General features: G+C 43.4%; 1 protein-coding gene across 1 annotated transcript; it reads right to left on the bottom strand.

Annotated features, from left to right (window-relative positions):
- Positions 1-39122: 39122 nt before the first annotated feature.
- Positions 39123-60273, bottom strand: LOC117366453 (slit homolog 2 protein-like). The gene is made up of 5 exons (XM_033957789.1): positions 60206-60273; positions 53016-54663; positions 48845-48939; positions 42436-45407; positions 39123-39804 (listed from the first exon to the last, which is right to left on the bottom strand). The coding sequence occupies exons 2-4, from the start codon at positions 54648-54650 to the stop codon at positions 42473-42475; spliced, it is 4665 nt and encodes a 1554-aa protein (XP_033813680.1). The 5' UTR covers positions 54651-54663; positions 60206-60273; the 3' UTR covers positions 39123-39804; positions 42436-42472.
- Positions 60274-72089: the final 11816 nt, after the last annotated feature.

Raw genomic sequence — 72089 nt, 5'->3', positions numbered from 1 at the left:
AACATAAATCAGCATAAAGGAAAAGAACCGAATTAATACATCAGCTAACATTAATGGGCATGAGCATGAGAGGAAGAAAAAGTTACAAGTGATAAGTGAGTACAATGTCAGGAATAAACATTACAGACAAGACCTATGCTTCTATGAAAAAAAAATGTTTTTAGCGTTAAGACTTTTTTTATCACTGGTCATGATAGTATCAGCTCTGATGTTCATTAGAATTCTATGAGCGTTGGTGCTAAGACTTCCACAGCGGGCAATAAAAAAGTCTAGCATGGCTTCATATAAAGGGGTGGGGGGTTGGGGGTTATAGTGTAAACTTCAGCGTGTCCCACAGTAACCACACATTAGTGCTTCCCACAGCTTAGTCAAAGGGCCCCTATTTGAAATATGATCATGACATAAATATTTTCTTATTTATGGTGATGATAATATTTCAGATTGATGTTACTGATGCCGACTTTATTTCAAACGATCATCCACAACTTTAGTCACTGAAGAGGACCCAGCAGGGTCCTTGTTTCGACCTACGTGTCTTCCTGAGGGGTCCCGAACGGGTCTCTGCAAGGAGACTGTGGATAAAGCCTCCTCTCTTCTCACAGACGAGAGCTCCAGCCGCGTCTGGAGGGCCTGGAACATGCGCGGATGGGTGCGACATCATCCACGCATGCTGAGAGGCCCTCCAGATGCGGCCAGAGCTCGTCGGGGCTTTCCAAAACCCAGACAAATGCTGACTTTTGGAAAGTCTGTCCAGGAGCCCAAACAGTTGTATTTATTATTCTTTTTTCCTCATTTTCATTCTAATTATCACTTTCTTCCTGCTCCTCTATATCCCTCCTTTTGGCTTATCCTCTGTTTCCTTTCCTATCTAATATTGTATTTCTCACCCCTTTTCCCATCGGTACCATAAGTCCTGTCCGTCGAGTGTATGTCTCATATATTGTTCTGAAGATACACTAAAATCATCCACATAAAAGTAAAGAAATCCACATGACAACCTTAAAGGACCTAGTCCGCTAGGGATGCAGGACCCAACACGGTCCGCGTTTCGCCAAAAAGTCTTCTTCAGGGGTCCCTGAGGGTCCTATAATGGTGCATACGTGGAGAAGTAATATATGATGAGCTGTAAGTGAGACGCTGCTTGCATTCGAATGCACACCAACACCTGCGTGCAGGTATTGCCACTTTTACGCCTTGCCCTTAGCGTTCTGAGGGGCTGTGTGGATGGGGGAACCCCCTCACTACACTTATATCAGCTTGCGCTCCCGCTAGGGGGGGTGGGGAGGAAACACTCTGAAAATTCCCGAACACCCCCAAACAGTGAGAGAGCAGAAGTTTTCAGTGTACTGGGGGGGGTTCACCCTCCCCAACCCCCCCCCCCAACGGGAGCGCAACCAGTTATAAGTGTACTGGGGGTTGCCCCCACCCCACCCTCAGAACGCTAATGGTAAGGCATAAAAGCGGTGTGCATTTGTCCTGCATGCAGGTGTTGGCACGCGATTGTCAGCACGCCAATGTCCTGCACACTTTCGTCGGTATACCGCTAAGAAGCTATACTCACTAGGTATCGCTTTTTGACCTAAAACAATGGAGAAAAAATAATTATAGATTTTTTTTTCCCCGTGTCACCAATTAACACACTATTGTGCTTGGGTGTATCTCTTCATAAAGGCGGATAATAAATCCAAAGAGGGTTACCAGAATTTACGCATTTGAAAGAGTGGGAGCAATGAAAGAGTAGTGGATCATTGGAACAGACTCCCACTCTAGGTGATAAAGGCCAGCAGCGTGACGGATTTTAAGAGAAAATGGGATACTCACGTGGGATCTTTAAGGGAGTAAATTCAGGAGAGGGGATACTTGGAATGGGCTGACTTGGTGGGCTATATCCCTTTTCTGCTGCTTTTTTCTATGTTTCTATGTTTCTAATGTTGGGAGATTTTGGGATTGTCAGTCAATTGCATGATATCATTGACTTATTCCGGTCCACTAATGGGGGTAAGTGCGAGACCGGGTGGCGCCCCAAGCGATGTGCCCACTTGGGCAGAAGCCGATGGTGCTCCGGATGATTTCAGGAGGGGGGGCCGGAGGGCGAACCCCGATTGGCTGCCTGCAGGGGCTGGCTGTAAGCGGCAGCATGCAGGAGCTCCGGGAGAGATTGCAGGCGGGGGGACTAGCTGAGCCAGGGCGTCCTGGAGGCTCCTTACCGGATTAGTTTGTGGATTCCCCCGCTACTGCACTCCGATGAGGATGGCTGCTGAAGGAAGATTCTCGGACCTCACTTCTCTTCAAGAAGTTTCTTAGTGCCCTCTTCCTTAGCTTGTATGCCCATGGAGACAGGCGGACACAGTGCAAGCAATACTGTTCCTCGTGCACTGTGCCCAAGCAGCGAACACACAGATCGTGAGGATCCAGTGTACTCGTTTTCCTGCATCCCGGACATTTCTTTGATATTTCTAGCATCTTCAAGATGGTAAGTAGAAAAAGTTTTGATTGTAGAAAAAGTGGTGGTGCAGAGCTGTGGAAAAAAATTCCGACCGATGGGAACGGACGAAAAATAAAGACTGGGGATTAGGGGGAAGCAGGGGAGAAATGGGTAGGGCTCGGGCATGCCCAGTGGGGCCCGGGCACTGCATGTGCTCAGAGAGAGAGAAAAAAAAATATCTCTGAGCTATTGGAGAGCTTATCCGCAAATTGGGAGCTGTTGGGACAACACCCATATGTGGCTGACTATCCTGTTGTCCATGGAGAACCTACGTTACAGGTAAGTAACTACACTTTATTCTCTGCGTGCAGCATGCCAGCAGCAGACTCTGCCTGAAATGGTCCTGTGAAGCCACTAAGCTCAGACACAGAGATTTCTAGCCCCTTTGCTGCACAGATTGAGTTACCCTGAGGGTGTCCCGTGAAAATCCCTGCCTGCTGCCTATTTTCACAGCAGTGAGTGATTCGAGTTAGCCATGCTACAGGCACCAGGGAACATCTCTATTCGTGGTGGTGGTGGTTAGTGGGGGGGAGAGGGAATGCTGAAATTTGGGGAAAGCGTGTCTGCCAAGGAAAATCCATGGCCATGCCCCCAAGCCCACCCCATTCCACCTGTGTCACGCTCCATTCCGCCCCCCAGCCCCACCCTCAGATGGCATCCACGCATGCGCGGACGCCCCCGGGCAATCCGGACGACTGATAACCCTAGCCAAGGGCAATCTGTGTGCAGTCTCAGCCTTGCAGCTGGAACAGGAAATGCTGCCTTGCATTTCACTCAGGCTCTTGCTGACTTGTGCGCACACAGCCCCACTCTGCTTTCTTAGAAAGTGTAATATATTAAAAGGAAGTTGATGGCAGGGGAAGAACATTTCGTTCAGTCCCTGATGCCAATGCTCACTGCATGCTCACCCCTCAAGAAGGATACTGTGTCCCCTTGGAATTTACTGCTCTTGTCTTAACTTGCTTCATGCCAAATAATTGCCGAGGATCCCCCCAGTGAATGGTTTTATCCCGCACTATCCCTTATCCCCTGCTAGCCTTAGTACGCCATTGATCGCATACCAAGACCAGAAGCTGTAAAATAAAGCTTAGCAGCTGTGGCAGTGGAAGAGTCACGCATGTCAACACATCATACCACAAGCCACGGGCATCAGAATGCGAGGAGGGGCCCACCCCTAAACTCTTCTGCCAGTTGCTGCCCTCTCGTACGTGCAGAATGAAGAGAGCTTGTCTTTCCGCTGCCATCGTCCTGCTTGTCCTTGAAGGATCTAGCCGTCGGCACCGCACAGTTGTTACAATCTGAGAGCAACTGCTTCCTGTTTCTCTCCTTCGGTGTACGTTGAAAATTTGGACCAGCGTCCATGGACTGTACAGCTGTTTGCTGCAGGAGTAAAGGGCATGCAGCGATATTCAAGTAGGGATTTCAGACTCAAATCTCACCGAGTTGGGCAGACTGGATGGACCATCTAGTATGTTACTATGTTATGTTACTATGCGTATTTTCCTTCTCAGATCTACCTTGCCCCTTCCTTTTTCCCCAGCAGAAAAAACTCCCTGTGTTATGAAACCTATGCACCTGCTTTAACCTAACATAACATAAAAATGTATACTGCAGTACCTTGGGAGTTCTACGCGGTTTACTAAAGAAAAATAAAAACAAATGACCTAAAATTACAAAAATATCTTCAATAAGTAGGCTTTCAATCATTTCCTGAACTGCTGGTAAGAGACAGAGCTAACTAATAGATTTACAAACTCTTTATCACAAGAGTTTTAAGAAAGATTTGGACAATTTCCTGAAGGAAACGTCCATAGTCTGTTATTGAGAAAGACATGGGGGAAGCCACTGCTTGCCCTGGATCCATAGCATGGAATGTTGCTACTCTTTGGGGTTCCGGAATCTTGTTACTCTTTGGGGATTCCGCATGGAATGTTGCACTCTTTGGGGTTCTGGAATCTTGCTTACTCTGAGATAATGGAATGTTGCTACTCTTTCGGGATTCCGCATGGAATGTTGCACTCTTTGGGGTTCCGGAATCTTGTTACTCTTTGGGGATTCCGCATGGAATGTTGCACTCTTTGGGGTTCCGGAATCTTGCTTATTCTGAGATAATGGAATGTTGCTACTCTTTGGGGATCCTGCATGGAATGTTGCACTCTTTGGGGTTCCAGAATCTTGCTTATTCTGAGATAGTGGAATGTTGCTACTCTTTCGGGATTCCGCATGGAATGTTGCACTCCTTGGGGTTCCGGAATCTTGCTTACTCTGAGATAATGGAATGTTGCTACTCTTTCGGGATTCCGCATGGAATGTTGTACTCCTTGGGGTTCCGGAATCTTGCTTATTCTGAGATAATGGAATGTTGCTACTCTTTCGGGATTCCGCATGGAATGTTGCACTCCTTGGGGTTCCGGAATCTTGCTTATTCTGAAATAATAGAATGTTGCTACTGTTTGGGGATTCCGCATGAAATGTTGCACTCTTTGGGGTTCCAGAATCTTGCTTATTCTGAGATAATGGAATGTTGCTACTCTTTGGGGATCCTGCATGGAATGTTGCACTCTTTGGGGTTCCAGAATCTTGCTTATTCTGAGATAATGGAATGTTGCTACTCTTTCGGGATTCCGCATGGAATGTTGCACTCCTTGGGGTTCCGGAATCTTGCTTATTCTGAGATAATGGAATGTTGCTACTCTTTCGGGATTCCGCATGGAATGTTGCACTCCTTGGGGTTCCGGAATCTTGCTTATTCTGAAATAATAGAATGTTGCTACTGTTTGGGGATTCCGCATGAAATGTTGCACTCTTTGGGGTTCCGGAATCTTGCTTATTCTGAGATAATGGAATGTTGCTACTCTTTGGGGATCCTGCATGGAATGTTGCACTCTTTGGGGTTCCAGAATCTTGCTTACTCTGAGATAATGGAATACACGTCTCCCTTCTTATTCGCGGGGGATACGGGCAGAGCTGGACCGCGAATGGCGATAAACCGCAAATATCCAGCTCTGACACACCCCGCCTCCCTTCTGCCTTCCCCCAGCATCCCGGCCTTACCTGGTGGTCTAGCTGGTTTTCGGGGCAGGAGCGATCTTCCTACGCTCCTGCCCTGTGCAGATAGCCATTAGGAAATGGCTGTAGGGAGTTCCCGTAGTCTCTCGAGAGACTACGGGAACTCCCCACAGCCATTTCCTAATGGCTATCTGCACGGGGCAGGAGCGTAGGAAGATCACTACTGCCCCAAAAACCAGCTAGACCACCAGGTAAGGCCGGGATGCCAGGGGGAAGACAAAAATATGGGGGGGGGGTTCCTCCTCCCCCCCAACAAAAATCACGATTATGTGAAATAGCAAGTAGGGAAATCGCGAATGGAGAGGGGGAAGTGTATTGCTACTCCTTGGGTTTTGGCCAAGTACTAGGGCCCTGAATTGGCCACCATGAGAATGAACTACTGGGCTTGATGGACCATTGGTCTGACCCAGTAGAGCTATTCTTATGTTCTTATGTAAGCTGCCTAAAAAGATAGGAGTTGTTGAAAATAGTTCTTGTGTAAACGACCCTTTACCGATGGAAAAGCAAACAAATTACAATTATGTCTTGGGCGTCGTGAATTAATAAATAAAAAAATGATCCACAAGATAATCAGGTGCTAAACCATGTCAGACTTTATACCATATACAACCAAACTTAAATCTGACTCTGGCCTTGATTGGTAACCTAATTAACCTTGAATCTATCCAAAGTCCAAAGATATTGCCTTCACCCTCTTTCTATATCCTTCCAAAGGTATCAGAAAAAGCTAAATGTCGTTTTTCTGTTGCTTCTTCCACCAGGCCCAAAAACCCAAACCCCGCTCGCGCTGTAACAGGAAGTATCCCATGAAAAGGTGTGCGAACCTGTATAGTTAGTTCAAGTCCCAGCATTTCATAAAATAAATATTAGTTATAACTGGACAATAATGAGAGATCAACCTATCTGCTAAGTACTTTGGACAGAGAAGCTACAGAGGAATATGAGAGTTATCGCTATGAAACCAAACAACAAAGCTTTCCTGGCTGACATCTTAGATTTCAGTTCAGGCGGATGTGGTAGGCGGCACAAGCACTTCAGATTTCTCTAGAGCAATTGAGATTAGGATGGCATAACCCTGAGTTTTTCCTTGTGGGCTGAGAGAGATCCTTTCAGCGTTGCTGACAGAAAGTGGTAACAGTCCGTAATAATCACTTTTCCTAACAAATGATGGTTTGTTATCTCATCTTCCTGGCAAATTGGATAGCCAGAAGGTAATTCAATGAATCAGCCTTGTTCCAAAGTCAGCAGTAATCAGGAGTCCCTGACCTTTCTCAAATATCCACAGAACTGAAGAGGAAACCTGTAGCCTGGACCTTTTCTATGCGCATTTGCCCAGTGCTTGGCTGGTTCCGACAAAACACCGTTCAACAATCTCTTTTCAAAGGGCAGAATTATTGTGGAGAGTGAGAGAGAGAGATGGAACATATAGGGGTCCTTTTACTAAGGCATCCGTAGGATATAATGCATGCATTAGCGCAGAGGTGTCCAACCTTTTGGCTTCGCTGGGCCGCATTGGCCGAAAAAAATGTTTCTGGAGCCACACAAACACGCAAACACTGCAGCAAGGCAGAGGAAGGAGTCGGCAAGATGCTAAACACCCGGGGGCAGCAAAGGAAAACACTGCATCGCCCTCGACCGGGACCGCACAAAATACTTCACTGGGCCGCAGGTTGGACACCCCTGCGTTAGCGTTTAGCGCCCGGTCAAAAGTCTAGCATGCCCATATTGATCTACCCTGTGTCCTAACTAGATTGTAAGCTCTTTCAAGCAGGGACCATCTCTTGCATGTTTAATGCACAGCATTGCATGCATCTGGTAGCGCTTTAGAAATAATAAATAGTAGTAGTAATATTTTTGATCCCATAATGAAACTGGGTATTTCATAAAGATTTTTAGATAAAAAATCACAGAAATTACATCAAACCTTTTCTATAATATATATCTATCATAATAAAACCCTTAGCGCGCATGCACACTTCAAACTTCGTGATCCCTGCGTCCGTGATCCGTGCTTCCGTGACACACATGCGCAGTGCCTGCCTTCTGCCCCGATCTCCGACGCCGGCTGACTTCCTGCGCTGCCGCTGCCGGGACACCTCTTCTCACCCCCGAACCAGCAAAAAGGTAGCAGCCGCGAGGCCGGCCCATTTTGATAATGCGAGGCGGGTCAGCCTAGCAAAAGCCCCGACGCTGCCCGGGCTAGTGGATGTTGAACAGGGGGAACAGGGAAGGGAGAAGGGCTACTGCTGGAGAGGGGGAGCAGGGAAGGGGTGCTGCTGGACAGGGGGGAGAGATAGAAAGAAAGAAAGACAGACAGACAGGGAGCCAGGGACAGAGACATAAAGAAAGATAGACATGCAGAAAGAAGGAAAGAAATGCCTAAGTCTACACATCTATTCTAGCACCCGTTAATGTAATGGGATAAAAAACTAGTTTTTCTATAAATTTACAGAAATTTTTCATGACACATGCATATCAACACTTTTCAGTTTAGAATATAAAAATAGCTACACTGGGGCAGACTCATGACCCATCGTGCCCAATACCCTGCTTTTCATCAGTAGCCAATAGGAAAAGGGATTTTTAATAATCATGCTCTATATCAGGGGTGCCAAAGTCCCTCCTCGAGGGCCGCAGTCCAGTCGGGTTTTCAGGATTTCCCCAATGAATATGCATGAGATCTATTAGCATACAATGAAAGCAGTGCATGCAAATAGATCTCATGCATATTCATTGGGGAAATCCTGAAAACCCGACTGGATTGCGGCCCTCCAGGAGGGACTTTGACACCCCTGCTCTATATCCAAAGGGACACAATAGAAACAAAGAGCATAAAGTCCAATCAAAATTATCCAAGTACATTCATATCTACTCGATATAAAAACATGAGAATTAACTCAAAGAACCTCATAAGAGCTTCTACAAGATATTGATAGATTTCAATAAATTTCAAAAAACTTTCAAAATGAATTTTGTCTGTGTATAACTCAATGAATTGTAGACCAACCGCACTAGGTATTGTAGGTTTTTAACAAGGTGGATATGTCATATGGCTTGGAAACAAGAGCTCCAGGGCGACCCGCGAGGGAAGGAATGCTTGCCTAGTGCCTAACCCTCGGTTTGCCTGCAACCTGCTCTGAGTGTCCAAGCTCAGACTAGCTAAGACTTGCCCTACACCATCGGTAGGTGGGGAAAGAACACTTGGACAAAGCCTCAGGTAGGCGGGGCCAGGGGTGTGACAATGAAGTTACAGGGAAATACTTTTAAAACCAATAAGAGGACATATTTTTTCACTCGGAGAATAGTTAAGCTCTGGAACGCATTACGAGAGGTTGTGGCAAGAGTGGAGAGCATAGCTGGTTTAAGAAGGGTTTGGACAAGTTCCTGGAGGAAAAGTCCATAGTCTGTTATTGAGAAAGACATGTGGGAAGCCACTTCTTGCCCTGGATCGGTAACATGTTACTCTTTTGGATTCCGGAATTTTGCTACTCCTTGAGATTCTGCTTGGAATATTGCTACTCTGGGGATTCCGCATGGAATGTTGCTACTCTTTAGGATTCCGGAATCTTGCTACTGTTGCAAGGAATCTTGATACTCTGTGGGATTTTAGACTGTTGCTACTCTTTGGGTTTTTGCCACTGTGAGAACGGGCTACTGGGCTTGATGGACCTTTGGTCTGATCCAGTAAGGCTGTTCTTATACTCAGATCATAGGATCTTCTTATAACATATACATTATTTCAGATCCCCATCCTGGACCGTAGCTTTAATCATATATACACCACCTTCCCTTCCTCAAAACAAATAGCAAATAACGGCCTCTTTTATAAAGCCATGCTAGCAGCTGCACTGCGCTAACGGCCCCGAAGCCCATAGAGATTTAAAGGGCTTTGAGGCTGTTGCCGCGCGGCTTTGTAAAAGAGGCTGTAAGTTCCTGTTACTGCTAATGTTAATTAAAATGGCAACACTAGATCCAATATCGGCAACACTTATCTTTGATGGTAACAACCAAATCCAGCGCTGGCAAGACTCAGAAAAGACTCCCAGTTCTTTGAGTTAATTGTCATGTTTTTATATTTTTATATTGCACTGGCTACTTATCCCCTCACAAATAACCTTCAAAACTGCATACATCATTCACCGTATACTTTAGGGATTCAAACAGGGATTGGACAGATTCCTGAGGGATAAAGGGATCGTGGGATACTGAGAGAGGTGCTGGGATGTAATACAAGTATAGAAAGCCAACCAGGTAATAAGTATAGAAAGCCAACCAGGTAATAAATATAGAAACCCAACCAGGTAATAAGTATAGAAAGCCAACCAGGTAATAAGTATAGAAAGCCAACCAGGTAATAAATATAGAAACCCAACCAGGTAATAAGTATAGAAAGCTAACCAGGTAATAAGTATAGAAACCCAACCAGGTAATAAGTATAGAAACCCAACCAGGTAATAAGTATATAAAGCCAACCAGGTAATAAATATAGAAACCCAACCAGATAATAAGTATAGAAAGCTAACCAGGTAATAAGTATGGAAACCCAACCAAGTCGTGAATGTGCAAGACCGGAGGATTAGGACTTCGATGGGAAGATAGGACTTCAATGGGAAACCAAGGTGGCAAGGGGGCCCCTTCTGGTGATTCAGACAGGTCGTGACCTGTTTGGGCCGCCGCGGGAGCGGATTGCCGGGCAGGATGGACCTATGGTCTGACCCGGCGGAGGCACTGCTTATGTTCTTATGTTCCGTGGCTCTTCTCATCCAATTCTTCTCCAAGGCATGGTCTACTTCCCGTAGAACCCTCAACAGAATACTTCTAAATCTCCCTTCCATAAAAAATCTGCAATATAAACGTGTTTTTCACTCCATGCTCACCTTTCTAGGCGTAAAAACTTGGAATGATCTTAATGAAATGACCTGGACGGAACCGAACTACACCATATTCCGGAAGAAACTGAAAACTCATCTATTTGACATGTAATCACCTGTATCCTCTCCTCCTCCCTCCACCCCTCTCCCTACTCCCTCCGGCCCTCCTTTTCTCTTCTCCCACCCCTCCTCCCCCTTCTCCTTCGTCATCCCCCTCTTTAAGTCACCCTGAGCCCACCTAGGTATGAGCGACACAGAAATAGGAGATTAGGTTAGATTAGATATGAAAGTATTTGGATCGTTTTGATTGGAATCCTATAGGCTCCTTGTTCTATTGTGCTCATCAGTAGCCAATCCGGGTCCCAAGTGCCTGGCAGAATCCCCAAAAATCCTAACTAGCAGTAAGATTCCGGAATCCCAGAGAGTAGCAACATTCAATGGCTTTTGCCATTTCTTGCTCACTAGCAGACTATGGACTTTTCCTCCAGGAACTAGGGGCTCCTTTTACGAAGGCGCGTTAGGGCCTCAACGCACAGAATAGCGCACGCTAAAATGTCCCGCGCGCTAGCCGCTACCACCTCCTCTTGAGCAGGCGGTAGTTTTTCGGCAAGCGTGCTCTATAGCGCGAGCTAATCAGGTGTGTGCGCTGAAACCGCTAGCGCACCTTGGTAAAAGGAGCCCTAGGTGTGATTCCATGAGGGATGCCTAGTGGTTGTTTGAGCGCTAAAAAGTTAGTTAGCATCGGGTGCCGTTCATAGACTCAGACCCTGCGTGTCGTCACCCAGAGAAAATCCGCCTCATTAATCGTTCCAGTGTGCTGAAATCCAAGGAACGAAAGCTGGAAAAGACGCTATAAACCACGGGTATTTTTAATGACTGCATTTTTTGATTTTGGAGCCTGGATCTGGAGCACATGCTCACCTGGCAAAAGTCTGACCCCCTGGCCCTCTGCCAGCGCCTTATCAACACAGAAAAACGGTTTATCTTTTAACACTATGGTAAAAAGGAACTGGATGACAAGTAATGGATGGCTTCGGGCGAGGAAAGTCTTCCATTCTTCTTCCAAGCCTGTCGGGGGGGGGGGGGGGGGGGGCTTCATTCCTACCTGACCTAACCCTTTCAATCAGCGAGTCTTCCGCAGCTCAGATGGGATTAAACCAGAGGAAAGCTCGTCTCTTTTACCCTCCTCCAGAGCTTCTCTCAGGGAGCATGCAACAAGCTTACAAGGAATCAGACGCATCAAGAGATGAGCTTAGTCAATATATTTTTTTGGTTCTTTTTTGGAACTTTCTAAACATTTCTGGATTTTTGAGTGTTCGTTGCAGTGTATTTCACAAATACTTTTTTTTTTTTTTTAAATTTAACACTAGAGGTTAACATGCGGTAAATCAATTCTGCTTGCCCCCAACTTTTTAAAGTGCATTAACGAATCAAATGTTTGATGACATTTGTACATCCCTATAGGCATCACAGACCCAGATGAGTACAAGTTCCCCCAGTTCCAGGAAGAAGACCTTTTGGACAGTCCCGTTGAAATCAGTGCTTTAGGAAAGGAGGTCAGAGACCTAGGAATGACTCGGAATTTCCCTCCTGGATCCAGGGAAATTGTAGCTTGGAAGCTCTTTCAACAGATGTTCAAGCTATGCAGATTGCTTTGTAGGCCAGAAGAAAAATTAAGGATTAGAACCCATCGGAATGATGTGCCGTAAAGTCACTGGACTCAGTTTAGCTAAGGGGGCCCTTTGGAGTCCCAGGCATTTGCCCTGCTTGCTGCCCCCTTAAAACCAGCCCTGCACAAAAGGTGCAGTTCTATAAACGACTGCCTCCAATTAGGTGGCTGGAGGTACATGCAAGGAACCCGTTCTATAATAGAAAGTAGGCACCTAATATCATTATAGAATATTAGCATAACTGTGAACTAATGTTCCATGCAACTGTTGTAAGTGGGAGTGCCTATGTATGGTGGGTATCTGTGTAACTTTCAGTATTCTGAGCCCCGCCCATGCTCCGCCCCTGTGTACTCCCCCCTTGCAAATATGCACTATGGAAATTTAAGTGGGTTTTAGCAGAGTGGCTAGCATGTGCCCCCAGTTTGAGCATGCAAATTTGGACATGGATCCGTGATAAACTAATTTGCCAATTAGGTATTAACAATCATTTATTGCAGTTAACAAGCATTTCATTGGCAGTAATTAGAAACAACAAGCAGATCTGCCCTGGGCAAATTCTTTATTAAATCTTGCCCGGTAAAAATGGAATCAAAAATAAAATTGCTCGGAGTTATTCTAGACAAAGATTTAACCTTCCAGATAAGCTCCGTCGTAAAAATCTGTTTCCACAAACTTCGGCTCATTCGTTCTGTAACCTTAGTTCTTGAAACTGATGCTATCACAACCCTTGTTCACTCATTAGTCATTTCTCATTTAGACTACTGCAACTCTCTATACAATGGAATTACTCAAAAAGAATTACGTCGTCTGCAGCTCATTCAAAATACGGCAATCAAACTTATCTATAAGGTTGGGATATATGATCATGTTACTCCTCTTCTGGCTACCCATCACCCACCGCATCGCCTATAAAACTTTAATGCTGGTCTTCAAAATCAAACTTTTGCGTCTCCCATCTTTTCTCGATAAACTCATCATTCCCTCTTGCCCTCCCCGGACCCTTAGATCGGCTGATCAGAATTTACTGACCATGCCTTCCATCAAAGAATTCTACTACACTAGAAAAACTAACTTTTCCGTTATAGCTCCAACATTATGGAACGCCATACCACCTCAACCCCGCCTCAAAAATTCACTCGACAAATTCAAGACTAAACTAAAAACGTTTTTATTCCAAGATGCATACCATAGCGTCTAAATATTTCCTTTCCAACAGTCTGCAAAATAAACACGAACCGCTTTTAAGAAGCGATCCCCATGCCTGGTGTTTCATCCTCCTCCCCTCTTCCCTTTAATTAATTTGTTTTTAATGATGTAATTATTAACTTTCCCCTCCCCCTTTCCCCTCAAGCTCATGTTCGTATTTGTAATTTGCCTATTTAATGTTCACATTTCCCCCCCCCCTACAAAAATTTATTGTAACCTTTCATTTTTAGCATTGTAAACCGGCCAGGTGCACGTCAATGGTCGGTATATTAAAATTAATTAAACTTGAAACTTCCCTATTCTGTAACATGTGTGCCTAAATTCCATAGCACACAACTCCCGAAGGGGTGTGAATATAGGAGTAGCATTCCCAGGATATAGAGCACATGGATTGGAGCACCTAACTGCTCATGCCTAAAGTCAGATGTGAAATAAACTAATATTCTATAAAGGATGCTCTGTACCAAGCACCCTTTTCAGAAAACTAGCATAGCGCGGATCATCCTTCTCCCTCTTTGGGTGCCATTTATTGAATTTACCCAATGTGCATATTTAGACACCTACATGCATAAATGCAAGTGTTCTCAACATTTACATGCACCATGTGCGGCAAGGAGGTGGGGACAAGAAGGAAAACAACACTGGAAGGGAGGATGGAGAGAGGATGAGCACTTGTGTGGGGAAAGAGAAGGAAAATAACACTAGGAGGGGGGAATGGAGAGGTTAAGAGTACTGGGGTGAGAAAAGAGGTAAAAAAAAGAACATTGGGGGGAGAAAGGAGAGGGGATGAGTACTGGGGTGAGAAAAGAGAAGAAAAAGCACACTGGGAGGGAAGGAGAGGGGATGAGTCCTGGGATGGAGAAAGAGAAGGAAAAGAACACTGGGAGGGAAGGAGAGGGAATGAGTCCTGGGATGGAGAAAGAGAAGGAAAAGAACACTGGGAGGGAAGGAGAGGGAATGAGTCCTGGGATGGAGAAAGAGAAGGAAAAGAACACTGGGAGGGAAGGAGAGGGGATGAGTAGTGGGGAAAGAGAAGGAAAAGCACACTGGGAGGGAAGGAGAGGGAATGAGACCTGGGGTGGGGAACGAGAAGGAAAAGAACACTGGGAGGGGGGGGGAGAAAATGAAGAACACTGGGATTGAGGGAAAGCACAAGTACATTCTTACCACAGGTTAAAAAGATCAATATTCACTTTGGTCTAGATTCTATAAATGACCACTGAAGTCAGGTACTTGTCCAGCTGATCGAAGCCCATTTTAGGTGCCACTAAGAGTGTTTCTATAAAGTCCAGCTAACTGAAAGTGGCACAGACCTCACGGCAAAAGTTTTGCCACTTTCAGTCTCAGCACAGGGAGGGAGAAGCATTAGGGTCCGTCAGAACTAGTGTCATGGAGGTCCGTCAGAGCCATGACCAATGCTGAGACTAAAAGTGGCAAAACTTTAGCACCTCACAAGCTATTGAAGTAGCCTAGAGACCCTGGGACCCTATACTTTCCTGCCGCAGCTCTGGGGTAAAACGCAGACCTCCCCTTAGCTGAAGTGTTTCCTCAAATTAATTGTTAATAAGCACAGATCTGTGAGGTCAGAAATGGCAAAAACGCGGACCTGCAGACATGAAATCTGAAACCTCGGCTGTCAAGAAATGAAGCTTGTTGAGGTCCGTGTTTTACCCCTTTGTCTGTCATAATTACATTGTAAGCTCTTTAGAGCAGGGACCGTCTCTTGTGTGTTTAATGTACAGAGCTGCGAGCACCTGGTCGCACTTTAGTAGTAAATGCTACGGTGACAGATCTCTTAGATCAGAAGAAAAATCCCTGCTGGTAACTCCCTCACTAAAAATTATTTATTTGATCTTTTCTGTTACAGCTCCTCAAACTTGGAACTCTCTTCCTCTCAATATAAGAGAAGAAAAATTACCTATTAAATTTAAAGACCTACTAAAAAGCTGGCTGTTTAAGGACGCCTTTAACTGACCCTTTTCATAATCACATTATCTCATTCCCTGGAATTTATCTGGACAAGGAACACTGTTAAGTAGAAATTAAGTGGGTACCGTTCCCCAACCTTTTGCTTCCTTACCCTTCCTTTTTATTTATTTTCAAATTGTATTTATTCCATTCCCCCCCCCCTCCTCTTCATCAGTGTTTTCACGTCTTTAATTGTCTTTAATGTCCTGTTTGTTGGAAATTTTTTATTTTTTTCCATTTTTAATTTTGTAAATCGCATTGGATTTGGATACTGCGATTGTATCAACTATTTGAAACTTGATTATGCCCTTGCCACTTTAAAATACCAGCACATCTCCACCACATAGGACTCGTCTTGAGAGGGAACCCAGCTGAAGCAGGCAGCTCAGTGATTTCAAACCTTTTGGAGGCCTTGCACCTTCCCCCCCACCCCCCCCCCCCCCAAGAAGAGGTAAAATGGTGAGGCATGTGTACAATGTGGATCCGTCAGACAGCCCAGAGTCACCATTAAAAAATCATGAACGAACCAGCACAGAAGCACTTTCGGAAAGCCCGAGCGGAAACCATCTGTTCCTGCCTGCCCTGAAATCAAAGTGGTGTTTCTCAATAAAGGCCCTTTTGTCCCTTTAGTAGGTTCTTAGCGAAAGTGGCCATTACATTCATATTATATTTCCCTGTTTTGTAAAAACATGCGTAAGTCGATGTTAAGAGGATTACACCTATCCGACTCCGGGTTCTGCTCAAGGGCCGCTGACAAAAGAGACTCTTGTTCCACCGTATTTTCTTTAACTGGGCCCCTGCTTTTCTGCCTGATGTGAACGTGGGGGCCTTCTGTGGCCTCCCTAAATCCAGAGCTGTTTTTCAGCGGCTCGGGATAATCGAACGCCGGCTTTCATCGTGCTCTTGATTCTTTCATAAAAACCGAAGATGAACCTTTAAGGTTTGGTTCAGCAAGTCTTAGAAAAGGAGAAGGGGGCCAAGCTCGTCACACACTCACACACCGAAAATTCCCTCTGTCTCCATAGAAAATTGTAGCTTTTTCCTTTGGCCGCTGAATGCCTTTTCGAGAGCGTATTCATTAGCGCTTTGGTCTTTTTTGTGCAGAAAGCACCACAGATGTTGACATTTTTTCATCACTGGGTTAAGATGTCTTCTAAAGACCTTTATTCCCCGTTCGTTGTTCTTTATTATCCAAGAGTTTTTCAGGGGCTCTTTTTTTTTTTTTTTTTTTAATGGAGTTGACTCACTTGTCTGAAGAGAGCAGCGGTAGCTGGGCCTCATTATTATCTTGGCCCCTTTTTCATCACTTCGGAAGGCAGGTCCCGGGACTTGGGCTCATTGTGGTGAGCAGCAGGTAGCGATGGCTGGCAGGGTCAGTGCTCTGAGGCCCCTTTGTGCTCCCTCCCTTGCTTACTGCCTGTCTGCCCGCTTATGTGAAAGGTCACCCTCATGCTGAGCCTCCATACCTGGCTCTTTGTTTCGGGCCGCTGCCGGTCTCCTAGCAAAATAATTTGTTGGAAAGCAATCTTAGTGCTAAAAAAAAAAAAAAAAAAAGCCGCAGAGCTTACCTCATCATCTATAGTGTTCAAAAAAAGAGGGAACGTGCAAAATAATTCCAACTGCACTGAAAAAAAGCAGTGAAAGGCATTCTTTCCCACCGCGCACTACATGATACATTATGACAGTACCGTAGATGGCAGATCAATCTGTAGACAGTCCCAAGGTATTCCAACATGCTGGAACGCATTGCCAGAGGTGGTGATAAGAGCGGATAGCGTAGCTGATTTTAAGAAAGGTTTGGACAAGTTCCTGGAGGAACAGTCCGTAGTCTGTTATTGAGAAAGACATGGGGGAAGCCACTGCTTGCCCTGGATCGGTAGCACGGAATGCTGCTACTCTTTGAAGATTCCGCATGGAATGTTGCACTCTTTGGGGTTCCGGAATCTTGCTTGCTCTGAGATAATGGAATGTTGCTACTGTTTGAGATTCTGCATGCATGGAATCTTTCGCTTATAAACTGGTAGAAATGCCGAATGGGCTTCCTGACTCTGTCTGATAGGTCAGTTACAACAATTTCATAAAGTCCTAAAAATGGTATTATTTACACAATACTTGAACAGTTTACCTACAGATTCAACAAATTGATGGCCCTACAACACTTATTTTCTCTTATGCTCTTGTTCTGGTCTATAATTACTTGTAAACCGAGTCAAGCTCTGTTGGGAGATGACCCCGTATATAAATCGAAGACTAGATTAGATTAGATTACTCTTTTGGGTTCTAGAATGTTGCTACTCTTTGGGTTTTGGCCAGGTACTAAGGATGCTGCAGATGATCAGACTGGATGGGCCATTTGGCCTTTATCTGCCATCATGTTTCTATGATTCTATAACCATAAAGTTCTATGACCTCACAATGCAGGTGTAAAGAGCCTTATTAGCCTATAGGAAGAGGAGATGCAAATGTTAAGAGCCTTAGCCAATAGGGAGAGGAGGAGATAGTGGATGCTGCGGATGAACCATTTGGCCTTTATCTGCCATCATGTTTCTATAACCATACAGTTCTATGACCTCACACTACAAGTGTTAAGAGCGTGGAGCGGCATAATAAAAAAAAAGGTCTAAGTCTGTTTTGGGCCTAAGTTGCTAGTTGTCCAAAGTCGGACACGTCCAAAGTCCATTCTCAAAATATACATCCCAAATTTTTATTTTTATTTTTTTTCGAGACTCGTCAACTTCTATATCCAGCTGTTTGATTGTCCAGACCTCTAAGTCATCTATCTTTGTACCCCATTCTCATCCAAAAAATCATCCAAGTCATAAACACCTAGAACAAGACCTTATGGATGTGGGAGGGGCCAGCAAAGTGATGGACTGGACACCCAGGTATGGCAACAAAGTAGTGGGGCACCTTATAGGGCACTGCTGTGAACTTCACAAAAAGGGTGCCACATAAACATCTCACCTTGCAGGTCATGGTGAGCCCCCCAAAACTTACTATACCCACCTGTCTACCACCCCAATAGCCCTTATGGCTGCAGGTGCCACCTATATGGCAGTACAGTAGGGTCTGGGGAGTTTTGGTGGGTGCATATGTTTCACCATGAATGCAGTAGTTAGAGTGGCTTATTGGTCAGGGTCCTCCTCTCTATGGTACATTAGCATATCTCATCAGCACAGAGGTTGATTGTTTGCTTTTAGTATCTAATCCATGAGTCTCTTTATAGGACCTACAGGGACCTCTGAAGAAAACAGTAGTGTTGAAACACAGACCGTGTTGGGTCCAATATTCCCAGTGTTTTAGGTCCTAGACATTTTCATGTGGATTATCAAGTTTTTCAATAAAGCTTTCTTCAGCTATAAAAACATAAGAATAGCCTTACTGGGTCAGACCAATGGTCCATCAAGCCAAGTAGCCCGTTCTCACGGTGGTCAATCCAGGTCACTAGTACCTGGCCAAAACCCAAAGAGTAGCTACATTCCATTATCTCAGAGTAAGCAAGATTCCGGAACCCCAAAGAGTAGCAACATTCCAAACAGAATCCCAAGGAATAGCATGATTCTGGAATCCCAAAGAGTAACAAGATTCTAGAATCCCAAAGAGTGCCACATTCCATGCGGAATCCCCAAAGAGTAGCAACATTCCATTATCTCAGAGTAAGTAAGATTCTGGAACCCCAAAGAGTAGCAACATTCCAAACAGAATCCCAAGGAATAGTATGATTCCGGAATCCCAAAGAGTAACAAGATTCTAGAATCCCAAAGAGTGTCACATTCCATGCGGAATCCCCAAAGAGTAGCAACATTCCATTATCTCAGAGTAAGTAAGATTCTGGAACCCCAAAGAGTAGCAACATTCCAAACAGAATCCCAAGGAATAGCATGATTCCGGAATCCCAAAGAGTAACAAGATTCTAGAATCCCAAAGAGTGTCACATTCCATGCGGAATCCCCAAAGAGTAGCAACATTCCATTATCTCAGAGTAAGTAAGATTCTGGAACCCCAAAGAGTAGCAACATTCCAAACAGAATCCCAAGGAATAGCATGATTCCGGAATCCCAAAGAGTAACAAGATTCTAGAATCCCAAAGAGTGTCACATTCCATGCGGAATCCCCAAAGAGTAGCAACATTCCATTATCTCAGAGTAAGTAAGATTCTGGAACCCCAAAGAGTAGCAACATTCCAAACAGAATCCCAAGGAATAGCATGATTCCGGAATCCCAAAGAGTAACAAGATTCTAGAATCCCAAAGAGTGTCACATTCCATGCGGAATCCCCAAAGAGTAGCAACATTCCATGCTACCGATCAAGGGCAAGCAGTGGCTTCCCCCATGTCTTTCTCAGTAACAGACTATGGACTTTTCCTCCAGGAAATTGTCCAAACCTTTCTTACAACCAGCTACGCTATCCGCAGATGTAAAAACTTGGCAGATACAGTGGTGTACTTTCACTTTTAACAGCCCTAAGGAAGCATCGGTTTCCATTACAATTTCTTGTAGGTCGCTCTATCACTTTTGTGAATCCTAAGTGATAAGAGTAAATAAAACTAGAAGAATGCTCCCCCCCCCCTTTGTATTTTGGACCCCAGCGCTTCAGTTTTGGGGGGTCTTGTTGTATTTTATAATTTCTAAAAGAACCTGAGTTCCTCTGCAACTTCCTCACAGATTTCACTATCTCAGAGCAAATAATTGACTTATCACACCAGAGAGCTCCTCTGGGCCATTCCCAGGCTAGACCTCAATGGTAAGCTCTGAAAGCAGCATGGTGCTGACTGGGGCTGAACTCCCAGCGTGGGGGAGAGAAGGGGTTGCCATGAGGTTACAGGTGCTTTTTATCCGGCCTCCCAGGACAGCGTGCACTTCCTGCTGCTAGAAATTTGTCTGCAAATTTTTGTCACTGAAGAAAGTGCCTGGGTCCATGAGAGATGGGCTCATATGATAACTTGATTAAGGTCTGGGACAGAAGACATGGCCGCTCGGAGCTCTGCTCAAAGGCAGCTCTGCTCTCGGGCCTTAACCTCTCCTCAGGAGATGACACATTTTCACAGTAATTGACCTATTGTCCCTCTGAGTAGCTGCTAATAATTCTTTGAAGCAGATAATTATTCACATAATGGCAAGCATTTTGCGATTCATTCCGGTCCAGTCAGAATTAACGTACATTTGCTCCGTGGATATCTTCAACAAGCCTGAATTCTAACAATAATATGATTTCAAGATCAGGGTTTGTATGCTGCCTTTTTGTAGATACATAAGCACTTTCAAAGCAGTTTACATACAGGTACTCAAGCATCTTCCCTATCTGTCCCAGTGGGCGGCGGAGGGTTAGTGACTCGGCCAGGGTCACAAGGAGCAGTGCGGGGTTTGAACCCACAACCTCAGGGTGCTGAGGCTTTAGCTCTAACTAAGATGATATGTTCAGGGCGGCTTTCCTTTATTGTTCTGTACAGATCATGCTTAGGGCCTCATACAGTTAATCCCTTTAGAAAACTTAAGTGAAATATTCACGTTGCTGAAATAATGTGACACTAGATCAGTGATCTCTCGAAAGAATTACCGTAGATTTTGAGGGTGGATTTCACATGAAAACTATTCCATGTTCAGCATTTCCTTTAAGCTTACACCCAGATATCAGCATTAAATGTTTGGGTAGTACGCAGAACTACCAATGTCTGGATAACTCCCTGGCTCTGTCCAAGCTCAAACCCTAGATCACCTCCACTCAGTGCTATCTGAAAAGTACAGGGTGATCTCTAATGATTTTCATTAGCATTGTAAGCTCTTTGGAGCAGGGACTGTCTTCTTTGTGAATCTGTACAGCGCTGGGTGCGTCTGGTAGCGCTATAGAAAGAATTCATAGCAGTAGTGTGAAGAGTTTCTGTCTCTGGTAACCAGAGCTGAGCTTGTGATGTCATAATGCCTCAGTCCACCAATAAGAGCCAACCTCATCAGTGATGTCACAATGGCTTGATTGTCCTGTACTCCAACTCAGCCAGCAGATTAACCCTTCCCCTTAACTGTATCCATGACATCCTGTTTGTCTGTCTTGTCTGTTTAGATTGTAAGCTCTTTGAAGCCGGGACCGTCTTCTTTGTGACTCTGTACAGCACTATAGAAATAATTCATAGTAGTAGTAGTAGTGTGAAGAGTTTCAGTCTTTGGGAAGCAGAGCTGAACTTGTGATGTCATAGTGCCTCATTCCACCAATAAGAGCCAACCTCATCAGTGATGTCACACTCTGCCCTCCAACCCAGTCAGCAGATTAACCCTTCCCTTAACTGTATCCGTGACATCCTGTTTGTCTGTCTTGGCTGTTTAGATTGTAAGCTCTTTGGAGCAGGGACTGTCTTTGTGTATGGTTCAATCAATGATCTGAAATAATAAGAACATAAGAATAGCCTTACTGGGTCAGACCAATGATCCATCAAGCCCAGTTGTCCATTCTCACAGTGGCCAATGCACAGAATTTTGTTTCTGCAAATTGGCATTTAACGAAATGCTTCAGCTTCAGTGGCAAAACAAAGCTCAGAATTTAGGATGCTTGGACTGAGAACTTTCCAGCACCCCCTCATCCTATACAATAAAACCTAGCCACACATGCGCACTTTTACCTGCGTGGTTCCGTGATCTCTGATCTGTGATCAGTAGGTCTGTGGCGGCAGGAGTGCGCATGCGCGCATATATCGCTCCCTCTCTCTGTGGCCACCAGGACTGGCCTGCAGCACTGGACTCCTTGCTCTCCACCTCCTCAAGCAAAAATTAAAAGCTGCGGTGTCGGCTCCTCTCGCGAGCCGCACCAGCATCGGAGAAGGCTTCTGACGCTGGCGGGGATCGTGAGAGGAGCCGCCGCAGCACTTTTAAACTTTAAAAAAAACCTTCGGCCGCAGGAAGGGAAGGGGGAGCCGACAAAGAAGAGGACTCCAGCCACAGGAACGCAATAAGGGAAGGGAGGGGCATGGAGCAGGCTAGACCGCGGGAAGGGAAGGGGGAGAGGCCGAATGGAGCAGGCCAGATCGAAGCAGGACAGAACGCAGTAAAAGAAGGGGGAGGGGCCAAACGGAGCAGGCCAGATCGCAGTAAGAGGAGGGAAGGGAGGGTGGGGGAAAATGCTGCTACTGCTGCACAGGGACCTGGAGGGGAAGGGATATACCGCTGCTGCTTCAGCACGGGAAAGTGGAGGGGGGAGGAGGAAAATGCTGTTGCTGCTGCACAGGGAAGTGGGGTAGAAATGCTGCTGCACAGGGAAAAGGAGGGAAAGAATGACAGACAGACAGCGGGAGGGAGGGAGACAGAAAGAAAGGAAGAAAGACACAGGGGCAGGGAGAGGGACAGAAAGACAGACAGAGAAAGGGGGCCAGGGAGAGAGAGAGACAGCGGGAGGGAGAGAGACAGAAAGACAGACAGACATATATTCTAGCACCCGTTAATGTAACGGGCTTAATGACTAGTATGTAATAAAAGTGAACCAAGTATAGGACAATCAAGCCATTGTGATATCACTGATGAGGTTGGCTCTTATTGGTAGAATGAGGCATTATGACATCACAGTCTCAGCTCTAGTCACACTACGAGGTGCTGCTGAAAAGTTCTCAGCCCAACCAAGAAGAGAATGACGTGGATATGGCTCAATCAGTGATCTAAAGCAATGTCAAAATTTAGAATTTCGTTTCTGCAAATTGGCATTTAAGGAAATAAAATAACACTCTTTATTGCTTATAATGACTGGCGTTGCCATTCAGCAAATTACATATAATTGGAAGGATTGGAGGAGATTAAATTACAACTTCTGGTGGAATTCTTTATGCCATATCTATAAAATGGAAAGGTTTATTGCATTACAACGGGGTTATTTTAAGAAGTTTCAAGATGTGTGGAATCCATTGACAAAGTATTGTAAAGATTAATTTGAATTTGTTTCCCTTATATTTATCAACTTAAGGTGTAGGGGGGGGGGGGATTTTGTTATTATATGTTATATAGGATACTGGAATATATGGGTGGGAGGGATGAGAAAGGGGGAGGGTTAAGAATTTATGAAATGAATCAACGATTGTTTGTAAGTGATATATTTATTGTTAATGTGAATGAATATATTTAACACTTAATGTAATTTTGAAAATGAATAAAGAATTTAAAAAAAAAAAAGGAATATGGAGCTCTAAATCTCACATGTTTTAGGATTTTTCATATTGGATCTAATGTCAAATGACACGTTTGCTGAGTGTGGCATTGTAGACTGCCATGCAAAGGCGCTGAGCTCAGTTCCCAGGTCAAGTCTTCTGCTTCCCGGCACTGGAGATGTCCAACAAATCCACACTCCCACCAACTTGGCCCCCTCAGAAGAGACGTGAAAGTAACTTTCTTGCACTGAAATCTCCCCAGGAACAAGCAATAATAGATCAGAATTCTGAGCCAAGGCTTCCCTCATTGTGACCTAATGTTTTACTTCCTCTTGCAAGAATTCTCTGGCGTGCCCAGGAGGAGAGGGCCTTCCAGCGTGTGAATGGCTTTGTTCTGCTGCTCAACGAACACCAGAAAGCGTGGGAGCGAGCTTTGGGGGATATGCAGAGAAACCTTGAGCCCACAATCGGACCCCCAAACCTTTATTTTAGAGAGAGGTTGTGGTCTCCCCCTCCTAACAGGTGCAAAACGCCAGGTCTGAGCAGAGGAAGCCGGTGACATGTTCCCATGGACTGTTCCGACGAGGGCATCTGTTTCAAGACAAGGGAGCTCGCAAACCTCATTTTCTCCATTTCTGACGATGAGTGATTACCCCCCTTTTCCATTCATCTCTTCTGATCTCATGTGTGCAAACACGCTCACACAAAAAAAAAAAAGGAACAGAAAAGAAATATAACATACTCAAAATAACCTCCTTAAAAAGGATTACATAGTGTTCACATTAAGATCATGAGTGATCATCGAGGTTTATAACCCAGAAAATCAAAGCTTTAAAGGCCTATAGAGGGGAGGCAAAGGGGTGTTGCACTCTCCTTAGAGATACTTTATCCCCTTTGTCCCCTTTCAGCCTGGCAGTTACTGGATCTAAAGGAAGGAGCTGCTTAACAGTGTGAAGGGGGATTTTAATGGGCCCGAGGGAACAATGAAGGGGCATTCTGTCCAGCATTATTACAGAATCATCCGAAACGCTCCAGAAACATTCCCACTACTTATCATAAGTAGCAGAAAAAAATCTTTCAGTCCTAAAGCAGGTTCCATCTGCCCTTTGGTGTTTTTTTCACCTAAACTTCAAACGGCCCAGCACTCCCCCGGCCCAGTGCACGGCTTTTGTGTTCTGAGGGCTTCTACTTGGACAGTCTAAGGAAAATCAAACAATCCTAAATCTGACATGGCCTTAAACAAACAGGGCTGTATCCCATCCTCTGGGGCCTCACACTGTTCCTCTCACCATCATGGAATGGGAGTTCCCAAACATCATTGAAAACAGGGCACCTAATCAGGAAAGGATTAACTTTTGTTTGGGGGGGGGGGGGGCGGCGGCCGTGCAACCAGCGAGGCTGCAAACCAGGCTGATATGGTGGAACACTGTAGCCACTTCAAAGACACTCTACCATCAAAATAGACACCAATCCGGGTTCTTTGGAACTTTGAGGCCACAGAGCTCAATGCCCCCCTGCGCACACAGGGCACCGCTGATACGCAAAGGCTGTCCTTTTAAAGCAATAGGGAGAATCTCAGTTAAAATTGGTTTGGTTTGTGTCATTTCAGTAGGTGCATGGGGGAGGAGTGATTTTAGGAAGGATTTTTATGTACATAAGGGTTATTTGTGTGCTGTAGAGTTGGGTCCAGTAGGTTTTAGATGGGTTTTGGAAGGCTCACCATACAATATAAGGGAGTTATTTAAGGATGTGTAAGCCCAGACGCATGGCCCCGCCTCGTTCTGCCTCTAGCCCCTCCCCAAAAAGCCTCGTCTCTTTTTTGCCGACCTCCAGGCCACATGCGGATGCATGTGACGTCATCTGCGCATGCTTGTTGAAGGCCCTCCAGACGTGGCTGGAGCTCGGAGCTTTCCAAAAACCGGACAAACTGTCAGGTTTTGGAAAGTCTATCCGGGAACCCAGAAAGTCCTCTAAAAAGAGGATATGCCCAAATTTTCCTGGATGTCTGGTAACCCTAGTTATGGTGAAATGTGTACTTGGGACTTTTTATGTGAAGTTCACTGCAATGCCCTCTAGGGTGCGCCACTGCTCTGCTGAGATGTATGTGTGGCCAGTCTTTTAAAAAATGCTGGCCCTTCCTACATCCCAATGGCTTGATTTGTGCGATTTTATTTTATTTTTGTAATACTTTATTTATAATTTTTTTCCATTAATCAAACAAGCATAATCAACATACTTGAATATAGATTCACAAAACTTAAATAAGTATCAAATAACAGGGGGGGGGCGGGAGGGGGAAAGAAACCTCCCCCCCATATCAAAGAAAAATGTTATTATTTAGTCCACAAATAATAACATGGAGTCAAGAAACAGAAAAAAATAACAAGAAAATATTTAATTACCATGAGAGCATTCTTTTTTTTAAGTTCAGTAAATTTTTATTGGCATTCATAAAAGAAAAAAAACATAACAATAAAAGTGTACATAAGAACATAAGAATTACCGCTGCTGGGTCAGACCAGTGGTCCATCGTGCCCAGCAGTCCACTCACACGGTGTTCCTTAGGTCAAAGACCAGCGCCCTAACTGAGACTAGCCCTACCAGCTCACGTTCTTGTTCAGCAGAAACTTGTCTAACTTTGTCTTGAATCCCTGGAGGGTGTTTTCCTCCACAACAGATTCTGGAAGAGCGTTCCAGTTTTCCACCACTCTCTGGGTGAAGGAAGAACTTCCTTACGTTTATACAGAATCTATCCCCTTTTAACTTTAGAGAGTGCCCTCTCGTTCTCTCTACCTTGGAGAGGGTGAACAACCTGTCTTATCTACTTTGGCTTGAATCCCTGGAGGGTGTTTCCCCCTATTTGAATCCCTGGAGGGTGTTTTCCCCTATAACAGCCTCCAGAAGAGCGTTCCAGTTTTCCACCACTCTCTGGGTGAAGAAGAACTTCCTTACATTTGTACGGAATCTATCCCCTTTCAACTTTAGAGAGTGCCCTCTCGTTCTCCCTACCTTGGAGAGGGTGAACAACCTGTCCTTATCTACTAAGTCTATCCCCTTCAGTACCTTGAATGTTTCGATCATGTCCCCTCTCAATCTCCTCTATTCGAGGGAGAAGAGGCCCAGTTTCTCTAATCTTTCGCTGTACAGCAGCTCCTCCAGCCCCTTAACCATCTTAGTCGCTCTTCTCTGGACTCTTTCGAGTAGTACCGTGTCCTTCTTCATGTACGGCGACCAGTGCTGTACGCAGTACTCCAGGTGAGGGCGTACCATGGCCCGGTACAGCGACATGATAACCTTCTCCGATCTGTTCGTGATCCCCTTCTTTATCATTCCTAGCATTCTGTTTGCCCTTTTTGCTGCCCCCTTTCCCCCGCAACAATCCCCTCCCCCCCTTAGCTTCCCCGCCCCCTTTCCTTCCTACCCAACCTTGTTGCCGCATGTAACTCTGATACATTTCTGCAAAAATGTTCCAACATATCCTTCCTCGTTGCCTTAACTCAGATAAATTGTTGTAAATCCGTGTTCAGATCGGATCTTAATTAATTGATGTGAACCGCCTAGAACTCATTGGGTATGGCGGTATACAAGAACATAATAATAATAATTATGTGGACGGCTTCATCGACTTGTCGATCAGAACTCCCAAGTCCCTTTCCTGGGAGGTCTCTCCAAGTACCGCCCCGGACATCCTGTATTTGTGCATGAGATTTTTGTTACCGACAGGCATCACTTTACACTTATCCACGTTGAACCTCATTTGCCATGTCGATGCCCATTTCTCGAGCTTGATTATGTCACGTTGCAGATCTTCGCAATCCCCCTGCGTCTTTACTACTCTGAATAACTTCGTATCATCCGCAAATTTAATCACCTCGCTCATCGTACCTATGTGTACATCATATACAAATTGGATGGTATAACATTTTCTAAGGTAATGCTCAAGTGGAGTAGTAATGCATCCATGGATACCTAGAATATACAAACAATATATAATACCAAAAGAAAACAATAAGCATAAAGTATATTGTGTGATATAAATGAAAAACCAAGAAAGTATAAAAGTAACTAAGGGAGATGAAAAATCTAGCTGAGATTGTATCATGGTATCACGTAAAACGTTTAAGTGTAAATTTGTAAACCAATAACCATGAGTAAAATGATATCATACGTAGCATACCCAAATGACATGAGCTCTATACTAGAGAACAGGGTCAAGATACCAAGCAGTGCGGTCAATTGTTGAAAGGTGACTAACAAGGAAAAGTGACACTTCAGATGTATTAATCATTCAGATGGAGGATATGGAGATATGGAAAATTCCAACAGTGGAGCCCAAAGCCCATTCGGACTAAAGAAAAGTGATCACGTTAGTCCTTTCTACAGACTGTTGCACTGGTTACCAATTCTATTCAAATTCTCCTGTTTTTGCTACAAAATAACCTGGGGAATGGCCCCCAACTACCTCCTACCTCACTTCAAATTCTACTCCCCCCACCAGATCTACCAGAAACCTCAACCTCTTTGCCTACCCGAAAATCGCAGGCTGCAGATACCGAACCTTCCTGGATAGAACATTCAAGTTTCAAGCTGGTAGACAGCAAACTTGGCTAGGCTACTTCATTGATGTCGCCAGGTTGACCTACAGCGTCTTCCGGAAAGAATTAAAGACCACTTTGTTTACAAAATTCATGTCCTAGCCAGACTTCTCTGCCCACGACCAAAGCTACCTCACCTCACCACGAACTCTTTCTTTCTCACTCTAGGAACCCTATATTCTCCGTATGCTACAATGTCCTCTTCACAATTGTACCCAGCTACTCTCTGGGGTCCGAGCATTTTCAATGTAATATGTAAAAAGTTAAGTTTTATACTGTAATCCAATGTATAATTTTCTTCTAACCAACTTGCACCTTGTAATCACTGACCGCTCAGTGACATCTTATCTAGTTATACACTGTAATTCGCTGACTGTACAGCTTTTCTTCATTGTGTCGCAAGTCGCAAGATTGTGGCGGTATAGAAAAAATAAAGTTATTATTATTATTAAAGTTGCTCAAATCTGCCTATTGAATGGGTTCTGTCAGCAGCTATGCATTCATATTTCGCCGTAAGGCAAACCATAGTCCACCAGGTTCTATACCCCCCATGAGAGCATTCTAAGAAGACCCAGCTGGCAGCCAGTTCACTATATTTATTCAATTTTCAATACCGTTCTCCCAAGGGAGCTCAGAATGGTTTACATGAATTTAGTCAGCTGCTCAAGCATTATTCCCTGTCTGTCCTGGTGGGCTCCCAATCTATCTAATGTACCTGGGGCAATGGGGGGATTAAGTGACTTGTCCAGGGTCACAAGGAGTAGTGTGGGTTTGAACCCACAACCTCAGGCTGAGGCTATAGCTTTAACCAATGCACCACTCTAGAAATCAAAATGTATTAGATGTGAGCCAAGTAAAGGACAATCAAGCCATTGTGACATCACTGATGAGGTTGGCTCTTATTGGTGGAATGAGGCATTATGACATCACAGTATCAGCTCTGGTTACCAGAAACTTTTCATTTTCTATACTGTTCTCCCAGGGGAGCTCAGTATGGTTTACATGAATTTATTCAGGTACTCAAGCAGTTTTCCCTATTTGTCTCGGTGAGTTCACAATCTATCTAATGGACCTGGGGCAATGGTGGGGATTAAGTGACTTGCCCAGGGTCACAAGGAACAGCGTGGATTTGAACCCACAACCTCAGGGTGCTGAGGCTGTAGCTTTAACCACTGCACCACTCTAGAAATCAAAATGTATTAGAAGAGACCCAAGTAAAGGACAATCAAGCCATTGTGACATCACTGATGAGGTTGGCTCTTATTGGTGGAAAGAGGCATTGTGACATCACAGTATCAGCTCTGGTTACCAGAGACAGACACTTTGCACACTATTCATTCAATTTTCTATACTGTTCTCCCAGGGGAGCTCAGAACGGTTTACATGAATTTATTCAGGTACTCTAGCATTTCCCCTGTCTGTCCTGGTGGGCTCACAGTCTATTTAGTGTACCTGGGTCAATGGGGGGATTAAGTGACTCGTCCAGGGTCACAAGGAACAGTGTTCGTTTGAACCCACAACCTCAGGCTGAGGCTATAGCTTTAACCAATGCACCACTCTAGAAATCGAAAGTAGTAAAAGTGAGCCAAGTATGGGACAATCAAGCCATTGTGACATCACTGATGCGATTGGCTCTTATTGGTGGAATGAAGCATTATGATGTCACAATACCAGTTCTGGTTATCAGAGGCTGAAGCTTTTCACACTATTCAGGGGAGCTCAGAACAGTTTACATGAATTTATTCAGGTACTCAAGCATTTTTCCCATCTGTCCTGGTGGGCTCCCAATCTATCTAATGTACCTGGGGCACTGGGGGATTAAGTGACTTGCCCAGGGTCACAAGGAGCAGCGTGGGATTCGAACCCACAATCTCAGGCTGCTGAGGCGTTAGCTTTAACCACTACGCCAGAACCTATTATGAGCTCCCCACCTTCTCTAGCTGCAATAAATTCCAACAATTGTTTAGGCTCAAAAAAAGAAAAAATTTCCCAGCAAATGTAACGCAACACTTTGCCGGAAATTTCAATACAAATGCAGCGCCCAGAGAAACGACTCTCGGTCTATAGGCCATGAAGTGCCTTCTTCTCCGTTGCGTCACGTTTAATACATCAGGAATATATGTATCATTGAGCCCATAAATTGAGCATTAATATATCGAAAATAAGCTTTAAGCATCGACGTCTCTATCAAATTCAAGAGTAAATGTCACCGAAAGAGTAGGAATTTTCCAAGAAATCAATTTTACCTCTAGAAATCTCTGCATCCGTTGGAGTAGAGCTAACTTGTGTGATTTTCTTTTGGACTTTTTTTTTTTTTTTTTTTTAAATAGTTTAATGTGCACAAACACATCTAGAAAATGGCCATTTTTGAACCAAAGAGATGGACGATTTCTATTTTGAAAATGGTCATGTTTGCCACTGGATTTTAGTGCGTGTACCATAAAACGTGCAAACTCAGATTTAGACGTCATAGTGAAAATGCCCCTCTAAATCAATTTAACATATATTATCCTACTAAATAATGCATGTTAAGTTGACTAGTGCACATTTTTAAAATTCAAATACACATTTCACAATTTTTATTAACACATGTAGGTGAAAAGAACAGAGAAAAAGTCCAAAAATTGGGGGATAAGTCCAAAAGGGACCAGTAAAATGAACCAATCTTCTTGCCATTCATTCTTTACCTCTCACCTGTTGACTAATTTTATGACCGAACTCAAGTTCTGACACCTTAGCAAAGTCACTGAAGAAGAATGTTAATATAAATGGTACAAGGGGATGCTGAAAAGGTCTCAGCCCAACCGACCAACTTCCTAAATTCTGAGTGTTATTTTGCCACTTATTTCATTAAGTGACAATTTGCAGAAACGAAATTCTAGGTTTGACATTGTTTCAGATCATTGATTCAACCATATCCACATCATTCTCTTCTTGGCCCTCGTAATGTGAAGAGTTTCAGTCTCTGGTAACCAGAGCTGAGATTGTGACGTCATAATGCCTCATTCCACCAATAAGAGCCAACCTCATCCGTGATGTCACAATGGCTTGATTGTCCTAGACCTGACTCACTTTTATTACATACGAGGGGGTGTTGGAAAGTTCTCAGCCCAACCAACCAACTTCCTAAATTCTGAGCCTTATTTTGCCATTATAGCTTATTTCAATAGGTGCCAATTTGGAGAAACAAAATCCTATGCTTTGACATTGTTTCAGATCATGGATTGAACCATATCTTCTTGGTTGGGCTGAGAACCTTTCAGCACCCCCTTATGCTATCTGGTATGTGGAACTTATGGGTGACATTTTTGTTTTAAGGGAATTATAAAAAGTCTAACATCAAAGATTCAAAGCAAATCTAGAATGGACTTAGTTATATCACAAAAACATTGTGCAGATGTAAATTCCAGCACCTTCTGGCCTAGGTATATGAACAATATCTTCTGGATTCTGGTAATGATCAGTTCATAAAGTGTACTGGTATTTTTCAGAATGTTTTTTTTAAAAAACCTTACATTAAGTGAAAACAGAGATGTCAACAAGAGGCCTCCATGTGTGCTAAATTACAACATGAAGTTATACACAAAAAGGGAATCAAAGTCTGAGGGGAATTTTTTTCTGCCACAAGAACAAAATAATCTGAGATGATGGGGAAATCAACCAGCCTTTGACGTTGAGTGTAATTCTCTAAGGGGCTACTAGATTTAGAGGCTAGGATAGAAACTAAGGCCCAGGTTATCTAAACAGAACCAGTAGGCGCCCAAGCTCAGTTTAAAAAAAACTCTGTTTAAATGACATTTTTAACAGAGTTTCAAGGTGCCTACCGGTTAGGGTTATAAGATGTCCGGGAAAACCCAGATATGGCCTCTTTCTAGAGGACTGTCTGGAGTCTGGATTTTGGAAAGCCCCAACGAGCTCCAGCCGCATCTGGAGGACATCTGAGCAGTCGGGGGTGATGTCGCACACATACGCGAATGTTCCAGGCCCTCCAGACACGGTCGGAGTTTGTCGGAAGAAGAGAGGAGTTTTGTGGGAGCTGGAGGCTGAACTGAGAGGGGCTGGGGTGAAACGGGATGGAACCAAAGATGGAACTGGGCGGGACCGGAGGTGGAACAGAGTGGGGCAGTGACCTTTCGCTCTCCGTTCATATCACCCAAGTAGTATCCGCCTTGTTCTATTACATCCAGCAACTATAGAAAACCAGATGATACTTCTCAGGACTGGACTTCTCTCAATTACTCTGTACCTTCGTCCTCTCCCATATAGACTACTGCAATGCACTCCTCAAATGGTCACTACAGAAAACCTCCGTAGACTACAACGAGAACAAAATGCCGTCATTCGACTCCTAAAGAATGTCCACATACGAGACCTGATCGCCCTGGTGTTGCGCGCTGCCCACTGGCTGCCGATCGACAAACGATGTATATCGAAAGGCCTAGTAATTGCCTACAAATACCTTACATGGCATAAATGCGCATGAGTTGAGTCTCTTTCATTTGAAATGAGAAGGCATAGGATGAAGTTAAGAGGTGATAGAGTCAAGAGTAATCTAAGGAAATGCTTTTTTTTTGTAAATCTTTGTTGATTTTTAAACTTTGATAGTGCAATACAAATGGTAAATCATACAAACTGCAGTATCCCCAGTTTTAATATGTTTTTATGTAAATTTTATATTGTACACCGCTTAGAAACCTGATTAAGCGGTTTAAAAAATCTTTTAATAAACTTGAAAAACACACTATTAACTATACAATTAATACATTAAACAATCATTTTCTCCCCTTCTTATCTTAATTATTAAAACAATAATACATATGATATGATTTCAATATTATAATGAAATACGTTTCCCTCCCCCACTCCTCCCCCTCCCTGGATGTGCAAGGACTCTAATGGAAAAAGGAAGAAAGAAACATCACCCTAATTATAATGCAATAAAATTAGTTAATGGGCTCCATACATCATTAAAGGACTTATTGGTCCCCAAACGGTCCGCCATCATCCTTTCATACTTATACGTAGTACACAGTTACCCAACAAAAAGTAAAATTAATCCTATCATGGTTTTTCCAATTACGAGTAATCAGCTGAACCCTTATTCCTATCAAGATCATGAAAAGGCGACTTTTATATTTATCTAAAGTAGGTTTAACATGAAGTAGTGTACCACATATTATCGCCTGGTATGACAAGGGGATGAATGATTCAAGAATGAGATTAATTTGTCCCCAAATTGACTTCCAGAAACCAAGTATCAATGGACAAAAATATAACAGATGATCCAAAGTCCCTATATTAATATGAGGAAATGCTTTTTAACAGAAAGGGTGGTAGATGCGTGGAACAGTCTCCCAGAAGAGGTGGTGGAGACAGAGACTGTGTCTGAATTCAAGAGGGCCTGGGATAGGCACATGGGATCTCTCGGAGAGAGGAAGAGATAATGGTTACTGCAGATGGGAAGACTGGATGGGCCATTTGGCCTTTAGCTGCCATCAAGTTTCTATAATCAGAAAGTTCTATGACCTCACAATGCAGGTATAAAGAGCCTTAGCCTATAGGAAGAGAAGATGCAAATGTTAAGAGCCTTAGCCAATAGGGAGAGGAGGAGAGAGTGGATGTTGCGGATGGGCCATTTGGCCTTTATCTGCCATCATATTTCTATGTTTCTATAACTATAAAGCTCTATGACCTCACAATGCAGGTGTAAAGAGCCTTAGCCTATAGAAAGAGGACATGCAAATGTTAAGAGCCTTAGCCAATAGGGAGATGAGGAGAGAGTGGATGCTGCGGATGGGCCATTTGGCCTTTATCTGCCATCATATTTCTATGTTTCTATAACCATAAAGCTCTATGACCTCACAATGCAGGTGTAAAGAGCCTTAGCCAATAGGGAGAGGAGGACACAGTGGATGCTCTGGATGGGCCATTTGGCCTTTATCTGCCATCATGTTTCTATAACCACAAAGCTCTATGACCTCACAATGCAGGTGTAAAGAGCCTTAGCCTATAGGAAGAGGAGATGCAAATGTTAAGAGCCTTAGCCAATAGGGAGAGGAGGAGAGAGTGGATGCTGCGGATGGGCCCTTTGGTCTTTATCTGCCATCATGTTTCTATAACCATAAAGCTCTATGACCTCACAATGCAGGTGTAAAGAGCCTTAGCCTATAGGAAGAGGAGATGCAAATGTTAAGAGCCTTAGCCAATAGGGAGAGGAGGAGAGAGTGGATGCTGCGGATGGGCCCTTTGGTCTTTATCTGCCATCATGTTTCTATGCTTCCAAACCTAAGCATAAACATCCAGACTGCACTTGCAGAATCCCACTGCTTAATATGTCTTTCTCACAAAGCAAAAATGTCTCCTTTTCATAACATACATAAGGCTGTTTTAAATTATGCTGCTGTAATTCTCTGTGGCTCTGAGGGCTCCAAAACACAGGATTATTTTTCAGTCCCCCCAACACTCCTCCTCCGTTCACCTTCTTCATAGCCCCACCCAGACCATCAACATTTTAAAGACTGCAAAAAAAATCAGAATCACCTGTGCTGAAATCAGCCATTTCTTTTCCCGAGGAGCCAAATGTGTAAATCACTCCTTAATCTCCCAGCATGTCGCCTGCCAGGAAAAACACAAGGCTCCAATCTGTTCTTCATTAGGCTGAAGCTCTGGGCCTCTCTTTGGCCGTCTTTTCTCCTCCGTCCTGCCCGGATCTACCACTTTCCAGCAACTGCAGAGTATCTCTGGGAGAAGGAATCAGCCCTCTTTCTTCATGGACATGCTGTCACCTCACCCAGATGATCCAGTGTTGCTTTTGAATTTGCACTATTGCAACCCTGGAGATGTATCCCAATTCAACTTCAATGCGGCCTGACCAGGAGTGGATCAGCATTCTCCGTAACTATGGTTCTCCTAGGACAGGGATGTCAAAGTCCCTTCTCGAGGGCCACAATCCAGTCAGGTTTTCAGGATTTCCCCAATGAATATGCATGAGATCTATTAGCATACAATGAAAGCAGTGCATGCTTTCATTGTATGCTAATAGATCTCATGCATATTCATTGGGGAAATCCTGAAAACCCGACTGGATTCCGGCCCTGGAGGACCGGAGTTGTCCACCCCTGCTCTAGAGGCTCTAGGTCAGGGGTGTCAAAGTCCCTCCTCGAGGGCCGGAATCCAGTCGGGTTTTCAGGATTTCCCCAATGAATATGCATGAGATATATTTGCATGCACTACTTTCATTGTATGCTAATAGATCTCATGCATATTCATTGGGGAAATCCTGAAAACCCGACTGGATTCCGGCCCTGGAGGACCGGAGTTGCCCACCCCTGCTCTAGAGGCTCTAGGTCAGGGGTGTCAAAGTCCCTCCTCGAGGGCCACAATCCAGTCGGGTTTTCAGGATTTCCCCAATGAATATGCATGAGATATATTTGCATGCACTGCTTTCATTGTATGCTAATAGATCTCATGCATATTCATTGGGGAAATCCTGAAAACCCAACTGGATTCCGGCCCTGGAGGACCGGAGTTGTCCACCCCTGCTCTAGAGGCTCTAGGTCAGGGGTGTCAAAGTCCCTCCTCGAGGGCCACAATCCAGTCGGGTTTTCAGGATTTCCCCAATGAATATGCATGAGATCTATTTGCATGCACTGCTTTCATTGTATGCTAATAGATCTCATGCATATTCATTGGGGAAATCCTGAAAACCCAACTGGACTGCGGCCCTCGAGTAGGGACTTTGACACCCCTGTCCTAGGACAAGCAAGATGAGTCAGATGTCCCAACAGCTCCCATTTATCCTGCTGTCCACGGAGAACCTAGGTTACAGGTAAGTAACTACACTGTACCAGATTTTACTACTGTAAAATCCGGACCCATGCCCCCCCCAGACCCTCTCAGATACACAAAGCCCTGCCCCGTTACGCCCAAGTCACACCCCACCCTCACCCCCAGCCCCGCCCCCTCAACCTGTTCTCCTGTTTCGAGCCACGTCGGGAGGGCATCTGCGCATGCATAGGTATAACACGATGATTTCACATGCATGCATGTGATGTCACCGCATTGCATACGATGAGCTCTGTAGAACCAAATACAGCACGCTGCTGAAAATTAGGGAGATAAGTACAGCTTTGACTCTATATTTGCCAGCATGATAGCCGTGAAAGCGATTTTGTTTTCCAGCTAATCCTGGATGCAGGATGAGACATTTAAATTGATTTTACTAAGACTGTGGTCTATATTTATAATTCACACTAAGGAAGAACACAGTACGTCACTTCATAGAAAAGAGAGGTCCTGGGATGTTCACGTGTTTCTACCAAGTTGGGTTAAACAAGACTCAACAATTCTTAACAAACAGATTTCCCTTATATGAGTTGTGAAAACTGAGGACTCTCATTCACTAATATTATTATTATTACTAGGGGGATGGATTATTGTGATTTTGAGGTTTTGCCTCCTTTGTACGAACTCATTATATCTTTATTCCCTACAGTCTCTTCATTTGCATTGGACAAATGGGTTTGTTGGTTTATATCAGTGGTTCCGAAAACCTGTCCTGGGGGACTTCCAGCCAGTCAGGTTTTCAAGATATCCCTAATGAATATGCAAGATAGAGATTTGCATACCTGTCACTTCCATTATATGCAAATCTGCTCCATGCATATTCATTAGGGATATCTTGAAAACTTGACTGGCTGGGGGTCCCCCAGGACAGGATTGGGAACCACTGCCCTAGAGTTTTCCTGAACTGAAGTCATAAAAGTCTAGCACAGAGGTTCCCAACCCTATCCTGGAGGACCCCCAGCCAGTCAGGTTTTCAAGATATCCCTAATGAATATGCATGAGAGAGATTTGCATACCTGTCACTTCCATCATATGCAAATCTCTCTCATGCATATTCATTAGCGATATCTTGAAAACCTGACTGGCTGGGGGGTCCACCAGGACAGGTTTGGGAACCACTGGTTTATATTCTTCCATCAGGGGATCGTTTTTTTTTTGTTTAAAGCAGTGTCTCTCGGGGCGGCGTGCTAACAGGTTGATAGCTACGCTCCACCGTGCCTTGCTATTCCTTAGCTGTTACCTTTTAGAAGAAGAGCAACTGCAAAAACATTAAAATTGGACATTTTTAAAGAATGGCAGGATCTAATGAGTAAAACTGTCTTGTATAATAAATGTATTACCAATGCTTGTGAATTATCTAATCCAGTGGTTCCCAATCCAGATTTTCAGGCTAGCCCTAATGAATATGCATGGAGCAGATTTGCATGCCAGGCTTCCCTTTATTACCCCAATGTATTAGGTAATTTCTTTCTCTCATGTATTCCTTCCCGATGCTCCCCTAATTATTATGTAATTTCCTTCTTCTGGCATTGTGTAATTCGCTGATTGTCCAGCCTTCTTTCTATGTGAACCGCCTAGAAGTCAGTTTGACTATGGCGGAATAGAAAAATAAAGTTATTATTATTATTATTATTCTATTATATGCAGATCTCTCTCATGCATATTCATTAGGGATAGCCTGAAAATCTGACTGGCCTGGGGGTCCTCCAGGACAGGGTTGGGAACTATTGGATTAGATAATTCACAAGCATTGGTAATAAATTTATTATACAAGACAGTTTTACTCATTAGATCCTGCCATTCTTTAAAAATGTCCAATTTTAATGTCTTTGCAGTTGCTTAAAATCTCTCTTTCAGCCAACAAAGGCACAAGCCATCCTTTGGGAGTTTTTTTTGGCAGGTTTCTCTTTGCAATAACCTCCCCCAAACCAATGTCCAGTTGCGGCTGACCTTTCATTTTACCCATGGATTTGCAAAGCTCGTGACTTTCCACACATTCCAGAGGATGATGGAGTGGATACGTGATAGGAGAAGCCATCAGCCCATGCAGTGTCGCTAGCTGCCACGGCTTCCTTCTCTTGATTCACAGGAAGAACAAGACCCTTCAGACCACTTGATGTGGACACATTCAAGGACGTTTAGCTGCATGACACAAAAACACGCTGAATTATTGAGTCATTCTTTGAGGATTTCTCAACCGCGCAGAGTTCTGTCCAGGGTCGTTGGTAGCCTTTGATCCATGAGTTGTATCGGGACCTTCAGGGATCCCTGAGGAAGACAGTTTTGTCGAAACACAGACCGTGTTGGGTCCATAGTCCCCAACGATTTGGGTCCTAGGAATTTCTTCAAGTGGATTATTGGACTGTACTTTTAATAACGCCTGCATCTTGAACATCATTTTCTCCACAGCGTTTTTGGTTTTGCTTTTGTCAGATTTTCATTTCTGTGAAGCGCCAAGGGTCAACCCTTTGTTTGCGTAAAAGTCATTGTGGCCACCAAAAATGTGGCGCAGTGGTTAAAGCTACAGCCTCAGCACCCTGAGGGTGGGTTCAAACCCGCACTGCTCCTTGTGACCCTAAGAAAGTCACTTAATTTCCCCATTGTCCCAGATACCTATAATACTGTAGATTGTGAGTCCACTGGGACAGACAGGGATAGATGCTTGAGTACCTGAATAAATTCATGTAAACCATTCTGAGCTCCCCTGGGAGAAAAGTGAAGCCTAAATGTTGAATTTAAGCTGCTTTGTCTAGTCTTCAAAGCCTGGCATCTTCATCTTCCAGAGTATCTGTACAAGAAACTGGCCAAATATCAACCACAGGAGGGGCCTTAAGCAGCCTGGGTCATCCAGGGAGCCAGGATGCACCGGGGAGGGGAAGACCCACCATCTTGATGAGGTGGGCCTGTTGGCCTGAGGGATTAGTCATCCCTCTGGCCAACCATTGTGAAAAAGGTAGGGGGTGGGGGTGGGTCGTTGGAGGCATGATGGTGGCAGCAGGAGAGAGTGGGCATCACTCCCACTGCTGGGGGGGATGTCAGAGGGGGTGCTTGAAGGCTGCAGCAGGAGGGAGGGAGCATCCCTCCTGTTGTTGGGGTGGTGTTGGGGAGGGGTTGCTTGATGATGGCTGGAGGGAGTTGGCATCCCTCTTGTTGGGGGGATGGGGCAAAGTTTTCTGTCAGGTTTGAGCTGTCAAAAGCCTTACTTTCCTGTCAATACCTGAGACAATCAGTGCTCAGGTACTGATCGAAAAGTAAGGCTACAACAGCCCAGACCTGCCGGAAATCTTTGCTCACAAATGTAGGACAGTGAGGTTAGGCAATCACCCGGCAATACTAGAGAATCGCCTGGAGTGCTTCTCTTAGGCTTCCACGCCTGGCAGCATGATGATAGCAGTTTTCCAGGTCTTGCCGCATCTGTGTAGAAAGAATCAACATTTCAGCCATCATGCTGTGGATTTCTTCAGGGTTGTAATACATTTGCATGGCAGAGTCATCAGAGTTTGCCAGGAAGCTCAGAAAAGACCACAGAGGGCCCTTTTGAAAATTGGACGGTAGAATACTTCCACCCTAAACCTTCTGGAACCGGTTTAGCGGCCATCATTAAAGGCACAGTGGATTTTGAGAATCTTTCCCCAACTGAGGGGACTTAAATCATTATGATACATGTACAGCTCTGTTTTCAGGCTGTGAGAGATTCTGAGAGAATACCGCTCATGTGACCTGGAACTCGCCACAGCTGTCCACACTACCAAGAAGATGATACAGGCCCTATACAACAGCGCCATCTACTGATCCTTATAAAAATGGTCTTGGGAGAATAAGTTCCTTGAGAAGCATTTACCTGGGAAAATTACCTATCCGAAAATTGTCCTTTAAAAGTGAGCTTCCATAACATGTGTAATTTTGAGAAGGTGTTCCCTGGGATATATTTTTGGCAGTATCTGAAAATAACATGCCTAGATTGTATTTTTTCAAATCTACATGAAATATTCTACATAAAAATTTTACATAAAAATAAAGAAATGGTTTTGGAAAATCCCCATGCCAATTTTAAAGGGATACTATGGAACCTGTTTACAAAAGTGCAGTAAGATTTTACAATTACTATGAGTTAATAGCCAAAATTAATGGCTGATAGTCGCACAGTCTGCATTAACTTTGGGGGCATTTGGACCCTTTTGTCATTCAGTTAACACAGGAAAAGTTCTTTGTTTATTAAAAAGTTTCTATACCGCATAACAGCCTAAAAAAGGATCCAAGCGGTGTACAATATATAATACGCATTCATTACGAAAGGAACTCCATTTAAAAATAAGATAGAAAAGAATAAAAGCAAAAGTTAAAAAAAAAAATTTCCTAACATACTAAACAGTTAACATCTCCATAATAATAATTCTAATAACAATTCTAATTTAAAAAAACAATCAAATCTCAAGAAACCATAATTAATACATACAATTAAAATTTTCCATATCAAAAATTAATCATTATATAAATACAGATTACACTCCCACACTTAATTCTTCAATTTGAGAAAGCCAATTGGAAAAAAAATGTGCTTTTAGGTGTCTTTTAAAGTTTATGTATGACTCTTCTTTTCTCAAATCTATGGGCAAATTATTCCATAACCGCGGAACTAAATAAAAGAACTCACAATCTCTAGTTGACGTAAGATGTGCCTTCGCGATATGAAGAACGACTACCCTATTGTCATTCAAAGATCGTAATCGACGTCTTGGGGCATAAAAATAACATCAAGTTAGAAAGATATGAAGGCTGTAGCTGAAATAATGCTCTCGGTGCCAACTGAACTGAATGGCAGATAATATCATGTAGTTAAGAACATAAGAATTGCCGCTGCTGGGTCAGACCAGTGGTCCATCGCGCCCAGCAGTCCGCTCATGCAGTGGCCTCCAAATCAAAGACCAGTGCCCTAACCGAGACCAGCCCTACCTGCATACGTCCTTGTTCAGCAGGAACTTGTCTAACTTTGTCTTGAATCCCTGGAGGGTGTTTCCCCTATTTGAATCCCTGGAGGGTGTTTTCCCCTATTTGAATCCCTGGAGGGTGTTTCCCTTATTTGAATCCCTGGAGGGTGTTTTCCCCTATTTGAATCCCTGGAGGGTGTTTTCCCCTATGACAGACTCCTATGAAGAGCGTTCCAGCTTTCTACCACTCTCTGGGTGAAGAAGAACTTCCTTACGTTTGCACGGAATCTATCCCCTTTTAGCTTTAGAGAGTGCCATCTCGATCTCTCTACCTTGGAGAGGATGAACAACCTGTCTTTATCAACTAAGTCTTTCCCCTTCAGTATCTTGAATGTTTCTATCATGTCCCCTCTCATTCTCCTCTTTTCAAGAGGGATGAGGCCCAGTTTCTCCAATCTCTCACTGTACGGCAACTCCTGCAACCCCTTAACCATCTAAGTCGCTCTTCTCTGGACTCTTTCGAGTAGTACCGTGTCCTTCTTCATGTACCGCGACCAGTGCTGGATGCAGTATTCCAGGTGAGGGCGCACCATGGCCCAGTACAGCGGCATGATAACCTATCTGATCTGTTCATGATCCCCTTCTTTATCATTCCTTGCATTCTGTTCGCCCATTTGCACATTAAGAACATAAGAACATTCTCAGGTAAGGATAATTGTTTAATGTGCAGGAACTTCCCAGGTGAAGTCACAACTCATTTTCCACTTCCTCTTGAGACCTCAGAGCTCTTCCTGGTCCATGCCAGGTTCAGCTTCTCGTGTGGGTTCAATCCACGCCGTGGCGCCTGGGGCGCAGGTGCCTTCCCCCTTCCACAGACGTGCCCCCTCCCTTCCCCCGGGCCTCTAGCTGTTCACCGCCACGAGCAACAACATCAATGTGCTCCCCGTGGCTCTCCTTCTGACATCACTTCTAATGTGCAGCACCCGGAAGTGACATCAGTGGGAGAGCTGACGCGATTGCGTGGAACACGCTGAAAGTTGTTGCTCGTGGCAGAGAACAACTAGAGGTATGGGGCAAGGGAAGTAGATGCACATGAGGGGAGGAGGGGAACAAAGCAGAGGGGAGGGGAGGAGGAGAGCAACCAGGGCAGACCCCTCCCCCTCACCTCCCCCTTACTATACCACTGAATCTGTGCAAGACTTTAAAAAACAAGCAGCCTAACTTAAACTGAGCCCTACATGAGAACCTAAAAGTTGCCAGTATCCTCTTTCCAACAGTGGTCAATCCAAGTCATAAGTACCTGGTAGAAACCCAAAGAGTAGCAACATTCCAGAGCTGAGATTGTGATGTCATAATGCCTCATTCCACCAATGCCTAAGAGCCAACCTCAGCAGTGATGTCACAATGGCTTGATTAGATGGCAACTTCAGCATTTGGAACCTTGGACAATCCCAGGTGGACTTTAGTCTATGGCCCAGAAATATCAAAGAGACAAGTTAATTTAATCATGTGTTTTTAATGGGTTTAACTTATGGGCAGACTGGATGGATCGTTCAGGTTTTTATCTGCCATCATTTACTATATAGAATGCAGAATGCATTTACTATATAGAATGCAGAAGAAATGCAAAACACATTGAAATTGGCATCAGTTCAAAATGTTTGCATTTCATACAGAACAGTTAACTGGAAACATTGACGAAACCAAAAACTGTGTTATAGCTGCTCGGTTCTAGGGTGTATATTTAGAAGCTTTGCTTGCTGTACAGGTAACTGTACATGTTGAATTGCTTTGTAAAGCGCATATGCAAATTTCAGCAAAAACATAGCACAGCAGATTTCCACAAGCAGCATAGACGAATATGAAACCAAGAACAACTGACAATAGTGGAGATTGGCCCCTAAAGGAAACATCCATTCTCGTGAGCGTGAAGGTATGAAAACTGAGAGATAAGGAGTGGATTCATCAGCATTTATTGGTGTGGTTGCTAATGTGGTACATTGCCACTGTGTGCATTTTGTCAATAAACTTGTGCTTGTTCCATTTATTGTTGATGGCTGTGAAGTAGATGTTGCTTTCGGTGCATAAGCGATGGTGGCCACTGATGTCTTAAATAGAACTTGTTCCAAAGTTGAGTTTGAAGTTGAAGATCGTAGAGACATTCCTCCTGCGGTGGTAGTTTCAAATGGAGGTAGCCCAGTACTTGGTTTTCCATGCCTTATTGTTGAGAGAAATGTGCTAAGCATGAGGGCAAACCTCTCTGAACTTGAAGCAATGCTGATTGGTTCAAAATTAGTAGATGAAATTGTTTCCATCAAACTAATTATTGATGTTGGAATTGCTGTAGTACTGATTTCAAGAGTTAGAATTGCTATCGTAGGATGTTGAGAAGTTATAGGAATTGCAGTCTTGCTCATTTGAGACGTTGTAGGTATTACTGTAGTAGTCGCTTGAAATGTTGTTGGCGTTACTGTAGTAGTAGCTTGAGTTGTTGGTATCACAGTCGTACTCATTTGAGACGTTGTAGGTATTACTGTAGTAGTCGCTTGAAATGTTGTTGGCGTTACTGTAGTAGTAGCTTGAGTTGTTGGTATCGCAGTCGTACTCATTTGAGACGTAGGTATTACTGTAGTAGTGGCTTGAAATGTTGTTTGCGTTACTGTAGTAGAAGCTTGAGTTGTTGGTATCGCAGTCGTACTCATTTGAGACGTTGTAGGTATTACTGTAGTAGTCGCTTGAAATGTTGTTGGCGTTACTGTAGTAGTAGCTTGAGTTGTTGGTATCGCAGTCGTACTCATTTGAGACGTAGGTATTACTGTAGTAGTGGCTTGAAATGTTGTTTGCGTTACTGTAGTAGAAGCTTGAGTTGTTGCTATTGCAGTCGTACTCATTTGAGACGTTGTAGGTACTACTGTACTAGTCACTTGAAATGTTGTTGGTGTTACTGTAGTAGTAGCTTGAGTTGTTGGTATTGCAGTGATAGTCATCTGAGATATTGTAGGTATTATTGAACTAGTCATTCGATATTTTGCTGGCATTACTGAAGAAGTGGCTTGAGGGATTGTTGATAATGATGTAGTAACTGTTTGAGATGTTGTTGGTATTAACACAGTAGTAATTTCTATTGTAGGCATGGTTGTAGTGGTTAGAAGAGTTGTCGGAATCATTGTTGTAAGGTGGTGATATATTGACATTGCAGTTGTAGTAATTAATTCAGTTGTAGGATTTCTAGCTGTTTCTGAAGAAGTGAGCATCCTAGTACTCGTCTCAATTCTTAAAGCTTTAAAAGTCATGCCTGCAGCAGGTATGCATATTAACTGATTTCTTGGTACTGAAATAATAGGATTTCCCCGTAGGTGTTCAGGATTTTCACATTTCACATTAGATTCTGGTTTCACCTTTTCTTGATGGCTTTTAATCCAGTTGTAAAGATAGTACAAATGACAGTCACATAACCAGGGATTGTCATTTAGAAACAACATTGAAAGTTTAGGCAAATTGTCAAAAAGTCCTTCAGGGACACTTTCCAATTGGTTTTTACGAAGATTCAGAGTTTTCAAAGCTGGAAGAGATAAAAAAACACCAGGCTTGATGGATTTAAGATTATTCATTTCCAAATTCAGAGTTGAGACTTTATTTAGACCAACAAAAACTCCACTGGGTAAAGAAGTGATTTTATTTTTGGAAAGGATTAGCTTATCTAAAGAAGTAAGGTTCCTGAAGACTTCATTTGGAAGTGTTATCAAATTGTTATTACTTAACTCCAAATTATTGAGCAGAGGCATGTAATCCAGCATTGGGAGCATTTGTAACTGGTTTTCATTCATCTTCAGTTGTTTCAAGGATTTTAGAGCATAAAAAATGTCATTTGGCAGTTCCTCGATCAAATTTTTTTCCAAGAAAAGTTTTTCCAAATGGGTCAAGTTGGACAGCAGAGAAGCTGGCAATGACTTAATTCTGTTGTTTGCAAGGCTGAGCTCTCTGAGACCGGATTGACTATCCAGAAGACCCTCAGGAAGATCACTAAGCTGATTTTCATATACCCTCAAAACTTTTAGATTATGGAGGTTAATGAAAGAGTCTTTTGCAAGAGTAGTGATCTTATTCTTGGCCAAGTGTAGGAGAGTTAGGTTAAAAAGTGGATCAAACATGCCCTTAGGGAGAGATGATATTTCATTGGCATTTAAAAACAGTTCTTCCAAATTCATGAGGGCATCAAAGATTCCTTTCTCAATCGTGCTGATTTTATTATTTTTAAGAGTCAATTTCCTTAGCTGTTCAAGGTTTCTAAAGACTCCGAACTTCACTTTTTCTAACTCTTTATTGGCCGATATCTCAAGCTCATAAAGTTTCAACAGGTTGTCAAAGGCACCAGCTTCAATCGTGTTGATCTCATTGCTTATAAAGAGCAATTTTTCCAAATTGGGCATTTTTCGGAAAGATCCTGTTTGGATGGCTGATATGCTGGTTTGCACAAAAAACATTTCGGTGACACCTGGTCTGGAAGTCTTTGGTATGTCCATCATTTCTTTCTTTGAATAGACTTCCTGATTCTCTTTTGGGCATTCATACTCTCTCTCACAAGGTGGTGCACACAAAGAAAGATTGAGAAATAGTAGAAACGAAATAAGGAGCTCCAGATGCATCTTGCTGAAAAATACAAGTTTCATACAATTATATTGTTGCTTTAGTTTATGGGTTGAACTCAATGCTATTACATGGTATAGTATTTTGTGAAGTAGGCTTCCGTGGCTGGTGTCATGATTGTTGCAATTGTCCAGGTCTCACCACATCTGGGTAGGTAAAACCGATGTTTCAGCCATCATGCTGTGGATTTCTTCAGAGTATGCTGTAAAGTCTACAGTTTGTCTTTATATATAGCGGGGCCTCTAACCTGATTGGCTGAGGCTTGAAGTGATTGAGGCAGGAAAGTCCATTGGTGAAGAATTTGAATTTTGGTGAGAAAGTTGGTTGGTCACAAATTTGAATTGTAGAGGGAAAGTCATAGTCACAGATTTAAATTTTGTCAGGAATGTTTGTTGGTATATAAATCTGAATTGGACACAATTTTAAATTCTGGTAGGACACATTTTTAAATTCTGTCAGAAGAGAGGCTGGAAACTGAGATGGAGGGAGAAGGGCTGGTGTCGAGGACAAATGCCTTCTCCCTCCATCTCATAGTTTCCCGTCTCTATTCTGACAGAATTTAAAAATGTGACCAACAGACTTTCCCAACACAATTCAGATTTGTGACCAACTGATTTTCCCTCCACAATTCAGATTTGTAACCAACAAACTTTCCCGCCAAAATTCAAATTCATGTTCAACGAACTTTCCTGCCTCAATCAGCTCAAACCCTAGCCAATCAGGTTAGAGGATCTAAAGACAAATTGAAGACCTCACAGCATAACCTGAAGAAAGCCACAGCCAGAGTCGGACAACCACAACAATCATACATCTATCTTGTTACTTTTAAAATGTTTGAATGCTACAGTTAAATCCCACTGAGATGGCCATCCACCAATATTCAGTGGCACTCAAGTAGATATTGCCACTAAATATTCCCACTAACTGCCACAGTACTGTTTGGTTAGTGACAGGGCTGTCCAAGTTTAGCAGCGATATTTAGTATGCTAATCGGTTAACTAAGCAGATAAAATTTGGAAAGCAAAAAGGCTATCAGTTTATCTGCCAAGCTAACTGAACAACAGACTAAATATTGGCCAGCTGTAATTCAACCCAAAGCTGTCAGCCACAAGCAGAGTATTGAGCCTATGTGGGGAAGGGGTAAAACGCTGGCCTCACGGACCTGACGGACCTCGCGGATCTAAACCCGCACGTCCTTAAAAATCTGAGGTCCGTGCCGCTTGTAGTTAGTTTCTGGCTCTGACAGACCTCGGTGACAATTTAGCGCTGACAGCATAGGGAGGGAAAAGTATTAGGATCCGTCAGAGCTAAAATGTCTTTCCCGCGCCCAAGGAACCAGAGGCTTGCCAGAATAAGTAATTAGTCAGTGTAAGTTATTCAGGGATGGGAAGACAGATCGCCAGAAACAGGTGTGCCTGTTACGATGTCTGAGGATATTTCAATTAAAAGCCGCAGAACTGTTTGGGCTGATTCATTCCTGCCACTGTTTTGCGCTTACACACTGCGCGTCGGCTCTGACCGCTGCAACGTGTCAAACCCCAATTCCAACCTGCACCAAAGACTGGAGACGTCACTCCTGGACGGCAAAGCTCTCCCATTCCCACAACGGTAGTCTGCGCTGACGGATCCTAATACTTTTCCCTCCCTATGCTGAGACGGATCCGTCAGAGCTAAATTGTCACCGAGGTCTGTCAGAGCCAGAAACTAACTACAAGTGGCACGGACCTCAGATTTTTAAGGACGTGCGGGTTTTAGATCCGTCAGGTCCGCGTTTTACCCCTTCCCAGCCTATGCTGAGAGTAATACATCGAGTTCAAAATACAATACAGGCAGTCCCTGGGTTAAGAACGAGCTACGTTTTTAAAGCTGTTTTTAAGTCAGATTTGTATGTAACTCAGAACTTGTAGATTATAACATTCTTGTTGCTTATCTCTGCTTCCAGGTGACAAAAGGGCCAACTGTCCCAGTGTTCCCTCTAAGGTACAGCATGCAAAACCACACACTGCTCTTAATGCGGCCATGCGTCATTCCTGAATCTGCTGCAGGAGAGGTTTAGGAGTCTAGGCCACTGGAAAGACTGCTCAGTGAAATCAAGTGAAGCTGCAACCGTGTTCTTAAAATAATATTCTGGAAAGGCATTTAAGATCTGGTGTTAAATGATCATAATAATTACAAGTCAAAGATCTTGATGCTTTTTTGGAGTGGGTTTCTGTTTCTCTCTATGCTTATTTTTATCTCTATTTTGTTTACTTTAATTATTATTTTAATTCTATCTTTAAATTATTTATTCATTACTTGTTGGAATATTTCATTTCTATCTCTATCTCTACCTCTGTCTTTTTATTTTATTTTTCATACTGTTTCTTCAGGTACTTTAGTTAGATTGTGAGCCTTTGGGACAGTTAGGGAATTTCCAAGTACCTATCTTATTTATTTAGTTTTTATTTATTGTATCTTTAATGCATCATTTTTGTAAACCGCTTAGAAACCTCACGGTTATTAGCGGTATATAAGAATTAAATTAAATTAAGTATGAGTCGTACTTAAGTCAGGTGTCTGTAACCTGGGGACTGCCTGTACACACAAAACAGATCTGCTTTGAGAATCACTTTGGAAAATATGGTACTTTATTGATTTTGCACAGTAGGGAAGCGTTTCTGTCTTTGATGATGGCATCTGTTAAAGGGAACTAAAGAAGTCTGTGAGGGGCCGCTGAAAAGTTCTCAGCCCAACCAGGAAGTGATTTCAGCGGGGAGCCAGGCCAGAGTAGCTGCTCGCACTGAAGATTTAAAAAGGTATGGGGAAGAGAGTGAGCGAGAGTGACATGGGTGGGGGGGGGAGGAGAGGTGCCAGCACCCCCACCAAGACAGCGGCCAGGGTGGTCTGCCACCCACCCTTACTATGTCACGGTAAAAGCAACCTCATGGTGAATCAGTTGTGTCACGGATGTTACATGTTCACAAAGAGTGAGATTTAGACCCTACGCAGTCCGTGTTTCGGCAAGAAATCTGCCCTCCTCAGGGGTCCTAATTTGATGGGCACAAATGTGTGGTACCCTAATTCCACAAATGAACTATGTCGATGAAATGTTCTGGATACTATCCGTCGACAAAGTTCGCTTGAGGCATTAGGGTACCACACATTTGTGCCCATCAAATTAGGACCCCTGAGGAGGGCAGATTTCATGCCGAAACACAGACCGCGTGGGGTCTAAATCTCACTCTTTGTGAACATGTAACACCCGTGACACAACTGATTCACCGTGAGGTTGCGTTCACCCTGATTTTAAAGTGTTTCCAAGTTTTCACGTTTATTTACAATTTGATTTAAAAATCACTTTTTCAGCCTTTCAAAGCGATGTACATTTAAAAATGGTTTTGAATAAATGACTTCTCCTAGACACCCAGAGACTTGTGTTCCTCCGTGTGTTTTCGTATTACGTCTCTGTTCGTGGAATTCTGCCCTTCTCTCTTTGCTTGTAAATGCAACAGATAACACAAGCGCAGTTAATGCCACCTCGTCTGCATCCCATTATCTGCAATGCAATGACATGCAATAATGACATCTCCTTTTTCTTAACTGAATTGGAAACTTGAGAATTACAAGTTTGCAGCTGCAGCAGATATTACATTTCCGTAACTGATGTGAAGTAATTGCTAAATTTATAGCACTTTAGCAAACAGGCCAGAATTCAAGTTTTGCTCTTTCTCTTTAGATTTTTTTTTTTTTTTTTAAAAGGTAACATACAAAGGTGAATTTGAAGAACATTGCTGTGTGACATTTCTCGGGACAGCTCAGACCCTAAGCTCCATTATCACAGCCAAATCCCTCCCCCCCCCCCCCCCCCAACTCACTCAAATGCAAACACGGTATCATTTCTCCCAACATCTCCCCTGGATTATTTTTGAACAGACGCACCTTTAAATAAAATAAATGTGAAATGACTTCTTAGTCTATCTGGTTCCCCTTTAATTTTGGTCTCCGTCTAAGAAAGGGAGAGCTGGGGGAGCCCCTTCTCATCCCGTCCGTGCTGGAAAATGCTACATTCATGTAAATTTTTTTGCCTACACCGAAAAAAAAGTAAAGATGACAATGAAAAGAGAGAACAGAGAGGTAAAAGGTGGAATGAAACAAGATACCTGGCTTGAAAGAGACCTTCACTTCTCGGATGGACGTCCACTGAAAAATAACCGGCGAATGTCTCTGGATAGTTAAATGTGTTTTTTGTTTAATGTAATCTCCCTCCTGTGACTGCATCTGTCTTCCATAGCTTGTCCCTTCCCTGTCACTGGGCCACACAGGGCTCGAAGTATTGCAAGACATCTGTGGCAGACAGATAAGACAGTGTTCAAAACACAGGCATATGTGTCTCCTGTGAGTTTTCTTGGCCAGAACCTAGGAAAAGAGGGCAGATAAGCCTCCTGCGAGGCTTTCCTCACTCATGGTGCAATACCATAAAAAGGTCTTTCTCTGGCTGGTTCTATTAAGAACATATGAAATGCCGCTGCTGGGTCAGACCGGTGGTCCATCGCGCCCAGCAGTCGGTTCCCGCAGCGGCCCCCAGGTCAAAGACCAGCGCCCTAACTGAGACTAGCCCTACCTGCGTATGTTCTGGTTCAGCAGGAACTTGTCTAACCTTGTCTTGAATTCCTGGAGGGTGTTTTCCGCTATGACAACCTCCAGAAGAGCTTTCCAGTTTTTTACCTCTCTGGGTGAAGAAGAACTTCCTTACGTTCGTTACGGAATCTATCCCCTTTCAATTTTAGAGAGTGCCCTCTCGTTCTCCCTACCTCGGAGAGGGTGAACAACCTGTCCTTATCTACTAAGTCTATTCCGTACCTTGAATGTTTCGATCATGTCCCCTCTCAATCTCCTCTGTTCGAGGGAGAAGAGGCCCAGTTTCTCTAATCTTTCGCACTACGGCAGCTCCTCCGACCCCTTAACCATCTTAGTCGCTCTTCTCTGGACCCTTTCGAATAGTACCGTGTCCTTCTTCATGTATGGCGACCAGTGCTGGACACAGTACTCCAGGTGAGGGCGCACCATGGCCCGGTACATGCAGTAAAAACTATTGACCCAATATTCAAAATAATATAAATGACCCCGGAGAGGATCCCGGTCATTTAAGTAACCTGTTCAGTGTTAACCAACTTTTTCAGTGGCACTTAACTGGATAGAACTGCTGAAAAGGCCCAGCTAGTGCCCAAGCCAAAGCTGACTATTGGAGGGTGTTCTGGGGATAGCATTTAACTGGTTAAGTACCAATTGTGCTGGTTAAGTGCATTTAACTGGCTAAGATAACCACATAAAATGCCATCCTACCTTTATGCTGTTCTTCATAACCTGTTAAGTGCTATATATCGCATGGCCCAGCATTGAATTTGTGGGTGTGACACTGGTGGCAGTCAGCAAAATGGTGATCTCCTCTGACTATATATCGGGCTCTATATACATAGGGGTCAATACTAAACATGTAATTGAACCTTCGCTCAGTGTGTAATTAAACTCTGGAATGTGTTGCTAGAGAATGTGGTGAAAGTGGTTAGTTTACCAGGGTTTAAAAAAAAGTTTTGGATCATTTCCTAAAAGAGACATCCATAGACCATTATTGAACTGGCTTGGGGAAAATCCACTTGCTTATTCCTAGGATAAGCAACATAAAATCTGTTTTACTCCTTGGGATCTTGTCAGGTACTTGTGACCTGGGTTGTCCAATACAGGATACAGGGCTGAGTGGCTTAGAAAAGGGGGGCAGGGAGCAGACCACCTTGGGCCATCTCCAACCTGCTGCTCACGCTGGCCTTGGCTCTCCCTCTGAAGTCCTTGGAAAAAAAAAAAAAAAGATTGCGCTGGAAGCAAAAACACACAATAAAACCTTTTGAGCAGGCGGTAGTTTTTGACCAGCGTGGGGGGTTAACTCGTGATGAAAAGTCGCGCGCGTTAACCCCGCTAGCGCGGATTGATAAAAGGAGCCCATAGTCTTTTTACTACTGTTATACACTTCTCCCTCCATATTCACGGTGATTAGGGGATTGACTAACCCACGAATATGGAAAAACCACGAATAACAGCTAGCAGGCTCCACAGGGCAGAAAGACTCACACAGAGTGCCGGGATTGAGCTGAAAGGGAGAAGTGGGCAGATCGGAAGCAGCTGCAGGCTCGCACTTGAAAGCCTTACCTGCTGCATGCTGAGGCTCATTCCTGGAGGCACCGGCTCTAAGCAGTGCTCCTGTTCCACCACGCTGACAAGCCCTCCCTCTTTCCACATACGGGGTTGCTGTGGCCACTTTAAATTCCCACTGATGAGAGGAGCCCGGCTTTCTGTCTCATCGCAGTCCGCACGCCGGCTCTGCTGCCATTAACCTGCTACGCCAAGGCGCATGCAGCCTGACCCGCAACCTAAACCCAGGACCCGCAGCGCCCACCCACGCGCCGCATCCCAGCGCTCCCATTGGCCGGACTGGATTTTTGGAAACCCTCTGCCTCTCCCATTGGGCGAGGGCCCTGACTGTCAAACTGGCTTTGGCGCTTCCGTTTTTCAAGCTCGGTGGAGCCGGCACTGCCTGTACGTGGGTTTGAGGTCCGCAAAATTTTTATATCGGTGATTGGATGATGTAATTTGGGGGGACGGAGCCAGCTGATGAAAAATCGCGAATAAGCGAAACCGTGAGTGCTGGATCCACGAATATGGAGGGAGAAGTGTACTGTTAACAAAATTCTAGGTTTTATGTTGAATTATACCTGCTGTGCACTGCCTTGGGGAAATCTCTTCACAAATGTGATTAATAAATCCCAATATTGGGTTTGAAAGAGATGGCCAGAAGGTGGCGCTCTTTGAAAGGAAGAGAGACTATGATTCCAGCAGTGAATGTTCCCTGTGCAGGAGATTAAAAAAAAAGCACTAGAACTTGTCATTCCTTTTCTGTTGATACTCAAGAAAAGTATTGAATATCTTATGGGCTACTTCCATAGGCAATATGAACACTAGAAGAGAGAATTCTAAGAAAACAAAATGATCAGGTATACCAGACGTCCGGGGAAACCCAGACATGCCCTCTTTATTCATTGTGGATATCCTGAAAATATAAGTGGTTAGGTGTGTCCTGAGAACCACTGAGAGACAGCCATTTTCCTTTAGATAAACGGGCTAAAATCTGATTATATTAGTGTGTGAAACTGTCCTATGGCTATGGCATTACTGAGCGGGTCTGTAAAATTTGAGGCGAAAGGAGCTCTTACAGATAACAGAGATGGCTAAGCTTCCACATTGCTTCTCCCCTAGTTACTGCTTTGACTTCAGCTGAATTCAACCCCCACGGTCATCCTTAAAAAAACCAGTTTAATAGACAAGGTGGTGCGCGTCTTACAGCACCACTGAAACACGAGTTTGAGTAAATTATGTTCTAGGATAAATTTGCATATACAGGTTATACATTTGCATATATTGATTCTCCAACATATCCATATTCTATCTTTATGCATATTCATTGTGGAAAACCTGACTGACTGTGGGGTCCTCAGGATAGGTTTGGGAAGCGCTGGGTTAATGCAATGGTAGAATTGATTGGCAGGTCTGCCAGGCTGCAGTCTCTCCGCAAGCTCTTCCTTAAGTGAGGTTGATGGTAATATTAACACGAGTGACAGTACAGTCTGAATTTAAAATTAAGTCACTGGCTGAACTGTATTTCAGACCTTGCGTTTTAGATTCATCGTGCACGAAAGAATGTACTTTTAGGCTGTGACAGGTAGGTATGTTGCATGAAAAGAAAGTGGACTTTTCCAGAGCATTGTAGGTACAATAGATTGTTGAGGTGTTCCTCAGATTGGTAGAATTCAGAAACCCCTCGGTCATCTGTACCCGTTTCAAGGCGAATGAAATGTCTACAAAATTCTCGGGCAAAGAGCATTCCAGCTTCTCGGTGTCCAGCAGCAAGATGGATTTTCCCTTTAAGTAACTCGGGCTTTCACACTGCATGTGGGGGTTCTGAGTTAAGCCTGTGATTTCGTGAAGCCACCGTATGACATAAGTGAGTCGGCAGTCACAGTTCCAGGGGTTGTTGTACAGGGGAACCAAAACCAGTTTGTAATTGGAATCAAATATTCCCTCCGGAAGAGTTTGCAGCTGGTTGTCAGAAAGATTGATAACTTCCAAGCTGGTCAGATTTTCAAACAGCTCTCGGTCTACTCTGGCGAGGCTGTTATTTTCCAGGTGGAGCTTGGTGAGGGCCAACAGGCCCATAAAAGTTCTTTTAGGCAATGATTTGATCAGGTTGTGAGACAGAACAATGGTTTTCACCTTGAATAACCTGCTGAAAACGCATTCTGGAAACGTTTTGAGCCTGTTCCACTTTAGGGATAATTTTAACAGGTTAGGCATGCTATGGAAAAGGCCGTTGGGAAGGGTCTGAAGTTGGTTGTTGTCCAAATTCAAGAAAACAAGATTCAACAACGAGGAAAACACTGAAGCAGGAAGGTGTGTAATGGAGTTGTCCTGGAGGCGCAGTTTCTGCAAATGGGTTAGGTGTTGAAAAATGCCAGGGGGGAGCTGTCCAATAAGGTTTCCTTCTAAAGCGAGATCAGTGAGTTCTGTAAGGTTGCTGAAGATACCGGTGGGAAGGCTGGTGAGTCTGTTCTCGTTAAGGTGGAGGACTTTAAGGTCGTTGAGTTTGCTGAAAAGCCTTTCTGGAAGTGTGGCAATCTGGTTCAAACCTAGGTTTAGCATCTTCAGTTGCTTCAGCTGGTCAAAGGTCCCATAAGAAATATTATCAATTTTGTTCCCTTGTAACTTCAGAACTTCTAAATTCTCCACCTTGTTAAACAATTCTTCGGAAAGATTTTGGATGGCGTTATGTGCAATAACCAGTTTACCTAAATGTGTCAGATCATCAAAAATCCCAGCATTTAAAGTTGATAACAAGGGGTTGCCTGTAATTTCAAGCTCAGTAAGACCGCTCAGCCCCCAAAAAGTGCCCGGTTCCAAAGATGCAATGTTATTGTTAAGGAAAACTATTTTTGCCAGTCCTGTGTTGTTTCCGAAGGACCCTGTTTTCAACGTTCTTATAGAGGTTTCCACAAAGACTATCTCGGTGAATTTGGCCTTAATCTCTTTTGGGACGTCTACCATCTTCTCATCAGAACAGAAGACCTTGTAAATTCTGAAGCAGTTGCAAGAAGTTGGGCAGGCCTCGGCAAACGGACCTGGAGGCAGAATGAAGAAAAGGAACACAAGTGTGGTGGGGAACATCTTCCTGAAATTGCTGAAAATCAAAAAGAAGACACACAATTAAGAGAGTCCCTGGAGTATGGCAAAGAAACAACAAAAAAAAGAGAGAGTGACATGCATAATTCCTGGAAGCTCAAAATTACACCTATTATGCCAGAGGTGTCAAAGTCCCTCCTCGAGGGCCGCAATCCAGTCGGGTTTTCAGGATTTCCCCAATGAATATGCACGAGATCTATTAGCATACAGTGAAAGCAGTGCTTGCAAATAGATCGTATGTATATTCATTGAGGAAATCCTGAAAACCCGACTGGATTGCGGCCCTCGAGCAGGGACTTTGACACCCTTGTATTATGCAATAAAGGAAAAGTGACAGCAAGACCTAGTACAGGGGTAGGCAATTCCAGTCCTCGAGAGCCGGAGCCAGGTCAGGTTTTCAGGATCTCCACAATAAATATGCATGAGATAGATTTGCATCTCAAGGAGGCAGTGCATGCAAATCCATCTCATACATATTCATGGTGGATATCCTGAAAACCTGACCTGGCTCCGGCTTTTGAGGACCGGAATTGCCTACCCCTGACCTAGTAGAACAAGGGAGGGTGTATTCAAGGCCTAATCTGCATTGGGTGTACCCTTGCATGTTAAAGGAAATGAAGAAGATAGTATTTTAGACAGTGGCTTAGAGAAGGGGCCTGGGAGTTAGGTTTAGCATTGGTCATCTTATGATCATAGCACAAGATGAAAATGCCTTTGGAGATGGGTACATTAGTGGATTTGAATATGCTCACGTTAGGAACTTGCGCTGAGTTGACTTTGCCTTGTTTATGTGCAAGAGATCCATTGGCTTAGCAGATGAGAGAGTGTGGCAGAAGGCAAAGGAGACCTCCTTTCAGCCAAATTCAAAGTCTTCCTCCTCCTCCCATGCTCAATCCTCTCTGCTTCCCCAACCTTGGATCCACCGTGACTTTCCTCCCTCCTTCACCCACTCCAGAAACTTGATGTCACACTTACTCATGCCTTCGCCCACCTCCCCAGCTCAGTCCCTTGACACTTTCTCAAGCCCTTCCTCCTCCATCCTGACCCACAAGGGACGATGCAGCTAAATCAGGGGTAGGGAACTCGGTCCTCGAGAGCCGTATTCCAGTTGGGTTTTTAGAATTTCCCCAATGAATATGCATGAGATCTATGTGCATGCACTGCTTTCAATGCATATTCATTGGGGAAAACCCGATTGGAATACGGCTCTCGAGGACCGGAGTTCCCTACCCCTGAGCTAAATCCTTCACGTGTTTTGCTTAGCTGCAAGAATTCTCTCAGATCTGTTTGTACTGAGCATATGAAGAAGCAGCATAATGGAAAGAGTCAATGGGGATGTAGCAGAATGAAATTTTGTTTTACAAATCTATTAAAATTAGTGAATTAGTGTACGTGAACTTTCAGAAAGCATTTTATAAAATTCCTTATGAGATACTTCTGAGGAAATTAAAAAGCCCTAGGTAAGAGGCTCTTTTTATGCATAAGAGCTGGAGGTGGATCTCTTGTGACCTTGAACGACCCCTGTCAGAGACAGGAGCTGGCCCATTATCACATTTCTTATATTGCTATAAATTTAAATGGTTATGTACAGGGGCTGTGGAGTTGGTAGATAAATTCTTCGACTCCGACTCCTCAGTTTCTGGTACCCACGATTCTGACTCCAGGTACCCAAAATTGTCTCCGACTCCTCAACTCCAACTCCGACTCCACAACCCTCATAAATCCTTTGACTCCAATTCCTCCGTTTCTGGTACCCATGACTCCGACTCTGACTCCAGAACCCAAAATTGTCTCCGACTCCACAGCCCTGGTTATGCATTGTGCCTAGGTGATTCTGGCTTTGTATCTGTAGTTATGGGATGGAAGGGTGGGGGAAAGTGGCGAATTGTGTAAGTAGCAAGTTATATTGCGACCCACATAGATCAATGGAAATAGCAAGCTATCAGTGGTGTGCGGTCAGGGTCTTCAGGGGATTCGCCTCAAGCCCTAAAGGTCCTGAGGGCATTGCTCTGAATTTTATTGGTTGAGCAGGCAGCAGGCAGCTGCTGCTCAGCCAATCAAATTCAGATCAATACTGTCAGGGCCTTCAGAGGGTTCGGAGAATCCCCAGTTCAAGAGCCCTGTTTTTTTGTGGGTTTTTTTTTGGGGGGGGATTACTTTTTGTTTGATGCAGTTTGACTGGTTGTACAGGCTGCCTACTCAACAAACCAAACTGCATCAGTCTAAAAGTAAACGCAAAAATGAAAAAGCAGGTCTGTAGAGCTGGGGATTCACTGGATCCCCTGAAGGCCCTCACCGCACGTCACTGCAAGCTATACACTTTAGTGTTATGTAGTGTCATTCCTCAGTGCGGGTTCTGCTTGCTACTGTGTCAGAGCAGCACTGCCAGAAGCATATGTGCGTTCTGGTATCACTTTAATGGCTTAAGTAGGGCTGTTCCAAATGTGCAGCTGGGGTGACATGCTACAAAGCTTGCTTTGATTTCTTTCGGGATTTTGGAGATGTTTCTGTTTTGTGGAAACAGCTTTTACAATCACTAAGAAATCCCAGCCAGAGCAAAAGAGTGTCGATTAATTACCAGATTCAGGCTGCAAACATGGGGAGGGGGATAGTTCAAAAGCATATTTTGGTATATATGCGCCATTAAATCCAGCCAGCAACTTAACCCTTCCCCGTAACTGTATCCATGACATCCTGTTTGCCTGTCCTGTCTATTTAGATTGTAAGCTCTTTGAGCAGGGACTGTCTTCTTTGTGACTCTGTACAGCGCTGCGTGCGTCTCTGTCACAAATTTTTTTTTAAACCTCAGGCAATGGGGGGAGGGGCCCAGAGTTGACAAGCGGCTGCAGTGGGATTTGAATCCAGTCCCCCAGGAACTGAACCCACTGTACTCACCATTTAGCTTCTCCTCCATTCCAAGCAAATGTAGCTTTAAATGGTCTGGGTGTAAGCACATGTGGGGCAGGATTTGAGCTTCTCGTATGAGGAAAGACTAAAGATTTTAGGGCTCTTCAACTTGGAAAAGAGACGGCTGAGGGGAGACATCATTGAAGTCTACAAAATCCTGAGTGGAGTAGAACAAGTGGATCGATTTTTCACTCCGTCTAAAATTACAAAGACTAGGGAACACTCGATGAAATTAATAATAATAACTTTATTCTTGTATACCGCCATACCTCGCAGCTCTAGACGCTTCACAAAAAAGAAGACCGAACAATCAGTAAAAATGAAAAAGTCAAAGAAATACAAACAAAGGGGAACAAAAGATATCAAGTGACAAATTTATCAAACAGATAGGTCTTCACCAGTTTTCTGAAAGAGTAGTAGGACAGAGCACGTGGAATAATTACGCCTAACCAGGGAAATACTTTTAAAACCCACAGGAGGAAATATATTTTCACTCAGAGAATAGTGGTAAATATTACTCCCACTATTGAAGTTGTCCTGAGTTTGAAATTGAATCATGATAAGGCTAAATTCCTTTTTGCTTCTTCTCAAAAAAAAACCCCCAATGAATCATCTATTATGCTGCACACAACTCAATATTCAATTTATTCATCGATTAAAATATTGGGACTTGTTTAGACCAGAATTTCACCTAAGAAAAATCAGATCGATGCTGTGATCCAAAAAGGATATTACACATTATGGTCGGGTTTTCAGAATTTCCCCAATGAATATGCATGAGATCTATTAGCATACAATAAAAGCAAATAGATCTCATGCATATTCATTGGGGAAATCCTGAAAACCCGACTGGATTGCGGCCCTCGAGGAGGGACTTTGAGACCCCTGTATTAGACCATACCTTGAAATTTCTGCATTTAAACTTTTGGTCCAGTCATTATTATTGAGCCTTCTGGATGACTGTAATATCATTTATATAACTAGTACCAAGAAGAATATGGACAGACTGAAATTAATTCAGAATACTGCGGTGAGATTAATCTATGGTCTGAAGAAGTTCGATTATATGATCCCTACCGTAAACTGCTTGGGCTCCCTGTGGACGATCGTATAATCTTCAAACTAGGTTGTTTACGTTACAAAGCTGCCTTTGGCCTGGCCCCTACTTAGTTGACAGATTTTTGGTAGCTTCTCAAAAGAACAGTAGACGATTGCATGCCCTTTTCGTATTTCCTTCCGTTAAGGATTGTAGAAGCAAGAAATATTATGATCATACTTTCTCATTTCAAGCAGCATTCCATGATAAGGAGGATTTCCGAACGCTATTATTTACGTCTCATTCCTATGAACATTTCAGAAAACAATTGGAGACATCTTTTTCAAAAGATTTGGTCAATTAGATTCTACTGTTTCCTTCCTTTGTTCTTATGTAACTTTTGTAAACCTCATTGAACTTTAAGGCTATGTGGTATAGAAATCCGATGTTATGTTATGTTAGTTAAGCTCTGGAACACATTGCCAGAGGTTGTGGTAAGAGCGGATAGCGTAGCTGGTTTTAAGAAGGGTTTGGACAATTTCCTGGAGGAAAAGTCCATAGTCTGTTATTGAGAAACAATGACCAATCCAGGTCACAAGTACCTGGTAAGATCCCAAGGAGTAAAACAGATTTTATGCTGCTTATCCTAGGAATAAGCAGTGGATTTCCCCTGCTTATTCCTAGGCCATCTCAATAATAGCCTATGAACTTTTCTTTTAGGAAATTAGTCAAACCTTTTTTAAACCCTGCTAAGCTATCTGCTTTCACCACATTCTCTGACAATGAATTCCAGAGTTTAATTACACATTGAGTGAAGAAATATTTTCTCTGGTTAGTTTTCTGTTCCTAATACCCATGCACTGGTCCTGATGGAATGTGTAACTAGGGTCACACTTCACACTCCTCTCCTACTTCCCTCTCTTTCTCTCCCTCTTTCTCCACTGCACTCTTCACTCCTATCCTCCTCCTTAGGCAGAGGCAGCTCCTTTTCTTTGATGGCCAGCACTGTTTGCTTCCACCACCAGCCCTCTTCCTCCAGCAACAAATGTTTTCTGGATTCAGCAGTGTTTGGGGTCTCTGAACCCCCCCCCCCCCCTCCAGAAATGTGTTTTCTAGGTTCAGCAGGGTTTAGGGTCTTTTCTGTCCCCAGTCCTCCAGCAACACATGTTTTTTGGGGTTCATCAGAGCTTGGATTCTATGCTGCCCCTGCTCTTCCAGCAGCGTTATCTCCATATGGCCAGTGGAACTTGGGCTCCTTGATGGTTCAGCTCCAGTGACATCACCCGGCATCTGCTCTCAAGTATCTCCTTGCCTTGCATGACATCATCAGAGCACCATAGGGTGAGCCTATTATCAGGGGGCCAAAAACACAAAGGTTTTCTTCAAGGTCTTTTACCTAAGATATCCAGTTCCAACTGAAATCGGAAGTCCTCTATAGAATCAATTTTTATTGATTAATTCCTATTAGTGATATCTTAAAAAGGCGTTGTGTGGTCTTAAAAGTATATTTACCTAATAATTCTCACCTGCAGAATCTTCATGATTTTTTAAATTCCTAATATTGCAAAAGCGCAGAAAACACAAGGTCTGGACCTACCGTACTGGAAGGAGAGTGTCCAGAGGGTGAAGCTGTTCTTTCCTTGTGATCCGAATGCAGAAAGTGTGTTTTTCGTTTTCAATGTCAACTTGTTTATTAACATTGCCGCAGAGGATCTGACCAAGCACTTTTCATTGGGAGGGGCAGATCACTTCCCGCTTGGCTGTAATCACAACTGAAAAAAGTTTCTCATCAAATGGCAGGTTAAAAAAAATGCACAAATATGGTATACTTCCCCCACTTCTGTGGGCAAAGACAGACAGGTCTCCATGGGAGACCTGACATAGACAGACCTATAGGCATGTTTCTCTGCATTGACATGGTTTAGGGCAGGGTTGTCCAACGTCGGTCTTCGAGGGCCGCAATCCAGTCGGGTTTTCAGGATTTCTCCAATGAATTTGCATGAGATCTATTTACGTGCACTGCTTCCATTGTGTGCAAATAGATCTCATGCATATTCATTTACTAAATGCATTCTTTCCAAGAAGCTATTTAATATCATAATATGCAATAAATTTATCCAAAATATCAATTTTTATATCTAATATAATAAAAGGCTAAGCCGCGCATGCGCACTCCCATCGCGTGTTCCGTTTTCCGTGCGCTGTAGGGCACCTCAGATAGGAGTGCGCATGCGCGCGAAACACTCTCTCCTCCCCCGAAGCGGATGTCGGACACGGCGGCTGTCGGCCGTGCTGTTCTTCAGTCTGCCCTGCTCCTGCGAAGAGGTGCCGCCGCCGCTTCTTTCAACTAAGGTAAGGAGCTGGCAGACCGATCCAGGGGAGCTTTTAAAATCTTCAGGCGCGAGCGGTGGCTTACCGCACGTGCCCCGATCTCCAAATCCCCCTGCCGCCATCTATTTTTCCCCCTCCTCCCTCTCGCCTCAGCGTTTAACTACTGGCCTCACTATCTTCTCTCCACTGCGGCCCGCCCTTTCACAACTTCCTGTTTCCGCTAGGGTTGGCCGCAGTGTAGAGAAGACACCGAGGCCAGCAACAGCTCGGTGCAGCACTTTTCTTTGAGGCAAGTAGAGCGTATGCAGGAAATAAATGCTGATGGACGGGGGAAGGGAACAGGGGGAGCAGGCAAGGGGTGGGTGCACAGGGAAGGGGGAATGCTGATGCTACACAGGGAAAGGGGGGAATGTTGCTGCTCAGGGAAGGAGAGAATGCTGTTTCTGTACAGGGAAGTGTGGGGGAATGCTGCTGTACTGGGAAGGGGGAATGCTGCTGCACAGGGAAGGGGAAAATGCTGTTGCTGCTACACAGAGAAGGAGGGGAATGCTGCTGTTGCTGCACAGGGAAGTGGGGGAGGGGGGGAAGGGAAAGGGGGCCAGGGAGCAATCTTGGTTTGCTTTGGGGGGGAGACAAAAGAGGGCCAGGCAGGCAGCGCACGAGATTGAAAGACAGCAGGCAGGGAGAGAGACAGAAAGAAATAAACACAGACAGACAAAGGGGCCCAGGGAGAGAGACAGACAGACAGAAAGAAAGACAGACTGAGAGGGAAAAGAGGATGAGACGAAGAAGAAGTCCTGGTGAGATACAGGTGAAGCAAAACAAGTCCTTTGGATAAAGGTGAAGTAACCAGACCTCACAAGAGAAAAACCCCCTCCCCTCCCTCTTGCTCTAATAAATCAGTATATGAACTGTAAAAGATATTTCATAACCCACTTGCCAGCTGGCCTATAGTGATTGAGAAATGTTCTGTTTCTGAGTTAGCTATGGTAAGCAAAAACTTGTAAGAAACAAGACTTAAATTCCGATGCATGGCACCTGGCCGGATATTATGCAAAGAGGAACACAGCTCATGGTCAGAAAAACAGAGTACTCAGGAACATTATTTAGCAAGATATATCATGTGTTACCACAGCAGAGAAGGAATTTTAGACTCGGAATTGCATATATGGTAAAGGGAAAAGGACATTTGCGGGAAAAGGTTAGGCCTTACGGCAAACTGGACAGACGTATAAGATGACACAAATAGATAAGCCAATAAATGAATCTACTTATGTATTGATGTATAAGAAAAACAACCAATAAAGATGTATCATGTGATTTAGGCTAACGTGGTATTGACCACCAAAAATGTATAAAATCAGGCCTATAAGCAGAAGTAAGCTGAACAGACATCAGAGGACCCTCAGGCCTGAGGATCACATCTGTTCCATTATATGCTGAATGATTTATTCTTGTAAGCTGTTACTGATTTGTTAATAAATGTATACCTATTGAAACCAGTATATAGTGTGTGGAGTCTCCATTTCGAGGTAGGCCTAGACAGCGGCCTACTTCAGTGGTGACCCACGACTGGGTAGGACACGAGCCTTAAACGACCTCACTGGATTGCAGGCATAAAATCTGCTTGTCAGATTGCCTCTCCATTACTGTTGGCCATAAGTTTGATTCTGGGTTTTATTTCTGTACTTATGCATTGTTTTCAACTAAACTTCCTTATTTTACAGATTTGCTGTGTTGCCTTCTTTATCTTGTTCCCCTTTTTTATGCCGCACTTCTCCTTCATTTCCTTTTTACACCAGCAATTGAATATGTTCTGCCTTATACACTATTTTCTTTTTCAGCACTAATCTTTTTTTTTCTTTTTGGTTTTTTTACGTAGGACTCACTGGTGTCAAATTTGGATGGTCCCGGACCCTGGAGCGGTTTTCTGCATTGCCTTGCCCGGGACCGGGTTCCCATCCTCAATTGTCCTATTGGTCCTACGCACTCAGTTAGTGAAAACAGGAACTAGGGGGTAACGCAGCACAGCGTAGTATAAGGACTGGCGCTAGAGTAGCCAGTGTAGTATAAGGACTGGCGCTATAGTAGCCAGCGTAGTATAAGGACTGGCGCTAGAGTAGCCAGCGTAGTATAAGGACTGGCGCTAGAGTAGCCAGCGTAGTATAAGGACTGGCGCTAGAATAGCCAGCGTAGCATAAGGACTGGTGTTAGAGTAGCCAGTGTAGCATAAGGACTGGTGTTAGAGTAGCCAGCATAGCATACGGACTGGTGCTAGAGTAGCCAGCATAGCATAAGGACTGGTGCTAGAGTAGCCAGCATAGCATAAAGACTGGTGAGAAAAGAAGCCAGGATAGCATATATAGTGGAGCAATATTTACGGCCGTTATTACTTTATCTCTGTGTAAATCTTATGTTTACTTCTTCTCCAAACTCTTTCCTTGGTACAGACACTGATTCAATTGCTGGTTGAATTCTTTCCTCTGCTCGGATAACGCCTGGCCTTCCATTTTTCTGTCCACAGGTTAACCATTTTGTAATATTACATTGTATAGTGACATTGTATTTTGATGCTTCTATGAATCCACTGTCTTACATTTTGATGTTTCTCTGCATCCGCATCGTTGGTGCCATGTGAAATCAGTCCCCTATATATATCTCTGTGGTAAATAATCTCTAAATCTGACCTATTACTGTTATCTATATATATCCATTTTCTGTCAGCATGCATCTTTGTGGACCTTCATTATCATAAGTGTTGGGGAACTGATGCCTGACTTCTTTTATCTCGTTCTTCCTAAATTTTCCTCCTAGTACCAGCTGGTGCATACTTGGTGTTCAGGCATATTTTTGAGGGCGGTCTTTATGCCAGTAATCTCTACTGAACACCTATGAAATATATGTCTTCAAATCTATCTTTCTCAGCCTCTCTTCTCCATGAGAGCCTTGGTATCTTTTCCCCGGGTCATTGCACATGACCTACAGGGGTTCAGGGACACACATCGTTGTTCGTTTGTGATCAGAACCAGACACTGACTCATACACTAACTTTCTGTGTCAGCGTCTCACTGGTGATCTGCTCCACATCCTAATTTCTTATCTATTCCTGTAGTCTAATAAGCCTCTAAAGGGAATCCAGAGGGGAAGCGCCCCATGGCTATAAACCCCTCTTACACATACATTATTAGTCTGACCTACAAACAAGCTCCTCCGTTCCTGTTACCATCACAATCTCTCCCTGTAGATTTGTATGTTATTGACCACCCAGAGGGGTGGGCTGCCCAGAGAGGTGGACTGTGGGGGCTTGCCAAACTAACCACACCATTTGCTATCTCTTAGGTTATTTCACAACTGTTGAGCTCCATTTCAACAGCTGTGAAGAGGGGGGGTGAATAAAGGTGAAATTATTTTTGTTTTTTGATCACAGACGGATTTCGCATACACTATAAACAGATTACTGGAGATTAGCGAAAGATAATGCACGAAGAAGGCAGAAACTGTATTTGCACAATAAATAAATATATGTCCAATTAATAGACAAGGTGACAATGCAAAAAATAAAAAATAAAAACAAAAACAGGTCCAGGATTTTAATATTGCCACCTACGTTTCTTTCTTTTTACTAATGACTATTTTGTTTCCTAGAGTCAGGGAAAACTGCAGTGTTCCTGTCTCGGGAAACCACATCTTAAACAGGCATGCCCATTATGTCTGATTTCTCCCGCTACTCTTGCTGACATTAGGAATCCCCCTGTTTTATTCTTCTCTGGCTGCCAGTGCTAGCCATGATTATTTGTCTTGTGCCTCTAGCCCTAGTTTTTCTTTCTCTTGTCTGTTCCCTCTTGATTCCATCTGCCATTGGTTTTTCACCGATCTTCTGTTAAGCCGTTGCTTAGACAATCCTGTTCCTCCTTCTGCCCCCATATTTCCTACCATTGTTGAGCCGAAAGTATACACCTCTTCTCTGCCTTGTGCTTTGTGTTACCTAGCCCCTTATGATGTCACTATACTGCTTGCTTATGACGTTGCTTTCCCTGACATACCATCTTACCTTGCCAAGCTTTCTTTATTTACGCTTGATATGTTGTCTTCCTGGATTTTATTAGTGTAAGTGGTATTATCATGTGTGGTCACTATTTTGTATGGGTTTTGGCTTATTAGTTCTGCTTTTATGGGTTCATTTTTTTGCTACTGACAAGAGAGGGTCTTCTAGCCTTAGTACAGCTCTGAGTCTGCGTTTTACTGTAATATTTTCAGCTTGTCATGCTGTCTGATGGCTTCCTTTTTTTCTTCCGTTTATGCTGTTTGCTTTACATTTTAGCTGTCGCTTGTGTACTGGCCTGTGTAATATATGGCACTTTATGGGAAAGCGAAAGCATTGCTCTCGTGGTTCTTGTTTCCTGTTCTTTTGTGGTCACGAACCAGAAAAAAAAAAAAAAAAACAAACGGGGAGTGAGGGGGATGAGATTGAATGAGACTAAAAGAGGAAGTATATATTTTAACTGTGTTTCAATGTTACCATAAGCTTTCATTAAAACAATTATTTATATAAGTTTGCTGGATTATAAAGGATTGTTTTTGAGAAAGAGAAGAACAAAATTACAGAAAAGATTTGAGATCACTATTGTTTTTATATATAAAGACAAACAGTATTGGAAAGAAGGGATAAGAGACAAATACTGGAAGTCAATAGAAAGTGTTATGTTAGATTGGCAATGAAGTGAATATATAAGCAGATTATTGAAGTTCATAGAAAGATAGTGTACGTAGATAGGAAGGATACATGACAAGTGATTATGTCTAACCAAATAACTGACAGGCATTAAGTATGATAACTGACAAGGTAAAAATAAACGCACCCTTTGTCTTTCTAGGTCTGGGATTTTTAATATGGGCGTTTCCCATCACCTCACATTAACAGTGCACATTAAGAGAACACCTAATGATTTTTATTGAGTACTCTAAAAAAAAAAAATAAATAAATAAAAAATTTATACAAGAGGGGCGCTACCTTAATACTTGCTAGCAATTAATGTCGGTCCGTTTTCCAGTACATGAGTTATTATTTGTTGTATTATGACATATGTCAACTTCAGTGTTTTTGGAAATACGAGTGGATTTCCATTTATGAGCGCTCTCTATAATTATCAATATAAAGAAAGAAGATTTATTTATTATTCATGTCTCTACAATAACTGGAACATATTGCATAGGGTTCTTATGATCCACTCCTATCCCAAATGGTAATATTAATTAATGTTGTGCTAACATACCGAAGTGAGAATAACTTCTGCTTTTTATTTCTTAAACCCCAAGCCAAGTTTTTGAGTGTCCCAACAGAGAAACATATTCTATAATGTTAACCCATTAAAAGTTGTTCACTTCTTGTTAGAAAAATTATTTGTCTAGCTTTAAGCAATGTGTATTGTTCTGTTTGGGTTTTTTTCCCTTAATGAAATATATTATGAGCTAAACAACTATGACTTTGCTAGATTTCTATTTATGAGTACTCAATATAATTAGCAATATAAAAGAAAAAACTATTGTTCCTTTACTTATCATAACAGTTTTGAAAAACTTCTAGCAGTCTTTCTCTCTCTGCCTTTTCTTGGAACTTGTAAAAGAAATGTTACTTCCTCTTTTTCTTATATATTCTCTGATACACGCAGGAATACTTTCTGGTTTAATACAATACAATCAGCGTTTGGCTTTATTTTAAAAAAAAATGGTTCTAACTGTTGCTTAAGAACTTTTCTAATAAGTTGCTGAAGGAAATGTCCAGTCCTATTGATTGGAATTCAAAAATATTGTAGTTTAGGTCTTTTTGCTGATTGAATATTAGTGAGTCAAACAAAATTGAACCCATGATTCGATAGAATCCCATGGGAAGGACATTTCTCCCATAAATCCTATTTTATTTTAATTTTTAGGGTTTATCCTCTTTATTTTAGTATGTTTCAATATAACCTATGTGTTAATAAGTCTAAGGCTATAGCTTAGCCATCCTTTTGCTTGGGTTTGACTCTTTGTTAATTCATATTTATGTTTAGCATATTACTCCTGTCCTTTGAACATCATATGCCATTGTAACTATAATTCCCTTAGGCTGACAAATATAATTCAGCCATTACATATATTAGACCTTAGTCTATTTGAATTAAAGCAGATAAGTTTTTGTTTTCTTTTGTATGTCATCTTTTAACGCTGTACCTATCCTGTTAGTAATATTGCTCAGGTATTGTTGGAAACAAGCTAGATGATATATACAGTACAGATATTTCTGCCTTATTAATTGTGTATCACTTCACAAAGACAATTGCCATATCAGAGGAAGCTGTATGCTACATGAGAATCCGTGTTTACACCCTTTTAATTAATTAATGACTTATTTACATAATTATGGACTAATGCTATTTGAAATATCATCGATGAAAAATTTTCAGCCGTATGAAACCCTGATGACGGATGAGCCCCAAAGGAAGGATCGTGCTACCAGAGAAAGCGCCTAGACTTACCAGCAAAGACTTCCTGACTGTTGCTACCAAAGACAGGATGACCTTTATGACCTTGAACTTCTACAGCTTTAATTATGGACTTATTAATTTGCACTTTAACTCTTTTATGGACTCATGCAGTATTAGTATATATATTTTTTCATGTGTTGATAATTATTTCTAACAGCCCTATTGCAAGATTTGGGTGTTTTTCTTGATTGTGACTTTATGCATTTTCATCCTGTTTTGACTCCCACAATAGCTCCCTAGTTATTTTCCCTTCCAGTCAGATTCTTTCCATCCCCTTTCTTGCTGCTAAGCTGAAGAGAAGTGCAGTGAAGAAGAAGTAATGAGCCCAGCTGAAGGATGATGACGTAAAATTTGATGTGGTTATCTGGACTTTCACCCCTGGCGTCTGGACCCAGTCGAGTCTGCACTGATCCCAGCTATTTTGGAAGAGCATGGAAATAATCTAACTTGTTAATTTATCCCTCCATCCCTTTTGGATGTAGTATGCTCATAACAGGATGAAGCCATAAAAGGAGTATATATTAAAACGTATCAGATTAAATTATGAACCCCTGCAGATGCCTAGTTGCTCGAACTATCCCAAATGTTGAAATAGAGACCCATACACAACATTTTTGATAATCTTGACTTGGCCGATTTTGATGCACCTCCCTATGAAACACCAATAGCTGATTTCCCCTCCCAAGAGCCACCACCACGTCAGTACTTTATTCTAATGTTTCTAACACATTAGTATAAGCTCTGCAGTCATACCCCAGGTGCCTACCTGACTTTTACATTGCATATTATCCTAATTATTGATTGCATATTATCACATTGCATTAATAATTTTATTGTGACATGTTATGCTGCTCTGTTCCGGGTTAGTATAGTATGGGTGGGCACTTGTCCTTTTCATTTTTACCATGTACAATTTCAAGTAAGTGGCCCTAGGCCTGTGCTGTATGATCACTGACACAATCTACCTTCTGACCGAATATCCAGATGTCAAAGCCACCTGAAGGGGCTTTGAAGAGGGGATGAGAGGGAAAAGAGGATGAGACGAAGAAGAAGTCCTGGTGAGATACAGGTGAAGCAAAACAAGTCCTTTGGATAAAGGTGAAGTAACCAGACCTCACAAGAGAAAAACCCCCTCCCCTCCCTCTTGCTCTAATAAATCAGTATATGAACTGTAAAAGATATTTCATAACCCACTTGCCAGCTGGCCTATAGTGATTGAGAAATGTTCTGTTTCTGAGTTAGCTATGGTAAGCAAAAACTTGTAAGAAACAAGACTTAAATTCCGATGCATGGCACCTGGCCGGATATTATGCAAAGAGGAACACAGCTCATGGTCAGAAAAACAGAGTACTCAGGAACATTATTTAGCAAGATATATCATGTGTTACCACAGCAGAGAAGGAATTTTAGACTCGGAATTGCATATATGGTAAAGGGAAAAGGACATTTGCGGGAAAAGGTTAGGCCTTACGGCAAACTGGACAGACGTATAAGATGACACAAATAGATAAGCCAATAAATGAATCTACTTATGTATTGATGTATAAGAAAAACAACCAATAAAGATGTATCATGTGATTTAGGCTAACGTGGTATTGACCACCAAAAATGTATAAAATCAGGCCTATAAGCAGAAGTAAGCTGAACAGACATCAGAGGACCCTCAGGCCTGAGGATCACATCTGTTCCATTATATGCTGAATGATTTATTCTTGTAAGCTGTTACTGATTTGTTAATAAATGTATACCTATTGAAACCAGTATATAGTGTGTGGAGTCTCCATTTCGAGGTAGGCCTAGACAGCGGCCTACTTCAAGACAGACAATGGGAAGGGAGAGAGACAAAGAAAGGAAGAAAGAGACAGGGGCAGAGAGAGACATAGAAAGAAAGAAAGACAGATAGACATATTCTAGCACCCGTTAATGTAACGGGCTTAATGACTAGTAAATATATATCAACCTTCATAAAACCACATAAATATCTTCAAGTGCTATTACTTCAATCCCAAAATTTTGTTTTCTGTTATGAACTTTTGATTCTTGGGGTGTAAGCAGAGGCAAAGCATTGTCTAACAAAGCGTGGTGTGGTTGGACATAGTAGATAGAACGGTGGGTTATAGGCTTACCCTCCTGGGGAGGGTCAATTTGAGTTCGACCAGGTGAATCGGGGTGATACATTCATGGAGTCGGACGACCAACCAAACCAATAGAGGAATTAAAGACCCGGGATGAATAGAAAGACCCATCAACTATAGCCCACAGAGGTAAAAGGTGTAGGGAATAATTGTAATAGGGAATCCTTTAGCCCTTAGTTCTGTAGGCCGAAGTCGACCGGTCTTTCCATTCATCCAGGGTCTTTGTTAATCCTTCTACTGGTTTGGTTAGTGGGCCCCTATTCGCCCGGTCGAACTCAAATTAGGGTGGCGGGAGCATGCGCGGTATACGCATGGGTGCGTTATAACAAAATTTTTTAACATAAATGTCTTGTTCCCGCGTGCTATACGCATGGGCGTGTTATACACATATGCGCGTTATATGCTTGAAAATACGGTATTATACCACAGGAGGTGACTTGGTAGGGTAGAGCATTATATGATGGGTAATATAATGTGCGACAGTTCACGGTATGGTGGGCGAAGGGCATCAGTGTTTGAGATTCATGACAGCAAAGGGTTGGTGCTTTTCATTGTAAAGTTTGGGAATTTGAGTAGGCGCATTCTCAAGGGAAGAGGTAGGTTTTTATTGCCTTCCTGGAGTTTGGTAGACCTTCTAATGATCTAAGGATGGGTATGTAGCTTATTCCAGAGGCGTCTAAGATCTTTATCGGGCAGTCTCAACGTGGAGGGCGTTTCCTGAGGTCATGTGTAATCGTTTTTCTTCTTGCGAGAGGAGCAGTCGATTCGGAGTGTAAGGTAGCTTCGTAGTATCCGCTGATAATACCACGCATTTTAGCGCATGCTATATATTAGTGCACGCTAACCATGCGCTAAACGCTAACTCGTGCATGTTAGTCTATGGATGCGTTAGCGGTTAGCATGCGTGTATATTTAGCGCTCGCTAAAACGCATAGGGGTTATGTAAATATATTGCAATGAGGTCATTAATATTAAAATGAGCACTCCGGGCAATGCCCAGACATCACCTGGTGATGCACGAAATGAAGCGCTGACCTTTTAATTCTCCAAAATTACTGGCAGGTCTGGAGGTGCCAGTAGTGTGCCAGGCTTGTGCATCGAAAGTATATACCGTAGGTCCGGGCTGCCGATGGCATGAGAGATGAAGATACATTGCTCATACTTGATGGGGGGGAGGGGGGGTGCCATATGCGCGTGTGTTAAAAGGATATATTAAATGTGCGTCTCATGTGCGTTCGTGAAAAGCATATGCCAGCAGGTCTAGGACTGCCGGTTTCATAAGAGGTGGAAGTTCAAAAGAAATCCAGGGGCACCAACTATGTCCCGCAGAAGCAATGTAGAAAAAAGCATTTGTGTTCGCATGGTTCCCTGCCCCTTCCCTCCATCTATGGCAGTGGTCTCAAACTGGCGGCCCGGGGGCCACATGCGGCCCAACAGGTACTATTCTGCGGCCCGCAGTCTGTACTAGTGCTGCCCACTCTTTGAAGCGTTATCCGGCTTCCCCCCTGGTCTCCCGCTCTTACCTTCAGATAATTACTGCAGCCTGCAGAGAGGATCGCTGGTGCTGTAGCATTCCTTGAAGGCTGTTGTCGTCCTCAGTAGCATGTTCTCTCTGCCACAATCCTGCCCCTGATGTCAGAGGAGGGGCAGGACCTTGACAGAGGAGACGTGCTGTGGAGACCGATGGCAGCCTGCAAGGAATGCTACAGCACCAGCGATCCTCTCTGCAGGCTGCGGTAATTAGCAGAAACTAAGACTTGAGGCCAGGGGGGAAGCTGGGGGATGCTGCAAAGAAGGGGGGGGGGGAACTTGCAGGCCTTCAGGGGAGGGGGAGGGGAAAGATTTATACACTATAAAGAGTTTTACCTCGTGTAAAATTATCATTTCTTTAATAACTATTTTTTAATTAACTATTTTTTTCTGCGGCCCTCCAAGTACTTACAAATACAAAATGTGGCCCTACAAAGGGTTTGAGTTTGAGACCACTGATCTATGGCATCGACAAATGCTTATGACGTGCCCTCATGATGAACCAAAATATGGCCCGCCTATGATTGACACTCATGCGGGCCTACGACGTAGCATTTCCTGGTGCATGCACCCGTGTATTCCTCTTTCTGTGGACTATTCTGCAAATGTGTCAGTCACGTTCTCCAAAGACTAATTGGCTGGAATTTTCGTGGACCTCCCAGGAGCTCATTTGCCTGCGACGTTTTTGCAGCATCACTCGTCTTTTTGGAAATCGAAAAACTGACCGGCACTACGATGACCCACGGGATTTTAATGGTACGTTTAGAACATCAGGGCCTGAGTCCTGCTGTCGGACTATACCCTCCCCCCCCCACCACCCACAGAGAACGATACTCAGACCTCTGCTGTCCCCACCCTCCAGATCAAATCAATCACAGCAGCCAAATTAAACCAACACATGCAGAAAAAATCTGGCTGTACATATGTGTTCTTTTTCCAAAATTACAACCATCTGCAGCAA

Source organism: Geotrypetes seraphini, chromosome 9 (genome assembly GCF_902459505.1).
Source record: "Geotrypetes seraphini chromosome 9, aGeoSer1.1, whole genome shotgun sequence".
Taxonomy (NCBI): Eukaryota; Metazoa; Chordata; class Amphibia; order Gymnophiona; family Dermophiidae; genus Geotrypetes; species Geotrypetes seraphini.
This window is presented reverse-complemented; position numbering and strand designations above follow the sequence as displayed.

Bases quoted from the DNA above. Each gene is read 5' to 3' on its own strand.
- LOC117366453 (XM_033957789.1), bottom strand. From the start codon at position 54,650: ATGTTCCCCACCACACTTGTGTTCCTTTTCTTCATTCTGCCTCCAGGT. The intron at 48,940-53,015 runs TAAGGAAGAGCT...ATTGCATTGCAG, and splicing joins ATATTACCATCAACCTCACT to ATAATGGGATGCAGACGAGG. The intron at 45,408-48,844 runs GTAATACGAAAA...TGTATTTTTCAG, and splicing joins AGAATTCCACGAACAGAGAC to CAAGATGCATCTGGAGCTCC.